This window comes from Pelobates fuscus, chromosome 1 (genome assembly GCF_036172605.1).
Source record: "Pelobates fuscus isolate aPelFus1 chromosome 1, aPelFus1.pri, whole genome shotgun sequence".
Lineage (NCBI taxonomy): Eukaryota > Metazoa > Chordata > Amphibia > Anura > Pelobatidae > Pelobates > Pelobates fuscus.
Genome location: NC_086317.1, coordinates 81,317,208 through 81,389,296, shown reverse-complemented (window position 1 = coordinate 81,389,296; position 72,089 = coordinate 81,317,208). Strand labels below are relative to the sequence as shown.

General features: G+C 41.7%; 1 protein-coding gene across 1 annotated transcript; it reads left to right on the top strand.

Annotated features, from left to right (window-relative positions):
• The first annotated feature begins 45,339 nt into the window (after positions 1–45,339).
• On the top strand, positions 45,340–63,739 carry TLCD2 (TLC domain containing 2). The gene is made up of 4 exons (XM_063444220.1): positions 45,340–45,572; positions 46,143–46,225; positions 48,785–48,867; positions 61,419–63,739. The coding sequence occupies exons 1-4, from the start codon at positions 45,388–45,390 to the stop codon at positions 61,794–61,796; spliced, it is 729 nt and encodes a 242-aa protein (XP_063300290.1). The 5' UTR covers positions 45,340–45,387; the 3' UTR covers positions 61,797–63,739.
• Positions 63,740–72,089: the final 8,350 nt, after the last annotated feature.

Sequence of the window (72,089 nt, the reverse complement as noted above, 5' to 3'; positions counted from 1 at the left end):
GAATAATACTTGATTTGAGGAAAGCTGTAGCAGGCTTGCTGGAGAACTTGATAGCAGACTTTAGTATGAAGAAATAAGATTATCTGTAGCAAGACAGGTACAGCTGAACTTGAATAATACTTGATTTGAGGAAAGCTGTAGCAGGCTTGCTGGAGAACTTGATAGCAGACTTTAGTATGAAGAAATAAGATTATCTGTAGCAAGACAGGTACAGCTGAACTTGAATAACACTTGAATTGAGGAAAGCTGTAGCAGGCTTGCTGGAGAACTTGATAGCAGACTTTAGTATGAAGAAATAAAGCTTTAGCATTGTTAGCTCTTAACTCAGAGACTGTAAGTTACTTAACTTCTAGAAGTAGAGGGATTGTGTCCCCAGCTCTCCTCCGAGGCGGTTGCTTCAGTGAATGGATGCCGTGAGTGCCGGTATCTGTCTGTGATGAGGAGAGATGTTGGGGGACTTGAATATTCCTCCAGTCCGGTCTAGTAGCGAGTGGTCGTCTCAGCGAGGTATGTGAGCCGGTGAGTTTGGCGCGGTACGCGTTTCAATAATCCAGCGTCTATCAGCTGGTGCGGTCGCATTAAATAGCAGACCGCGGCAATGGGGGTGTGGCTAAGCTCCGTCAAACCCGGAAGCATGAGGAGACATCGGGAGGCTTATGGCCTGACAGCCGGATTAATATCATAAACTCATATATTTTACCTCAGTGGTCCTATTTTTTTTCTATGGTACCTTTAAAAGCATCAAAGATCTGGTTAAATATGATTCAGTCCTCTTTCTCTAAGTTTATATGGAAAAACAAAATACAGTGAATTAGTACTAAAATATTGACAAGAAGATTGACGAATGGGGGTTTAAACTTCCCTAATATAATTAATACTAACTATGCAAATATTATAAGACACATTTATCTCCTACAAGATCCACAATTTATTGATGAACCTTGGTATATACTAGAATCTTTGGCTGCTACGCCTAACAAATTGCAATTTTTGATGTGGAAAGAACTTCAGGTCAAATCTAAATTTTACCCAGATTGAATCAACTGTACTTAGCCAATTATTAACAACTTGGCAAGAAATTAAAAAAATCCTGGGCTATGCAAACAAGATTCCAAAGACTTGCTCTTTGGCCGTAATTGAACAAAATGTAACTGATCTATCATTAAATAGTTGGACTAACCATGGCATGGATATTTTATCTGATATTATAATTGATAATAGATTAATGTCTTTTCAACAGATTGTAGATATCTACAAATTACCACCTAGAGAAATCTTTACATATTTACGAATTAAACATTATATACATTCTTCTATTATTGATGATCTATCTCCAATTTCTAAACATTTAGAGACAATGTTTTGTTATAGATCTATAAAAAAAAGTTACATCACAATCGAACTCTATGTTAAAAGAATTACTTAATATACCCATCAAAATAATAAAGTTCTGGGAAAAAGAACTAGATATAGAAATATCAGAAAGGGAATGGTGCTCTTCAATTTTACATTTGACAAAATGCGTGCATGGCCTAAACTTGGTTGAATGTCATTTTAAATTGGTATATAAATGGTATTATACCCCTTCTAGAATAGCTAAGATGTTTCCACATCGGCAGAATACATGTTGGAGATGTGGCTCTTATGTAGGGTCATCTATACATAGATGGTGGAAATGTCCGATTGTGAAAATATTGTGGTCTTGGACCTTTGATATTTTGTATAAATTGTCAGATAATAAATTAGATCCAAATCCAGCTTTGGCTCTACTACAATACAAATGGAATCGTCAATCACTAGAGTTTAGATGTATAGCATCACACAAAAAAAAAGTTGTTTGGGCAGGGCCGGTGCTTCTTATAGGCTAAGTAGGCGGCTTCCTAGGGTGCTTCATAAGGGGGGCACCGGCAGTGGCTTTACTGCTTGTCTGGCCACTCAAGTTGGATTGACTATACAGAGCGGGCCGCGGCTAGCACCGGCCACGTTAATGGACGCTAGGAAGCACTTACTTGTAGACTAGCACGCGGTAGAACATCGGTCCAGCATTCACCTCAGCCTGCAAAGTCAGGCCACCACCTAGACAAGCACCGCGGCAGCGCAAGTGCACATCCTTTGCTCTCTACCGCTCCTTGCCCTGTACGTGGGGGCAAGTGGGCAGGAGAATAACAGGAAATGGGGCTAAAAAAAAAGAGTGTCAGCCACCGGGCGCAGTAAAGATGACAAGAACAAAGAGCAAAGTGCAATGAAGGTAAGAGAGAACTCGCAGTGTGTGTTTCAGAGAATGTGTGTCAGTCTGTTTCAGTCAGAATGTGTTTCAGTCTGCATGGGTCTATGTGTGTGTGTGTGTGTATGTATGGCTCTGTGTGTGTGTGGGCCTGTGTGTATGGGTCAGCATGTGTCTGCTGGTTCAGTGTGTGTGTCTGCATGGGTCAGTGTGTGTGTGTGTGTGTATTTATGGGTCTGTATGTGTATTTATGTGTATGGGTCAGTGTGTTTGTCTGCATGGGTCAGTGTGTGTGTGGAGGGGAGGTCAGTGTGAGCATTTCTGTGTCTGCATGGGTCAGTTGTGTGTGTGTGTATGGGTCAGTTGTGTGTGTGGGTCAGTGTAGGTAAGTCTGCAATAGTGGCTGGAACGAATGGGGCAGCATTTTTTTTCCTAGGGCATCAAAAATCCTTGCACTTGCTCTGGGTCTGGGTGCCATGTCCTCCCATATTTTAATCCTGTAGCTGAAAACATTTGTAGAACAGCAATGTTTTCATTGCAGGGTTTAAATGTCTCTAGTGGCTGTCACTCAGGCAGTCACTAGAGGCCCTTCCATGGAAATAGCAGAGTAAAAAAATGTCACCAGGTGACTATAGTGTTAGGAACACATTTGTATTCCAAACAATATAGAGTTTCTATAAGATACATTCCATTTAGTTACTTGACAATTACTGCAACCTGCATTGAGTGATTTGGTTTAAGTTTGAATCATTAGAAAGGACGCTAACTAGGCTCATGTAGAAAAACTAAGTAGAAAAACAAAGTTGTATGAGAGATTTCCCCTCCATCAACCACAGTCTTACTGAGAACTGTTAATACTGAAAGTGCATATTCTACCACTACCTGATCAGATGTCAAGCCATGGTGAGAGTAATCTGAAAAGAACACCATCGGGTTTATCCACTAAGGTCCCAATGGCCTTGTATCAAATAGGACAAAATCATGCAGCTGCATACGGGGCCATTTGGACTGAAAAATCCAGGCACTGTTCACAGAATCCATCAATATTTGCATTCTGTAATTCTGTACCAAACGCTGCAGAAAGGCTGAAATCCAGATTGAATTAATTCAATCCGTTCCCGAGGCTTTAATTCTGAGTCCAGATTGAAAAAAAATGCAAACAGTTTACCTGCTTTTACATTATTTGTACCCCAGTAGTCTTCTTTCTTCTAATAATTCTGTAAGCCAATCAATCAGAGCTTTCTGACAGCCAAGTCCCATGAAAAGTGAAACTTCTCTCATTTCCTGATCTGTAAACTGGTTCAAATTCGAGTTTCAAAGACTTTCCGAATGCAATGGAATGATACAGAATCGGTCAGACTGAACAAATCTTGACAGCATTTGGCTTTACTAAATCTGCAAATGGTAAATTTTGGTAATTTTTTTTACCGTACAGTCAAAATCTGGTGCTTACTGAAAATCCCTGTATGTCTCTGCAGGCAGACATGCCCATCTCACTGCGTTTGGGCAAAGCATTTTAAGTATTTACTTCTAATAAAGTCACAAGCATTAAAATATGTATTAAAATGGTACATTATTGTAAGTTTAATTGGCAAGGCAGGATTGTTTTAGTTAGAATAGTTTTCATTTTTAAAAAAACATCCCCCATCAGCATCGCTTCCCAACCAATTATTTCTCTCCTTCGTTGGAATATTTCTGCATCAAACAAAAACATCTGTCATAAACTGTGCCTAAAATAAAATCATCAAATGTACATCCAGCCCCATAAAAGGCAAAAAAAAATCCTCATGAGAAAGTAACTCCGCCATGTGTGTCTTGTCACTCTCACATCTCTATAATCAGCCTGCTTCTTTAAAAGGGCTAAACTGGTTTCTATAGGACTCAGTGCATCTCTCCTGTAAATGTTTGTTCTCGTATTTTATTACTGTTAATCCCTTTAATCCTTTCTGATGAAAAATCTCCTGGAAATAAGTCTTTTAGTAGTATAGTCAAATGCACCTAATTTTATATTTCATGTCTGTTCACGCTGTAATTATTTTTAAGGCAAGCATCGGTGCCAGTATTATATCCACAATTTAAATTGATATTAGCTGCATTAAAATAAAAATGCACGGAAAGATATCTTGATAGGAGCAAAGCAATGGAAGTGTAAAATGGAATCCGCAATACTATGTCTCTTTAAAATAAAAGATCCGCAGTACATAGCTTTGAGGAGTTGGGGGGGGGGGGGGGGTTAATAAAGAATACCCCTGGACCTATTTGGAAGAGTTGCAATACTGTTGACCAGGGCTGCCCAACAGGTAGATCCCCAGATGTTGTAGAACTACAACTCTCATGATGCTTTGTCATTCTAAATGCATTCTAAAGGCATCATCAGAGGGCCATCATGTGGTCGCTGCACTTAGGGGAGCAGCGGTGGTTAAACAGTTGAAAATACAAAAATACAAATTAACAAGAAGAGAACAGATAAGAATAGCATAAAATTAAAACTGATCAACTCCTGAGGCATCAGGTGGTTTTGTGGATCGTAACTGGAGCCAGTTCGTTATGGTGGCAGAGGGGTGATCTGCGGGTGTCTCCTGTCTCACGCTGGATCTTGCGCGGGTGTGGGCCTTTGATTTCGGCGTGGGACAAACTCTGCTATCCCCGCTGGGTTCAGTTGGGAGAGTCTCGTGTTACCTTTGCCTGTGTGGGTGTCGAGGCCCATTTTGAGCAGGAGAGTGTCCAGTTCCAGATAGGTGTGTGCTTTATAGGCCGTCCCTTGGTGGGTGAATAAGATCGCCCTCGGTGTGCCCCAGCGGTAAGGTACTCCGTTGTTGCGCAGCTGTTGTAGAAGCGGTTGTAGGGTTTTCCTCCAGATGAGGGTTGCGCGTGTGAGGTCTGGGAACAGTGATAATGTAGATCCCTCAAAACTTAAGAGGGTCTTCCCTCTTGCTGCATTCTGAAGCATGGCTTTGTCCTGTAAGGACTGGAATCTAATAATAAGATCTGCAGTGGCTTCCGGGGGTGCCTTCTTTGATTTAGGAAGACGAAACATCCCGTCAAGTCGCAGCAACTTCGTTTGTTTAGGTGGTAAGAGGACTGCGATCAATCTCCACACATAGTGTGGCAGGTCAGTGAGGGTGACCGAGTCCGGGATTCCACGAATTTTAAGATTATATTTCCTGCGTTGATCTTCTATATGTCCAGCCTGTCGGCCGTTGCCAGTTGTTGCCTTTGCAGGTCCTCGATTTGTTTCTCGAACGAGGTGAGTCTGGTATCGGGGGAGCTCGTGGTGGCTTCCAGGAGGACAATTTTGGCTGTTTCGCCTTCAACTGCGTCTTTAAAGTAGGCCATGTCCGCGGCGATGTCCTTACGCAGGTCTGCCAACATAGTTTTGAGCAGATCCGCCGTTACTGGTGCCCCGGCTGGTGTTTGTGCGGGAGAGGGTACCGGTGGTAAGCCCAGTGCCGAGCTTCTGTAGAGTCCCTCTCCGAGATCCGAGGGGGTTCCATCCGAGGAATAGAAGGAGCCGTCTTCCTCCAGCGCCATCTTTTGCCACGCGGCCTGTTGCGCGGCCTGCTGTGTGTTGCGCAGAAGTTCCCCAATATCTCTGGCGTTTGGGCTTTTCCCGGGTTTGGGTTTTTTTTTGTAAATATTTCTTTTATTATGGCATATGCGATATGGGGTACAGAAAAGAAAGAGGAGGCATTGTGAGGGAACACGAGTTGACGATAACAAGATAGTGAACAATACACCTCTAAGAAAGACTGCCATATTTTTTGTTTTTAGAAACGTCATGTAAACAGATTAATAAAGCTTGGTTAATAAAATAAAAATAATATAATAATAAGGGTACTTGTTGCTTAACAGTGCTAGATCATAGGTTAAGTTAAAGAGAGTAATTGCTGCTTAACAGTGTTTATGAAGTATGCAGATTCATCCAAACATTAATAGCCTGTTTGAGAATGGCCACGTTTTTAACTCTTATTGTACTTTAAGATTAGACATGCTTTGTAGTTGCTAACAATCGGTAGAGACCACACTGCATCAACAACATATATAGACATGACATATATAGATACTACGTCGCTGAACTACAAAGTAGGTGCTAGAGTAACTAAGATCTGGCTAACGTTTTGGTCAATTGCTGAAATGCAGTGAGAGGGTTAATAAAAGGAGTATTCAACATTTGTAAGTATTGCTAAGCATACTCGTTGTGTTAATGTTAGTGAAAGGCTCTGAAAGCAGGCAAGAAGGTATACATGTCCACTAGTATATGAAAGTCATACGTTGAGGTAACGTTGGCGGCTCTAAGCGGCCACCCAAGTACAGCAGTGTTAGAGTATCCCAAGTCCTGTTCGGTGTCTAGGCTGGTGGCTGGGGTGTGGGCTGTTGAGACATTTCACCCGATGCCACTACGGTGCTTCCGGAGGCAGGCCACCCCGTGGCCCGGCGCGGTGCTCTCAGCAACGTGTCTGCCCGGATTCTCCTGATTCCCCGCTCTCTGCCTGCTTGTTCCGGATGTATGGAGTCTGGGGACCCAGTGTCTTCGGCCCGAGGCCGTAGTAGGGGTTCTTGCCACATGTCCATTGACCCCATCAACAAGGTCGTGGGCCCAAGGATTTGCCATTGCTTGGCTGTCTCCTCGGGTGTATGGGTGGCGTGGGAGGGTTATCTCCTGACGAACCCCCAGCTCGGAAGAAGAGCGTGTGGCCCCTTTGGTGGCTAGGTGCGCTTGGCGGTGTGTCTGGAGTGTGCTCAGGAGCTTGTGTGGGTCGGGTTCTACCTCCGCCCCGTGATTGCCGACATGGTTTGGCGAGGCCTCGCTTAGGCTCCACGTGGGACCCAGCCGTGGAGCTCCGTTAGGGTCTGCTGGTGCCGCCGGGTGACAGACAGGTCGGACAAACTGGCGGGGGTTATTCTTGGGTGTGGGGGTGTGAGTGCCGGAGTCCGGTGAACTCGGTGTGCTTTTGGGCCCAGATGATTTTTGGCTGTGTTTCCGTTGGGGGGCCGCCTTTGCTTTCCGTGAGGGGATCACCCATATACGGCGCCGGGTAGCCGGGCGGATCCAGGCCGCCATCTCTCTTAACTCCCGCTTGTACGGCTGTCTCCGGGTATCGTGCCCCCTCCACATGCGTGTGCATAGTTGGTGGAAGAACTCCAGGGCATCTCTGGGTGGCTTAATAAGTGCGGGGTTGGTCCTGGGTTGCGTCCGTGCCTCCAGTTCAGCGAGGCCCAGTCGGTCTCGCTTAGTAGTGGATGGCGTCGCTTGGTCTGACCGCTGTGTGGGGATATTCGCCCCCTGCGAGGACCGGGATGTCCCCCGCCGGTCCAAAGGGGGGGGGGGGTAGCAGGGCTGAGGTGAAGTCTGGTTCGTGAGCGCATTCCGCGCCAGGGGATCGGCCGCCTCCCCCGGGCCTCAGGCTCCGCACCTGTGTAGGCCGCATGGCCGTTGTAGGCTTTTCAGAGTCCCTCCGGTGTCGGACAGGTATCGTTTTGTTTGTGTGGTTGCGCTGTGTCTGTTTCCGGGCACCGTGGGCTGCTGCGGTCACCGTGTCGATCAAAGTCAGCGTGTTTATGCTCTGTACAGAGAGAGCTCTCGAAGTGTGCGACCGGCCATCTTGGCTGTCAGGCCCCGCCCCCCCGGGTTTGGGTTTTTTGTGTTTTCTGCCCATCTTGTTCCCCTGCTAGGAATGCGAGGAATTGGTCAGTGTTTTGTCCAATTTCCACCCGAAATTCGTTATTCTTATTCCGCTTGGTGCAGAGCTCTAAAGTGTGCGACCGTTCCGTTCCACGGCTAGCTCCGCCCCCTTGTGTTTCCTTTTTATGTCACAGCTTGAGGGAGTACCTGGCCAGCATGATATGTGGTATGGACTCTGGGGAGACAAACCTTGTAAAGACTCCTGTGGCTAACAGTGCTGGAGCTCAGAGATTTTAATTACATGCCTAGTTTACGGGACTCCTATGTCTAAGGACCTGTAGATCCCCAACGTGTTAGGTGTTTGGTGTAACCTACTCCCCTGTTAGTTACTTTTTGTTTTGTGTTGATTAAACCTCCTCCTGTGGATTTTGAGCGCTTGCAGTGGCGTTAATTCTATTTTGTTTTGACTTTATGGCAAGACAAATTTAAGTGGTTTGGGAAGCTAATGTGGGTTTGAAACTCAATAAAGTTGTGGACTATACCTTTAACCAATAAGTGTTGTGCCGATGTTTTAATTATTGGACATGGGTCAAGTGTAGCGGTTTCTGGTTGCACGACACTCCCACACATAGCATATTGTAAAGCACTACGGAATCTGTTGGTGCTATATAAATGATAATAATAATAATAATAATAGCATACAATCCCTCCCCCCTTCCTGGGAGATAATTGAGTCAGATACTGTATTAACCTAATTATCTCCAGGCAGAAAAAAACAAAAATTTCTATAAAGTCCCAAAAGTACCCCAAAACACATAACAACCCAACATCCCCTGATAGCCCTGATCGGGGTGACCAACATATCCAAAAATCACCCAGATCAGTCCAGGGGTTCAGGAATTCTATGGAAGTCATTCATTTGACCGACCGCAGGCATGGTCCCATGTCCAAAACCGTTCCAAAAAATCAGGGCTTGCGGTCTAGTTCGGTAGTTTGAAAATGAACAAACTACCGAACAGAGCCCATAGTCTTACCCTGGAGCTTGTTTCCCTCATCCAGACTAATTATCTCACCGAACAGTGCCCTTCTAAGTTGAATAGAATCAAACTCAGGTGATAATGGAAGTCCAGCGGTGTTCAGGAGTTTCTGTAATCCGATTTTAGTTCCATGAGATTCATGCCCAAACACCACTGCCTGCGTTCATGCGAACAAGATGGCCGCCACCTTGTGGTTGTCCTATAGGAATTGCGGCCACCCAGATGAACACTTAAAACATTGCAGTGAGAAATGTTCCAAGTTGTTAATAGGTGTTAACAAGCTCCAGGGTGGTCTCTGGTTTGTGTGGTTGTTCAGTAAGTCCAAAAAGACACACACTGTGTTTTTTTTTTTTTAAATTCTTTATTTTTCTTGTGCATACGATAACAAAACAGGCTTGTAGCGCCACGACAGCGTGTACAAGCTATACGTTGGTATACAATATCATGGCAGAAACATTAGCACATTTAATTTTTTTTTAAAGGTTACACGCTTAGGGTACATGAGTAGCATTTATATGGCTTAATTAAGTCATACATGCAACAACAGTTCTTTACAGGCTAGGTTCAACTGTAGCATAGAAGTACTAATATTAACAGAGTATTAACTGATTGCTTATACTGCACTTACATGAGCACAGATAGTGAGGAGTAGACATGCTAGCTGTGGACACAGGCTATTACTGTAAGGCCTCCCTAAGTGCTGGGTCTAGAAAAACATGCTGTACCGTAGTGCCTGAAGTCATCTGAATAATATTATGTGCGAACAGTTAAAAACATTAGGGCTCAATAAAGCTAGGTTAGAACAGGTAAAACCTTACATCAATTTTCAAGCGTAGTGACGCTTTACAGTGCTAAATTAAGTGTGTAAGGAGATTAGTTGCATCAGAATATGGTTTATAAGTTTAACTAAAAGTTGTGATAAGTAACGTTAACATTGAGCTTGTATCGGAAACAGGTTTAGGTAACGATGCAGCTATGGTGTTATAAGGTAAGTAACTTAACTGTAGCTAAGACATAGCTTCACATTTTAAAAGACTGTCTATTACTTATGGTAGCCAGTGCCTGTGAGCGTCTGGGCAGCGTTCAATATTGATCGTGGGGGGGAGCCGGCCTCTTGCTTGATAGTCACCCCATGCCTTCAGGTGGGAACTGTGTCTGCTGCGTTGGGGGCTCACGGTGGTAGGCATTCAGCCAGGAGTTAGCCGGTTGCGCCCTCCAGCTCCGGGCCTGTAGCGTGGCCGGCATCTTGTGTCCACGGATTCGGGTACCTCTGGGGGCCGGATCCTTCCCTGTCGGGGTAGGCCTGGAGGCCTGTTTGTTGGTGTAACGCCGCTTGTGGCGGGTCGGCCTCCGCCTGTGTGGTTGATGCTCCAGGGTTGGGCCCCTGGTGGCCTGCGGCCCAGATGGGTCAGCGTGGTGAGGTGTAGGCTGTTGTAGTAAGGCTTTGCCCAAGGGTAGCCCAGGCCCACTCCGGTCGACACCGCCACCTTGATCCCCTCCACTCCCGTTCTCCTGTTTCAGTTGCTGCTCTGCTGCGTGTCGGGCCTCAATTCGTGCCCAGAAGGCGTTAAACAGCGTGTTCAGGCGGGTAGTGAGTGAGTCGCTTGGTTTGGGGTTGTATTTCAGCGGCAGGTCTCCTCCGCATGGCTGTACATCCGCCATTTTAGTGTGGCGAGCTGCCTGCATGTCTTGTGCTTGGTTTGTGCTGTAGTCAGTGTGGAAGGGCCACAGAGGTGTGCTGGTCGAGAGTGTGTGGACCGGGATAACCCCCACCGGTCCTGGGGGGGGGGAAGCAACCGTGTGCTGCGGGCGTTGCTTGTAATTGCGAGCTGGGAGAGCGGCCGCCTCTCCCTTGCCCTGCTTGGCACATGCTCCAGACCCCGGCTCGGTCATTCTGGCGGGTAAGTTGGGCTTCGAAGGATGTCCCTCGGGTCGCCGGTTGCTGCGGAGCAAATTAGGGTGAGTAGGGGTTCAAGATTAGGCAGATTGCCCCCGATTTCAGCCGGCATTCAGACCTGGGCCCAGGAGCTCAAAGCATGTGCGACCGTTCGGCTCCACAGTCAGGCCACGCCCCCCCCACACACTGTGGTTTTAATTACCAGAATTTACTAATTTCATGATGTAAAGTCATGATTTTATAAAGGACATGGAGGCGAGTATTATGCTTATCTCTTTCTTTATTCCCCAGCAGCAAAAGAAAGGATATTAAAGATATTGTAGATATTCAACTAAAAAAATTCAATAATAACATAATTTACCCCAAAGGGTTAACCACATATAACATATTAACCAATGAGAGTGTTCCTAGTACAATAATGTCCCATGTGACCCTAAGCCAGTGGCGTACATACCAGGGTCGCGGCTGCGACCGGGCCCGGCTCACCAGGGGGCCCGGCCGCCCCTGCGACCCGGTATGTATGTCACTGGGCCAGCCTCTTCTCCTGGGGGGCCCAGGAGCCGGCCACCTCCGGGCCCCCCGAGGCTGGCCCTGCTGTCACCCGGCTGGCTGGTCCTGCGGGCGCGCGAGGGACGCGGCGCGCGAGGGAGCTGAAGAGGAAGCACTCAGGGGAGAGTGCTCCCTCGCGCGCCCGCAGGACCAGCCAGCCGGGTGACAGCAGGGTGACCGGCCCAGCAGCACCACTGGACCCCAGGGAATCCCCTCAGCACTCCAAAAGGTAAGGAGGCTGGGGGGATTAAATTAAAAAAAAAATGTGTTAGTGTGTGTGTGTGTGTTAGTGTGTGTGTTAGTGTTACTGTGTGTGTTAGTGTTACTGTGAGTGTTAGTGTGAGTGTTAGTGTGTGTGTTACTGTGAGTGTTAGTGTGTGTGTTAGTGTTACTGTGAGTGTTAGTGTGTATGTTACTGTGAGTGTTAGTGTTAGTGTGAGTGTTAGTGTGTGTGTTACTGTGAGTGTTAGTGTGTGTGTTAGTGTTACTGTGAGTGTTAGTGTGTGTGTTAGTGTTACTGTGAGTGTTAGTGTGTATGTTACTGTGTGTGTTAGTGTGTGTTAGTGTTACTGTGTGTGTTAGTGTGTGTGTTACTGTGAGTGTTAGTGTGTGTGTTTAGTGTTACTGTGAGTGTTAGTGTGTGTGTTACTGTGTGTTAGTGTTACTGTGAGTGTCAGTGAGTGTCTGTTGAGTGTGTGTCTGCTAGTGAGTGTCAGTGAGTGTGTTACTGTGTGTGTCTGTTACTGAGTGTGTTTGTGTTAGTGAGTCTGTTTGATGTCTGTTAGTGAGTGTGTGTTTGTCAGTGAGAGTGTATGTTTTGTAAGTGAGTGTGTATGTATGTCTGTTGCTGAGTGTGTCTCTGTCAGTAAATGTGTGTGTCTGTTAGCTAGTGTGTATGCGTCTGTTCGTGAGAATGTGTGTGTGTGTCTTCAGCACTTACCTTTCTCCAGCGCCGGACTCCCTTGGCGCTGGGGATCCCTCCGCCTCACAGCTCTGAATGCGCATGCACAGCAAGAGCCGTGCGCGCATTCAAACCGCCCATAGGAAAGCATTACTCAATGCTTTTCTATGGACGTTCAGTGTCTTAGAATCGCGGAAGCTCCTCTAGCGGCTGTCAGTGAGACAGCTACTAGAGGCTGGATTAACCCTCAGTGAAACATAGCAGTTTCTCTGAAACTGCTATGCTTTCAGCTGCAGGGTTAAAACTAGAGGGACCTGACACCCAGACCACTTCATTGAGCTGATGTGATCTGGGTGTCTGTAGTGGTCCTTTAAGTGTGTGTGCATCTGCATGCACTGGTGTACATACCGCGGTCGCAGGGGTCGCAGCCCTGCAACCCCTGCGACCAGGTGCCCGCCGCCATGTGTTGTGGCCCCGGCCCGCGCAGAGTAAGCGTGCGGGGGGGGGGGGCCCACGGATCAATTTTCGCACCGGGGCCCCATAGGTCATGTGTATGCCACTGCCCTAAGCCACTCCTCTTTCTTGATGTTGCCGATGAACACTCCCATAGACCGAAACGATGTATTCCAACAGATGTGTAGAAACTGTGCTTCCAGGAAGATTAAGATAACGGAACTCAGGAGAACTGTCAATCTTCTGCTTGCACTTGTATGGACAGACATGGACCAGTATGACAACCCAATTAGGAGGCTGTAAGACAGAGAAACTAAATGGTAAAATACGTTCTTGGATATTATGTCCACATCTATATTACAACATTACCAACAATATTTCAGTTCGGTATTAGTTAATCAGATGAAAACAAAACATCACATTACCATACGGCTCGTGCCGGAACGTAGATTCGCTGGACCAATCACCTGCACGGAGGAGATCTTCCAGTCTACAACCAAGAAAAAAGGCTTTTGATGCCATAGCACCCCTCACTGAGTGTGCTCCGTACGTGGAGGTATCAATGCCAGCGGACTCCATGATCCATTTAACCCAACAAGATATGGTAACTGTAGAAACTGGGTGATGCGGTTGTCGAATTGCCAGAAATAGATCTGGATACCGGGAATCACGAATCGAAGCCGTCCTTGCTTCATATTCCTTGAGGCAGACTACAGGACACAGCTTAACATTATGTGGAAAAGTTGGGTAGAAAACTGATGTAATGGATGTCTTCGTACATCTCGATATGTCGAAGGAGACACCTTCTGGTGTAAATGAGCGTGCCGCGAGGTCTAGTGCTCAGACATCTCAGACACGTTTACAGGAAATTAGACAAAACAGCATAGTGGTGAGCTGCTTGATCGAAAGGTCCTCATTCTTTGGACAATTTTCAAAAAGTCGGAGAACGAGGTTAACATCCCACAAGTCTGCATATCTAGGTCGTGGTGGGCATGCAAACTTGATGCCACGTAGAAGCCGACATACCATTGGGTATTTTCCTGCTTGAAGTCCACTGCAGCCTTGGTGTCCTGCCGAAATAGCTGATCTATATGAGTTGATTGTACGATATGCCAGGCCATGGTCGAAAAGTGAAGTATGGAAACTTGGAACCTGACTCACATTTGCAGATATGGGATCCACGTGCTGTTCCATGCACCAACTATTCCATGTGTTCCAGGCATGTATGACCTTCTTGTTCCTGGGGCCCAAGCCCCTGCCAGGAGGTCCAGAGTTGTTTGTGAAACATTTGGGATGTAGCAGGGTCCCCTGAGAGGAGCCATGCCAAGAGCTTGAGGTGTCCCTGAAGTAGGAGGGGGTGTGGGTTCCCGTTGGGGTCCAATACGAGGTCAGTGACCACCGGTAGTAGTCTCAGGAGATCTATGGACATTTCCATGAGTGTAGGGAACCAGGGTTGAGACGTCCAGAAGGGGGATATGAGGATCAAGGAGGTTCGATAATGCCTGAGATGTAGCAGAGTCCGTGTGATGAGGAAGAAAGGAGGGAAGGCGTAGTGGCGGGTACTTGGTCACGGTTGGAGGAAAGCTTCCATCACCAGAGCATCTGGATCCGGCCTCCAAATGAAAAATTACGGCAAATGTGTGTTCAAGCATGATGAGAAAAGGTCGATGTCCAAAGTGACTGTAAATGGTTGAAGATGGCAGGGTTCAGTCGCCAGTCACTGGCCTCTCGTAGGTGTCTGGAATTCCAATCCGCCACTACGTTGGACATTCCTGACATTCCTACGCTTGCACCGAAATGTTGCGATCCAGATAGAATTGACAGAAATCTTTTGCTAGTTCCGCTAGTATTGTTGACTTCGTGCCCCCGAGGTGATTGATATAGCGGACCGCTGATATATTGTCCATGTGTAATAGAATTGAACAGTTGGTTGATATACTCAAAAGACTCCGTAGGGCAAATGATCCTACTAGCCATTCGAGGCAGTTAATATGTAGTCCCTGTTCCTCTAGGGACCATTTTCCTCTGGTAGAGGTAGATCCGCAGCGCGCACTCCAGCCGAGCATGCTTGCATCGGATTCTACCGAAGATCGCTCGGCCGTTCCAAGCCTCCATGTGTTGTAGCCACCACCTGAGTTCTTCTTTGGTGGTGCAGTCGAGAGGAACAGAGTCTGAGTATGAATGCCCCAAATTAAGGTACTTGGCTTTCAGCCGTTGAAGTGTCCTGTAGTGCAGAGGACCGTGAAATATGGCTTGGATTGACGCTGAGAGAAGGCCGACAATCCTGGCCAGTTGTCTCAAAGTAAGAACAGGGTGTGTTAACGTCCGCCTGATTTCCTTTTTAATGGATTTGACTTTGGTTGTTGGGAGTAGGAGTGCTCCGTTCACAGCATATATGGTGAATCCTATGAATTCTATTGATTGAGAGGGTTTCATGACCGACTTCTCCCAATTGATTAGGAAACCCAGGTTTTCTATTAGAGTCTTCATCCAGGAAAAGTGTTCGTGGAGCAGATGAGGGTCTTGCGCCGTTATGAGGATATCGTCCAAATATAATATGAGTCGAACTCCTCTGCTGCGCAGGAGGGCGACCACTGGTTTCATGAGTTTTGTGAAGCACAAGGGTGCTGACGAGAGGCCGAACGGTAGGCACTTGAATCGCCACACGGTTTCCTCCCATTGGAATTGAAGGAATTTTTGGCATTCTTCGGCCATTGGAACCGTGAGGTACGTGTCCTTCAAGTCGAGTTTGATCATCCAGTCCCCTGTAAGTAGGAGGTCCCGGAGAGAGTGTATACCTTCCATCTTGAAGTGGTGGTATGTGACAAACATGTTTAGAGGACGTAGGTTGATGATTGGACGAACGCCTCCACCTTTTTTGGGGACCAGGAATAGGTTGCTTAGGAAACCTGGTGTGAGAGGGTGAATTGCGGAAATTGCACCCTTGGTGGCTAAGGCCTGGATTTCCTGCGATATCAGGTATTGATCGTGAGTGGAGAACACCATGCGGTTGGGGGTCTGCATTTGAACAGGGTATTGTGCAAAATCTATAGAGTAACCCTGGACAGTGTGAAGGACCCAGGCATCTGCAGTGAGCATGCGCCAAGCATTGACAAAGGTATACAGTCTGCCCCCCACCATAGTTAGGGAAGCCAGATGAAGTGACATTGAACCATAAGGTCAATATCTGCCAGCCCCGCCAAAAACTCTCTCTGGTGGAACACTCTTTCATGCTGGCTTGAGCTTTATCAAGTGCTGTAAAGGTGCCTACATACGTGCCTAGCTCTTTAACAAAATTATCTCCAAACAGGAGGGCTTTTGTCTGGGGTCCAGGCTCTGAAATAGCTAGGTTCACTTTTTTTATTAGGATTGCTTTGCGTCTTTCAGTGGCCATCGCAGTATTGGCATTGCCCATTAAACATACGGATCGCTGGATCCACCCCCCTGATGGCTTCTAAATCCACTGGTGTACCACCTGCTAGTGCAATTTCGACCTATGTTGAACATTTTCGCAATTGGCCCCAGGACATCCAGGACCTTATCCTAGCAATTCCGCCAGGCAAAATCCAGGCCCTTCTTGGCCTTCGAACCTGATTTCCCCAAGAATTGGGCAATCTTTGGGTCTACGTCAGGGGTGGCGCATGCCATATCAGGAATAGTGGGGCGTGGGCATTCTGCCCAGAGTTTGTTTCGTGCCACCTTGTCAAGTGGCTTTCTAATGCGCACAGCTACATGTTCTAGGGGATACCACTCCAAGGATCTCGGGTGTTGTAAAGTGTTGGGATCAAACAGTGGCTCGCCCTGAGGGTCTATTAGGGCGGCATCATCAACTCCATCCCTGGAAAATAACTGGTGGTATCATAAGAGTCCTCCTCATCGGACTCACTCTGTGCCTCCTCTTGCTCCGATTCAGATTCAGAGGATTCAATCTGGGCTTTTGCCCTCTTCCAGTTCCTCACCGATTTTGCCCGGTGGGGGGCTCTTAGTTGTGGTGCAACCACAGGTTCTGTGACAGGAGGTACCCTGTCCGTCTGTATAATTTTGGAAGCATCCTCGTCTAGGTGGCGAGACTTTTTTGCGGTTTTACGCCCACTAGGGGCCACCGGTGTACTCTCTGGGGATTTAGTAGTGAGAGTAGGAGGTAATTGAGTGGGCCTTAGTGCATTGGTAATTGATTGGGTGATATAATCTGACATGGCCCCCATAGCAGAATAAATGGCTTGAGTTACAGACTTTGCCATAGCAGCATCTAGGAGGGAATGCAACTCTTCAGAGTCCATTTGCTCTAATGACGCTTCAGCTAATGAAGGCTAGTAGGCACAGAAAAATCTGCTAATCAGCACAATAGTAAAAGTAAAGCAAGCTTACCGAGTGTTCCCTCAGGAATAAATTCCTGGGGAGCACCGGTAACTTGCCCAGCAACTGAGCTGTGAAAATCCCGCCCCTGAACGAGCAGTATTGGCCGCGCTAGAAAGAGCGCGGCAAAACTGGCAACCTTAATATGGCCACCGCGATGCGCACTCGCGAGCAGCGGTAGTTGCGGCCAAAGCCACGAACCTCCAGGACCGCGGAAAATGGTACTCGGTGCGAGGAGGGAGCCTCAGGTTGAGGTTCCCCTCTAGGCAGGAGGTAAACCTGGTTGGAAAATAATCAAACCGACAAGGGATGGGGGAGGGAGGGTGAGGAAAACAGTAATAACAACAAATAATTTACCACAGAAAAGGGCAAAAAACGCATAAATAAAGCAAACAAGGGAAATTAAAGGGCAAATGAACCCAAAATATGTATACATAAATGGAATATTCCCACATATGAGAGAGATAAAAAAAAATTGTACTTAGCTGAGGAGGCAGCAGCAAAAGAAAGAGGAGTGGCTTAACCCCTTAAGGACCAAACTTCTGGAATAAAAGGGAATCTTGACATGTCACACATGTCATGTGTCCTTAAGGGGTTAAGGTCACATGGGACATTATTGTACTAGGAACACTCTCATTGGTTAATATGTTATATGTGGTTAACCCTTTGGGGTAAACGATGTTATTTTTAATTTTTTTCGTTGAATCTCTACAATATCTTTAATATCCTTTCTTTTGCTGCTGAGGAATAAAGAAAGAGATAAGCATAATAGGAGCCTCCGTGTCCTTTAATCAAAAAAAGGGTTTAACACAGGGGCCATAGTCACAGAGTAGGAGGATGGCAAACAGGCGCCTCCAAAAACCAGTGTCGAGGTTACTTTCGCCACAAGTAGATTGCTAGAAAGTACTCACTGAGGGCTTAGTGGGTGATTTCTTTATTTTGTATTTTTTTTATGACAGTTGCAGGAGAGGAATCGGGGTGGGCAGGGGGAAGGCAGCTGTTAACAGTATAATTGATACGCTTTCCTGAAGAAGTTAGTTTTCAATGATTTTTTTGAAAGACTGGGTGAGCGTCTAATGGAGAAGGGAAGGGAATTACACAGGAACGGTGCGGCCCTAGATAAGTTTTGAAAGCGAGCATCAGCGGTCGGAGTACGTGCAGAGGATAAACATAGGTCCTCAGCAGAGCATAAGGGTTTAGACGGGACATTCTTGTGTATTAGGGAGGATAGGTAGGGTGGAGCAGCATTATATAGAGCCTTTTAAAGGGAATCTCCAGTGCCAGGAAAACAATCCGTTTTCCTGGCACTGGAGGGTCCCTCTCTCTCCCACCCCCCCAATACCCAGTTACTGAAGGGGTAAAAACCCCTTCAGTGACTTACCTGAGGCAGCGGCGATGTCCCTCGCCGCTGTCTCCGCCTCCGCGACGCTCCTCCTATCCATTGCGTCGGCCGGTGGGCGAGACTGATCTCGCCCACCGGCCGAGGGGACCTAATGCGCATGCGCGGCAATGCCGCGCATGCGCATTACGTCTCCCCATAGGAAAGCATTGGAAAATCATTTCAATGCTTTCCTATAGGGTTTTGAGCGACGCTGGAGGTCCTCACACAGCGTGAGGACGTCCAGCGACGCTCTAACACAAACCAGGAACTTCCCTCTAGTGGCTGTCTAATAGACAGCCACTAGAGGTGGAGTTAACCCTGCAAGGTAATTATTGCAGTTTATAAAAAACTGCAATAATTACACTTGCAGGTCAAGAGTAGTGGGAGTTGGCACCCAGACCACTCCAATGAGCAGAAGTGGTCTGGGTGCCTAGAGTGTCCCTTTAAGCAAGTACCAGAATCTTAAATTGAGCCTTGTATCTTACGGTAAGCCAATTTAGGGACTGACCGAAGAGTGAGGCGTGGGAGGTGCGAATGGACAGAAAGATGTTTACATAGAGGAAAGGTGAGTCTTTAATGTGTATCAATAAGTTCTGTGTGAATACCAACTGCCCTTACCTGTCATCTGAATCCCTTTTTCATGTAACTGAAGTTGTTATGGTGCCAGGAGGCCCTTGGAGGCACTCTTACCTCAATGGGTTAAACTGATTCTAAAACGGTTTAACCCCAAAGTTGCTCACTTTTCCCCAGGCAACATTTTTTTTTTTTAGAATTTTCTGATTCAGGAAGCGCGAAGTACCATCAAGCAGGAACGCCGCTCTTTGGCTGAGAGCTGTCAGCTGATACTTTCAGCCAATCAGTGACTCCCCATGCACTAAGCTGGTTTAGAAAGGTACATTTCTTTCCAAGCCACTTTAGTGATTGGGGAAGAGTAGAAATCACCTCTCGAGGCAACTTTGGGGTTAAATTGTTTGAGAACAGTTTAATCCCTTGAGGTAACAGTGCCTCCGCTGGCCTCCTAGCACCATAACAACTTAATTTAGATGAAGTCTGGGGCAGGAAAAAATAAAGAATACTGTTCTGGGAACCACAGCTTAGAAAGTTGCCATACCACATTCTGGTAAAATCATTAGTATTGTTTTCTCTCGTTAGAAATATGTTGAGTGACGTTTTTCTTTTTTGACTGTAAATAACATGGTGTGTCTGACAGTAATAATTTCAAGCAGAAAAAAAGACTGAATGTTGCATTTTTGGGCTGACTGAGGCATGTATCTCCATTTTGTTTGACAAACAGGAAGTGGTGAGCCTCGGCTTGTCTGAGATATTGGGATCTCTATGACAAACTGCCTTCAGTCAATTAGATTTTCAAGTAACTATAATTTGGCAAGAGGACTACGAATTCCAGGCCAAAAAGATGAACTCCACACATTGTCCAATTGTCCAACTGTTTTTTGAACTCCCCATTTTTGGACTAAAGTTTGCCATTTTCTACAATTCCAGGTTTTGTGAATAAAACCATTGGTCTTTAATACATGTATCTGAAACTCGGGCCTTCCAGATGTCACTTAACTACAACTCCCATGATTCTCTGGCCATCTATTGTATTTAAAGAATTAAGTGAGTGGCATACCTCACAGGTATCCCTGTTTAGAAGTGACAGTCGCTATTTGGGGCCCTATTCCACAAGTTCACCTTTTCTATCCTAAAATCCTTGTTTTTAGGAGTACATTGGATGGTATAACAGTGCTGCACAGCAATAATACCACTGTAATGTGTCTTTAAACTACAATGAATGTGTTTAAAAATCAGTTTGTGTAAATAAGTTACATTGTTCTTATTCTTTATATTAGTTAAATAAATTATTAGTAAGTAGCCTTAAAGTGAAGTCGGCAGGGAGTGCTTGTGGTGTTTGGAGTTGGCAAAGAGTGCTTGTGGTGTTTGGAGTGTTCCTTTAAACAGAAAGAACTGCAGTTAGCTTGTTTCATCTTCCATGTTAAAATTAGTGTCCACCGATTTTGGGGTACTTTGACACAGTACTTTGGGGTCTGAAACACGTTATGGCCATGTGTTAAGTGTTGCAGTTAGCATGTTTATCCTCCTTGTTGAATTTACAAGGTTATTCACTAAAGTGAGAATTCAAAGTGAATTCAAGGTGAAAAGAGCCAAACTGGGGGATTGACACTTATAGAAGGCGTAGGTGCGTCTAGTGTCTAAAAGTACAAGGCGGAGGAAATATATGGAGAAAGATGTTGCCGCGGGTTGCCATAGCAAACCGCGGCAACGCTCTCGCGGATCGCAAGAACAGAGGACCTGCTCTGCTGCTGCTAGAGGTGGATGAAAGGTGGACACTCATGGGCCCCTATGCTGTGCCACTGGACCACCAGGGAATGTAGTGTGTCCCCCCTCACTGGACACAGGTAACAGTCAGGGAGGGGGGGAACAGGTATGAGTCAGAGAGTGGGGCAGGTAAGAGACAGGGTGGGGGGGACAGGTTAGAGTCAGAGGGGGGGCAGGTAAGAGACAGGGAGGGGGGCAGGTAAGAGACAGGGAGGGGGGCAGGTAAGAGACAGAGAGGGGGACAGGTAAGAGACAGGGAGGGAGGAGGTAAGAGACAGGGAGGGAGGAGGTAAGAGACGGGGGGCAAGTAAGAGACAGGGAGGGGGGCAAGTAAGAGACAGGGAGGGGGGCAAGTAAGAGACAGGGAGGGGGGCAAGTAAGAGACAGGGAGGGGGCAGGTAAGAGATAGGGAGGGGGGCAGGTAAGGGACAGGGAGGGGGGGCAGGTAAGAGACAGGGGTTGCAGGCCAGAGTCATAGAGGAGGGGGGAACCCAAACAATACACACTGCTCACCTTCCCAGCACTTATTCCACACAACACACACACTGCATACACTATACACACACACTGCATCCACTATACAAACACTGCATCCAATATATAGACACACTGTATCTGTGTTTGTATCGGTGTGTCTGTGTTTGTATTGGTCTGTATGTGTTTGTTTCGGTCTGTATGTATTTGTATCGGTCTGTCTTTGCCTGTGTGTCTGTAGATGTGTGTCTGTATCTATATGTGTGTTTGTATCTGTGTGTCTATCTGTATGTGTGTCAGTGTTTGTCTGTATCTGTGGATGACTGTGACTCTATGTATCTGCATGTGTGTACAATTTGGAAAAACAGAGTTATTGTGTGTTCGGGCGCTTGAATTGGATTAAATGGAAAAAATAGTGCTGCTACCACCAATGTGCAATCCTCCCACGACTTGACACAAGTATAACATATATAGTATTGGACTGTGTGGTTAATAAATCAACCCCAGTCTATAGGTGGAGCGCTCAAAAGTGAAGTAACTCACCCCCCTCCTTTGGGCCGTGTAGATAACCTAGGGCAGGGGATGAGAGAAAATAATATCGTGTGATATGTTTAACTTAATGATAGAGTGGTAAAAAAAAGTATGGATCCACTCACATGGTTCTGAGCCTTATCTGGATAGGCTCAGATCACTTTTGCAGGCGTGTTTGGGATAACACGAAACCTTACACTGGACGAATGGTAACGCTGTTCCTTTAAGAGACAAAAAAGCCCAAAATTTGGTGCAGCATGTAAAGGTGTTACAGTGTAGGTGACAGGGTACAGTGAACTGCTCACCTGATACAGAGCCTGAACTCTGGCTCTGAGTATATGGACGTGTGTGTCTATGTGGGGACACAAACCCTATAGGTTGACGTAGAAATGGTCACGTTGTTCCTTTAAAAAATGAAAAACCACATTTGGTGCAGCATGTACAGATAATGCAGTGTAGGTGACAGGGTACAGTGAACTGCTCACCTGATTCAGAGCCTGGACCCTGGCTCTGAGTATATAAGCATATGTGTCTATAAGGGGACACAGAACCCTGTGGATGAATAGCTGGAGCACAAGTAGTTTCTTCACCAGGAGGAGGTTAGTAAAAAAGGTAATTTATTAAATAAAAAACTAGTATTAGTAAAATAATAAAAAACAATGAATATACTGAGTCCTCAGTCCTGTGGGTTGTCCGAGACGCGTTTCGCCGGTCGGCTTTTTCAATCGGTGTAATCCTGTGTGCTCGTGTGCTTCTTTTATATCGTTGCTAGAGATCTGTTTCCAGGTGTCCTCCATTTCGAAATCGGCCGCGGCTCTGTTCCGCCTATGTCACTTCCGCTTTCATCATCACTTGTTGCGGTCGCATTTCGTCCGCCCATATATGGGTGAATCTGCGGCCGCCATATTGTTTATGGGCAAAAACGTATCTTTGTACATAAAGAAAGTCTCTCATATAGTGTGGCAAAAATGGGAAAGTAAAAAACGGATAATGAAGAGGGGTATGATTAATATTCAATCGAATTATACTTTAACATAAGTTAGCCAAATTTGACATCCATATTTATACCATAACCTTCACCCAGAAAGCAGTGTGTATCCAAACATGTATTCAGATAAACAGATGTTTTGTGAACAAATGTTTTTTATTAAGCAATTCACTAGGTGGTGAATGAATATTTGCTTACTAATATTTTTAAAGTGATATCATACTAGAGGAAATATTGGTGTAATGTATAGATGTTAGAATGGATAAATATATCTCAAAATTTAAAGGAATATATCATCATTATGGGTTCAAGAGGGTTTGTCCATTTGCAGATCTATGATTTGACATAGAGTTTACTCCAGATGTATTTTAGATGCGTATGTGGCTTCACAGCCCTCAATTTACTTGACACTTTTTAATCAGTAAAATCTTAATATAACACTCTATTGAATTAATGATGTAAGTTTAGCTGGTATAAAGATTTAAATTATATGTCGTAGGCTGGCTAGGCTTGAGTACATTGTTTAGGACCTTTTGTGGTATCATCATAAGAAATGGCAGATTTCAAAATCGCTGTTTAGTCCATGAGGTAGCATGGTATTTAGATTGAAAATCCACCTCATTTCTATTCGACCTATGTGTTGTATGAAGTCCCCTCCTCTCCAGTTTGGGGTAATTTTTTGTATCCCCATAAATTTTGTGTTTCTAGGGTCCTTATTGTGTGATTTTAAAAAGTGTAGGGAAAGGCTGTGTTGTTCGAAACCATTTTTTATGTTTCTGACGTGTTCCTGTATACGTACATGTAGGGGGCGAATCGTACGGCCCACGTACACAAGACCACACGGACAAATGATGGTGTATATCACTCTTTTCGAATGACATGTAATTAATTCTTTAATTGTAAAGTTCTGGTTCGGATTATTTGGGTGTGGGAACGATGTAATATGCCTCTTTTTGCTGCAGGTGTTCTTACAGGCTGTGCAGTTCCCACATCCAAAGAAGCCTTTGTGGTTATTTAAAAAATTGGTTTTTTCTTTTATTTTGATATGATTATGCACTAGAGTTCTATTGAGACTTGGAACCCCTCTATAAACTATAGTTGGCTTGTCAGTTAGTATAGAGCTCAGAATGTCGTCGTTTTTAAGGATGGGCCAATATCTATTTAAAATCCTCTTTACTTGTTTGTTTTTACAATTGAAATCGCATATGAATACTGGGTCATTTTGATTCTTATTTATATTCTTTTCTTTATATGTTAATAGTGATGTCCTATCTTTTATATGAACTTCTTCATATGTTGTATTTAATAAAGTGTCCTCATACCCCTTCTCTCTAAAGTTTTGTATAATAACAGATGCCTGGTCTTCAAAATCTTGATTATTAGTGCAATTGCGTTTGATCCTGAGTAATTGGGCCTTTGGGGCATTCAAGAGCCATGGTGAAAAATGGCAGCTGCTCTCTTGTATATAACTGTTTACGTCTGTTTTCTTAAAGAACGTTTTTGATTTTAATGTTCCATCTTCGACATATATATTTAAGTCGAGAAAATTGACCTGAGATTTGCTGAAATGAGTTGTCAACTTTATTCCTGTCAGGGTCTTACCTGAGTTGGGAGTCTGTAGCGCAGATATGTCGCTCACCCTTGCAGATAGCCACAGGCCGAGGTGGTCAGGTAAGAATTCACCTGGCCTGTGGGTCTGTGCACGGGGGCTGTGCAGGATGCAGTACCAAATTCGCAGGACAGGCAAGGGCAGAACCAGCAGGATAGTCGAGGGATAGCCGAGGTCAAAGGATGCCAGAGGTTAGAATAAACGTAGTCACAAGCCGAGGTCAAATATACGAAGCAGAATAAACAGGAACACTGGTACGACACAGGAACAAAGATCAAAGACTTGACAATGAGTGCAGGGCGAGGCTGGGTTTAAATACCCTGCTGATGAAGATCAGAGTCAGGTGAGAAGCAGACAAGTCAAGGTGCAGCCCCCGGTGTAGTAGCCAAGCCAGGGTGAACAAGACCGGAATCAGAAGTCTCTGGTAAAGCTGCTGTGGCTCAGAGGCAGAGAGCAGGACTGGGATAGATAAGTACCCCGGTTCAAGTCCCCTGTTGGGAATTCCAAGAGCGACCACGTCTGGCCGTCTGTCTCACAGGTGAGTACCCTGACAGTACCTCCCCCTTCAAAAACGACCTCTGGGCGTAAGCAGGCTCCTCATTGAAGTAATCCGTCTCTCCAGAGTCACTCTCAGAATCCGTCGAGTCCCCATAGTGAAAGTCTTCAGTATGGGATCCCTGATTAGCTCGGGATTTCCCAGTACCAGCTTCTGGTACAGCTGACGATCGGTCTAGGTTCCGGGTAGGGGTGACAAAAACTTCCACAACTTCGGGAGGGACAGTGCTCGCAGCTAGCAGTGCTTTTTCGAACACTTCCAGATCTTTTTTACAGACCGTAGTGCCATTAGAAGCAATGACACAATCCTTAGGTAAATCCTTTTCAAGTGGGCAGGAAGTAGTGGTGGTAATACAGGAAGCAACTTTGGTAGTAAAGGCAGACGACTCTGGAGCAGGAGGTCTAGGAGGGCGAACAGGACAAAGCGTGATGAAGTGTCCACCTTCTCCACAGTAAAAACACAGACCATGGCTTCTCCTTCGGTCCCTCTCCCCCGGTGTGACTTTGCAGTGGACACGTCCAATTTGCATAGGTTCCTCAGGGTCAAGTTGAACACAGGATACCTCTGGAGTTCTCCTGGGAACTGGATCATAAGAGGGTATCACCGGGGTGTGGTGACGTAGACTCCGCGATTTTTTAGTAGGTGGAGCTGGCTTGGGCTTAGTGGTCCTGCACTGTGAGTCCAAAGCAATAATAAAGGACTCCCAGCTGACAAGGACAGGACTCTTCCTCTGCAACATTTGGTAAGCCCAAACTTTAATGCGTCCAGACAACAGGTTGATAGCCGCTCTGACCCTGATGAAATCCGTGGCGTAAGTTCGAGGCTTTAAAGAGAACAATACCTCGCAATCCATCCTGAATGACTGGAAGGACGTGTAGTTACCATCAAATCTGTCGGGCATGATGACAAAGGGTTCCGGAGCTGGATGTACTGCGCCTTTCAGAGAAAAAAGTTCCTGCTGCAACTCCGAAACAATCTGGGCCAGGCTGGACACTTGCTGGAGTGAGGGTGAGCACATTTCTGCGGACTCCATATTGGTCAAGTCTTTTGTCAGGGTCTTACCTGAGTTGGGAGTCTGTAGCGCAGATATGTCGCTCACCCTTGCAGATAGCCACAGGCCGAGGTGGTCAGGTAAGAATTCACCTGGCCTGTGGGTCTGTGCACGGGGGCTGTGCAGGATGCAGTACCAAATTCGCAGGACAGGCAAGGGCAGAACCAGCAGGATAGTCGAGGGATAGCCGAGGTCAAAGGATGCCAGAGGTTAGAATAAACGTAGTCACAAGCCGAGGTCAAATATACGAAGCAGAATAAACAGGAACACTGGTACGACACAGGAACAAAGATCAAAGACTTGACAATGAGTGCAGGGCGAGGCTGGGTTTAAATACCCTGCTGATGAAGATCAGAGTCAGGTGAGAAGCAGACAAGTCAAGGTGCAGCCCCCGGTGTAGTAGCCAAGCCAGGGTGAACAAGACCGGAATCAGAAGTCTCTGGTAAAGCTGCTGTGGCTCAGAGGCAGAGAGCAGGACTGGGATAGATAAGTACCCCGGTTCAAGTCCCCTGTTGGGAATTCCAAGAGCGACCACGTCTGGCCGTCTGTCTCACAGGTGAGTACCCTGACAATTCCCCAGTCATTGGATTCTAAGTGTGATAAAAAAGTTAGGAGTGATTGTTCATCACCTCTCCAGATGAAGAACAAATCATCGATGTATCTGCGATAGGTCACGAGGTTTGCCTCCCATCTGCCATCTCCATAGATGAAACGGTCTTCCCAATGCGACATGAAGAGATTGGCATAACTGGGGGCAAACCTCGTGCCCATCGCAGTACCGCACAATTGGAGATAGAAGTTGTCTCCGAACCAAAAATAATTGTTCCGGAGTATCCAATCTATCCCCTCAACTATGAAGTCCACCTGTTCTGGATGGAATTTTTGAGAACGTTCTAAAAATAGCCTAGTGGCTGAACATCCCTTTTCATGAGAGATTATGGTGTATAGTGAGGTCACGTCTGACGTGACAAGAAAAAAGTCTTCTTTCCATTCAATATTTGTAAGGACCTGTAGAATGCTAATGGTGTCTTTTAAATAACTAGGACATTGTTGTACGATGGATTGTAAATTTCTGTCTATATATTGGGACAATCGGCTTGATATTGATCCGATCCCGGATATTATGGGCCTCCCTGGCGGGTTTTTTTTGTCTTTATGGACCTTCGGGAGGTAATAAAACACAGGTATTTTTGACTGTGTGATGTTGAGGAAATTGTATTCCTTTTTATTTAATATATTTTTTGTTTTGCCTTTCTCTATTAATAAATGATAACTTGTTTTAATGTCGCTAGTTGGATCTTTATTGAGTATGGTGTATGTATGTGTATCTCCTAAAATTCTATTCGCTTCTTTAACATAATCTATGTACTCTAGCAGGACTATCCCCCCCCCCTTGTCCGCAGGTTTAATGACAAGTGTATTGTCGCTTTTAAATTGTTTAAGGGCAGTCCTCTCTTTTATGGTTAAATTGTATTCGTATTTATTAAGTCCCTTGATTTTGTTTATGTCATGCATCACCATTCTCTCAAAAGTGATCATCTCTTCTGAGATGCAACCCTTAGGGAAGAAAGTTGATGGTTCTCTTAAGTCTGTGTGAACGAATTCCGAAGGTTCTGTTAAATTTGACTGTTCAGGATATTTTGCAAAAAACTTCTTAAGGCATAATTTTCTTTTGAACCGGTTCATATCGATGAACATGTCAAACTTATCAATGCCTTTCGAGGGTGCAAATTTAAGGCCTTTTGCTAATAATGATTTTTGTGACGGAGTTAAATTTCTATGTGTTAAATTAAATACTCCATCATTGTTGGTCAGTGTCACTGTCTGTTTTGTCTTTCCCTTCTGTATGTGAGTTCCTCCTCTATTTCCCCGTCTTCTGAACTCCTTTGCCTTTTGTTTAATGATTTTAAAGGGGGTGGATTTTCTTTGTGTCTGTCCCTCATATATGAGATGTGAAAATCCTCCCCTCGGGATGGTCTCTCTGTGAAGTTAGACCTATTTGGTGGGGAGTGTGTAGGGGATTTGTTCCTAAGTGTTGATTTTGCGGTAGTGTGGATTATTTTGTTAGTGGAATTTCTCCTTTGTCTTGTTCTAGTTGTGTGTATTTTATCTTTATCAAATTTTTCAGGTGATTTATGGTGTCTTACCATTGATGCATAGGATGGTCGATGTTCCTTATAGGGTCTATATGTCCTAGGTGGAGATGGTCTATATGTCCTAGGCGGAGATGATCTATGGTCTAATGGTCTATGTTCCCTTGTTCTTTTGGGTGGAGTGTAGTGAGCGGATTTGGGGGCATCCATTTTTTGATGTCTATAGTGGGTCTTCTGATTTTCTTTGGTCTTATAGTTTTCTCTATATGTATATTGTCGGGGTACATACTTTTTATTATAAGACCTCACTTGCTTTTTTGAGTAATCACCAGTGTCTCTCTGATACTTTTTTTTCTTTATTTCAATTACTTTGTTTTCTAATCTTTCAAGGTTAGTTTGTATTTCCCTGGTTGTGGATTCATATACTTCAGATGATGTGTTTAGAATTAAAGTACTTTGTAATTTATTTATTTCTGAATCTAATTGAATTAAGGTATTTTTCCGTCTTTTTATAATGAATTCCATCAAACTAAAGGAAAAACCTTCTAATAACTCCATCCATTCATTGATGAAGTCATCTTCTTCTTGGTCAAAGGACGGGTTTTTAGAAAACCTAAGTCCTCTTGGGGTTATTCTCTCTTTGATGTACTTTTCTAATGTGGCTATCTCCCACTTGATTTTTATTTCCCTGCTTAGTGCCTTTTCTAAGGCAAATTTGCAGTCATTAATTTGGAATGTTGGACATTGTTTATCCTCACTCTGATTTGTTATATCCTCTGCGAATAACTCATCAATATTTTTACCACATTTATTTCTGTTTTCAAACAGTGTCATATTTTTAGATATTAGCTGCCCACACAAAGAATGAGAGAAATACAATTTGGAAAAACAGAGTTATTGTGTGTTCGGGCGCTTGAATTGGATTAAATGGAAAAAATAGTGCTGCTACCACCAATGTGCAATCCTCCCACGACTTGACACAAGTATAACATATATAGTATTGGACTGTGTGGTTAATAAATCAACCCCAGTCTATAGGTGGAGCGCTCAAAAGTGAAGTAACTCACCCCCCTCCTTTGGGCCGTGTAGATAACCTAGGGCAGGGGATGAGAGAAAATAATATCGTGTGATATGTTTAACTTAATGATAGAGTGGTAAAAAAAAGTATGGATCCACTCACATGGTTCTGAGCCTTATCTGGATAGGCTCAGATCACTTTTGCAGGCGTGTTTGGGATAACACGAAACCTTACACTGGACGAATGGTAACGCTGTTCCTTTAAGAGACAAAAAAGCCCAAAATTTGGTGCAGCATGTAAAGGTGTTACAGTGTAGGTGACAGGGTACAGTGAACTGCTCACCTGATACAGAGCCTGAACTCTGGCTCTGAGTATATGGACGTGTGTGTCTATGTGGGGACACAAACCCTATAGGTTGACGTAGAAATGGTCACGTTGTTCCTTTAAAAAATGAAAAACCACATTTGGTGCAGCATGTACAGATAATGCAGTGTAGGTGACAGGGTACAGTGAACTGCTCACCTGATTCAGAGCCTGGACCCTGGCTCTGAGTATATAAGCATATGTGTCTATAAGGGGACACAGAACCCTGTGGATGAATAGCTGGAGCACAAGTAGTTTCTTCACCAGGAGGAGGTTAGTAAAAAAGGTAATTTATTAAATAAAAAACTAGTATTAGTAAAATAATAAAAAACAATGAATATACTGAGTCCTCAGTCCTGTGGGTTGTCCGAGACGCGTTTCGCCGGTCGGCTTTTTCAATCGGTGTAATCCTGTGTGCTCGTGTGCTTCTTTTATATCGTTGCTAGAGATCTGTTTCCAGGTGTCCTCCATTTCGAAATCGGCCGCGGCTCTGTTCCGCCTATGTCACTTCCGCTTTCATCATCACTTGTTGCGGTCGCATTTCGTCCGCCCATATATGGGTGAATCTGCGGCCGCCATATTGTTTATGGGCAAAAACGTATCTTTGTACATAAAGAAAGTCTCTCATATAGTGTGGCAAAAATGGGAAAGTAAAAAACGGATAATGAAGAGGGGTATGATTAATATTCAATCGAATTATACTTTAACATAAGTTAGCCAAATTTGACATCCATATTTATACCATAACCTTCACCCAGAAAGCAGTGTGTATCCAAACATGTATTCAGATAAACAGATGTTTTGTGAACAAATGTTTTTTATTAAGCAATTCACTAGGTGGTGAATGAATATTTGCTTACTAATATTTTTAAAGTGATATCATACTAGAGGAAATATTGGTGTAATGTATAGATGTTAGAATGGATAAATATATCTCAAAATTTAAAGGAATATATCATCATTATGGGTTCAAGAGGGTTTGTCCATTTGCAGATCTATGATTTGACATAGAGTTTACTCCAGATGTATTTTAGATGCGTATGTGGCTTCACAGCCCTCAATTTACTTGACACTTTTTAATCAGTAAAATCTTAATATAACACTCTATTGAATTAATGATGTAAGTTTAGCTGGTATAAAGATTTAAATTATATGTCGTAGGCTGGCTAGGCTTGAGTACATTGTTTAGGACCTTTTGTGGTATCATCATAAGAAATGGCAGATTTCAAAATCGCTGTTTAGTCCATGAGGTAGCATGGTATTTAGATTGAAAATCCACCTCATTTCTATTCGACCTATGTGTTGTATGAAGTCCCCTCCTCTCCAGTTTGGGGTAATTTTTTGTATCCCCATAAATTTTGTGTTTCTAGGGTCCTTATTGTGTGATTTTAAAAAGTGTAGGGAAAGGCTGTGTTGTTCGAAACCATTTTTTATGTTTCTGACGTGTTCCTGTATACGTACATGTAGGGGGCGAATCGTACGGCCCACGTACACAAGACCACACGGACAAATGATGGTGTATATCACTCTTTTCGAATGACATGTAATTAATTCTTTAATTGTAAAGTTCTGGTTCGGATTATTTGGGTGTGGGAACGATGTAATATGCCTCTTTTTGCTGCAGGTGTTCTTACAGGCTGTGCAGTTCCCACATCCAAAGAAGCCTTTGTGGTTATTTAAAAAATTGGTTTTTTCTTTTATTTTGATATGATTATGCACTAGAGTTCTATTGAGACTTGGAACCCCTCTATAAACTATAGTTGGCTTGTCAGTTAGTATAGAGCTCAGAATGTCGTCGTTTTTAAGGATGGGCCAATATCTATTTAAAATCCTCTTTACTTGTTTGTTTTTACAATTGAAATCGCATATGAATACTGGGTCATTTTGATTCTTATTTATATTCTTTTCTTTATATGTTAATAGTGATGTCCTATCTTTTATATGAACTTCTTCATATGCTGTATTTAATAAAGTGTCCTCATACCCCTTCTCTCTAAAGTTTTGTATAATAACAGATGCCTGGTCTTCAAAATCTTGATTATTAGTGCAATTGCGTTTGATCCTGAGTAATTGGGCCTTTGGGGCATTCAAGAGCCATGGTGAAAAATGGCAGCTGCTCTCTTGTATATAACTGTTTACGTCTGTTTTCTTAAAGAACGTTTTTGATTTTAATGTTCCATCTTCGACATATATATTTAAGTCGAGAAAATTGACCTGAGATTTGCTGAAATGAGTTGTCAACTTTATTCCCCAGTCATTGGATTCTAAGTGTGATAAAAAAGTTAGGAGTGATTGTTCATCACCTCTCCAGATGAAGAACAAATCATCGATGTATCTGCGATAGGTCACGAGGTTTGCCTCCCATCTGCCATCTCCATAGATGAAACGGTCTTCCCAATGCGACATGAAGAGATTGGCATAACTGGGGGCAAACCTCGTGCCCATCGCAGTACCGCACAATTGGAGATAGAAGTTGTCTCCGAACCAAAAATAATTGTTCCGGAGTATCCAATCTATCCCCTCAACTATGAAGTCCACCTGTTCTGGATGGAATTTTTGAGAACGTTCTAAAAATAGCCTAGTGGCTGAACATCCCTTTTCATGAGAGATTATGGTGTATAGTGAGGTCACGTCTGACGTGACAAGAAAAAAGTCTTCTTTCCATTCAATATTTGTAAGGACCTGTAGAATGCTAATGGTGTCTTTTAAATAACTAGGACATTGTTGTACGATGGATTGTAAATTTCTGTCTATATATTGGGACAATCGGCTTGATATTGATCCGATCCCGGATATTATGGGCCTCCCTGGCGGGTTTTTTTTGTCTTTATGGACCTTCGGGAGGTAATAAAACACAGGTATTTTTGACTGTGTGATGTTGAGGAAATTGTATTCCTTTTTATTTAATATATTTTTTGTTTTGCCTTTCTCTATTAATAAATGATAACTTGTTTTAATGTCGCTAGTTGGATCTTTATTGAGTATGGTGTATGTATGTGTATCTCCTAAAATTCTATTCGCTTCTTTAACATAATCTATGTACTCTAGCAGGACTATCCCCCCCCCCTTGTCCGCAGGTTTAATGACAAGTGTATTGTCGCTTTTAAATTGTTTAAGGGCAGTCCTCTCTTTTATGGTTAAATTGTATTCGTATTTATTAAGTCCCTTGATTTTGTTTATGTCATGCATCACCATTCTCTCAAAAGTGATCATCTCTTCTGAGATGCAACCCTTAGGGAAGAAAGTTGATGGTTCTCTTAAGTCTGTGTGAACGAATTCCGAAGGTTCTGTTAAATTTGACTGTTCAGGATATTTTGCAAAAAACTTCTTAAGGCATAATTTTCTTTTGAACCGGTTCATATCGATGAACATGTCAAACTTATCAATGCCTTTCGAGGGTGCAAATTTAAGGCCTTTTGCTAATAATGATTTTTGTGACGGAGTTAAATTTCTATGTGTTAAATTAAATACTCCATCATTGTTGGTCAGTGTCACTGTCTGTTTTGTCTTTCCCTTCTGTATGTGAGTTCCTCCTCTATTTCCCCGTCTTCTGAACTCCTTTGCCTTTTGTTTAATGATTTTAAAGGGGGTGGATTTTCTTTGTGTCTGTCCCTCATATATGAGATGTGAAAATCCTCCCCTCGGGATGGTCTCTCTGTGAAGTTAGACCTATTTGGTGGGGAGTGTGTAGGGGATTTGTTCCTAAGTGTTGATTTTGCGGTAGTGTGGATTATTTTGTTAGTGGAATTTCTCCTTTGTCTTGTTCTAGTTGTGTGTATTTTATCTTTATCAAATTTTTCAGGTGATTTATGGTGTCTTACCATTGATGCATAGGATGGTCGATGTTCCTTATAGGGTCTATATGTCCTAGGTGGAGATGGTCTATATGTCCTAGGCGGAGATGATCTATGGTCTAATGGTCTATGTTCCCTTGTTCTTTTGGGTGGAGTGTAGTGAGCGGATTTGGGGGCATCCATTTTTTGATGTCTATAGTGGGTCTTCTGATTTTCTTTGGTCTTATAGTTTTCTCTATATGTATATTGTCGGGGTACATACTTTTTATTATAAGACCTCACTTGCTTTTTTGAGTAATCACCAGTGTCTCTCTGATACTTTTTTTTCTTTATTTCAATTACTTTGTTTTCTAATCTTTCAAGGTTAGTTTGTATTTCCCTGGTTGTGGATTCATATACTTCAGATGATGTGTTTAGAATTAAAGTACTTTGTAATTTATTTATTTCTGAATCTAATTGAATTAAGGTATTTTTCCGTCTTTTTATAATGAATTCCATCAAACTAAAGGAAAAACCTTCTAATAACTCCATCCATTCATTGATGAAGTCATCTTCTTCTTGGTCAAAGGACGGGTTTTTAGAAAACCTAAGTCCTCTTGGGGTTATTCTCTCTTTGATGTACTTTTCTAATGTGGCTATCTCCCACTTGATTTTTATTTCCCTGCTTAGTGCCTTTTCTAAGGCAAATTTGCAGTCATTAATTTGGAATGTTGGACATTGTTTATCCTCACTCTGATTTGTTATATCCTCTGCGAATAACTCATCAATATTTTTACCACATTTATTTCTGTTTTCAAACAGTGTCATATTTTTAGATATTAGCTGCCCACACAAAGAATGAGAGAAATACAATTTGGAAAAACAGAGTTATTGTGTGTTCGGGCGCTTGAATTGGATTAAATGGAAAAAATAGTGCTGCTACCACCAATGTGCAATCCTCCCACGACTTGACACAAGTATAACATATATAGTATTGGACTGTGTGGTTAATAAATCAACCCCAGTCTATAGGTGGAGCGCTCAAAAGTGAAGTAACTCACCCCCCTCCTTTGGGCCGTGTAGATAACCTAGGGCAGGGGATGAGAGAAAATAATATCGTGTGATATGTTTAACTTAATGATAGAGTGGTAAAAAAAAGTATGGATCCACTCACATGGTTCTGAGCCTTATCTGGATAGGCTCAGATCACTTTTGCAGGCGTGTTTGGGATAACACGAAACCTTACACTGGACGAATGGTAACGCTGTTCCTTTAAGAGACAAAAAAGCCCAAAATTTGGTGCAGCATGTAAAGGTGTTACAGTGTAGGTGACAGGGTACAGTGAACTGCTCACCTGATACAGAGCCTGAACTCTGGCTCTGAGTATATGGACGTGTGTGTCTATGTGGGGACACAAACCCTATAGGTTGACGTAGAAATGGTCACGTTGTTCCTTTAAAAAATGAAAAACCACATTTGGTGCAGCATGTACAGATAATGCAGTGTAGGTGACAGGGTACAGTGAACTGCTCACCTGATTCAGAGCCTGGACCCTGGCTCTGAGTATATAAGCATATGTGTCTATAAGGGGACACAGAACCCTGTGGATGAATAGCTGGAGCACAAGTAGTTTCTTCACCAGGAGGAGGTTAGTAAAAAAGGTAATTTATTAAATAAGAAACTAGTATTAGTAAAATAATAAAAAACAATGAATATACTGAGTCCTCAGTCCTGTGGGTTGTCCGAGACGCGTTTCGCCGGTCGGCTTTTTCAATCGGTGTAATCCTGTGTGCTCGTGTGCTTCTTTTATATCGTTGCTAGAGATCTGTTTCCAGGTGTCCTCCATTTCGAAATCGGCCGCGGCTCTGTTCCGCCTATGTCACTTCCGCTTTCATCATCACTTGTTGCGGTCGCATTTCGTCCGCCCATATATGGGTGAATCTGCGGCCGCCATATTGTTTATGGGCAAAAACGTATCTTTGTACATAAAGAAAGTCTCTCATATAGTGTGGCAAAAATGGGAAAGTAAAAAACGGATAATGAAGAGGGGTATGATTAATATTCAATCGAATTATACTTTAACATAAGTTAGCCAAATTTGACATCCATATTTATACCATAACCTTCACCCAGAAAGCAGTGTGTATCCAAACATGTATTCAGATAAACAGATGTTTTGTGAACACGTCAGAAACATAAAAAATGGTTTCGAACAACACAGCCTTTCCCTACACTTTTTAAAATCACACAATAAGGACCCTAGAAACACAAAATTTATGGGGATACAAAAAATTACCCCAAACTGGAGAGGAGGGGACTTCATACAACACATAGGTCGAATAGAAATGAGGTGGATTTTCAATCTAAATACCATGCTACCTCATGGACTAAACAGCGATTTTGAAATCTGCCATTTCTTATGATGATACCACAAAAGGTCCTAAACAATGTACTCAAGCCTAGCCAGCCTACGACATATAATTTAAATCTTTATACCAGCTAAACTTACATCATTAATTCAATAGAGTGTTATATTAAGATTTTACTGATTAAAAAGTGTCAAGTAAATTGAGGGCTGTGAAGCCACATACGCATCTAAAATACATCTGGAGTAAACTCTATGTCAAATCATAGATCTGCAAATGGACAAACCCTCTTGAACCCATAATGATGATATATTCCTTTAAATTTTGAGATATATTTATCCATTCTAACATCTATACATTACACCAATATTTCCTCTAGTATGATATCACTTTAAAAATATTAGTAAGCAAATATTCATTCACCACCTAGTGAATTGCTTAATAAAAAACATTTGTTCACAAAACATCTGTTTATCTGAATACATGTTTGGATACACACTGCTTTCTGGGTGAAGGTTATGGTATAAATATGGATGTCAAATTTGGCTAACTTATGTTAAAGTATAATTCGATTGAATATTAATCATACCCCTCTTCATTATCCGTTTTTTACTTTCCCATTTTTGCCACACTATATGAGAGACTTTCTTTATGTACAAAGATACGTTTTTGCCCATAAACAATATGGCGGCCGCAGATTCACCCATATATGGGCGGACGAAATGCGACCGCAACAAGTGATGATGAAAGCGGAAGTGACATAGGCGGAACAGAGCCGCGGCCGATTTCGAAATGGAGGACACCTGGAAACAGATCTCTAGCAACGATATAAAAGAAGCACACGAGCACACAGGATTACACCGATTGAAAAAGCCGACCGGCGAAACGCGTCTCGGACAACCCACAGGACTGAGGACTCAGTATATTCATTGTTTTTTATTATTTTACTAATACTAGTTTTTTATTTAATAAATTACCTTTTTTACTAACCTCCTCCTGGTGAAGAAACTACTTGTGCTCCAGCTATTCATCCACAGGGTTCTGTGTCCCCTTATAGACACATATGCTTATATACTCAGAGCCAGGGTCCAGGCTCTGAATCAGGTGAGCAGTTCACTGTACCCTGTCACCTACACTGCATTATCTGTACATGCTGCACCAAATGTGGTTTTTCATTTTTTAAAGGAACAACGTGACCATTTCTACGTCAACCTATAGGGTTTGTGTCCCCACATAGACACACACGTCCATATACTCAGAGCCAGAGTTCAGGCTCTGTATCAGGTGAGCAGTTCACTGTACCCTGTCACCTACACTGTAACACCTTTACATGCTGCACCAAATTTGGGGCTTTTTTGTCTCTTAAAGGAACAGCGTTACCATTCGTCCAGTGTAAGGTTTCGTGTTATCCCAAACACGCCTGCAAAAGTGATCTGAGCCTATCCAGATAAGGCTCAGAACCATGTGAGTGGATCCATACTTTTTTTTACCACTCTATCATTAAGTTAAACATATCACACGATATTATTTTCTCTCATCCCCTGCCCTAGGTTATCTACACGGCCCAAAGGAGGGGGGTGAGTTACTTCACTTTTGAGCGCTCCACCTATAGACTGGGGTTGATTTATTAACCACACAGTCCAATACTATATATGTTATACTTGTGTCAAGTCGTGGGAGGATTGCACATTGGTGGTAGCAGCACTATTTTTTCCATTTAATCCAATTCAAGCGCCCGAACACACAATAACTCTGTTTTTCCAAATTGTATTTCTCTCATTCTTTGTGTGGGCAGCTAATATCTAAAAATATGACACTGTTTGAAAACAGAAATAAATGTGGTAAAAATATTGATGAGTTATTCGCAGAGGATATAACAAATCAGAGTGAGGATAAACAATGTCCAACATTCCAAATTAATGACTGCAAATTTGCCTTAGAAAAGGCACTAAGCAGGGAAATAAAAATCAAGTGGGAGATAGCCACATTAGAAAAGTACATCAAAGAGAGAATAACCCCAAGAGGACTTAGGTTTTCTAAAAACCCGTCCTTTGACCAAGAAGAAGATGACTTCATCAATGAATGGATGGAGTTATTAGAAGGTTTTTCCTTTAGTTTGATGGAATTCATTATAAAAAGACGGAAAAATACCTTAATTCAATTAGATTCAGAAATAAATAAATTACAAAGTACTTTAATTCTAAACACATCATCTGAAGTATATGAATCCACAACCAGGGAAATACAAACTAACCTTGAAAGATTAGAAAACAAAGTAATTGAAATAAAGAAAAAAAAGTATCAGAGAGACACTGGTGATTACTCAAAAAAGCAAGTGAGGTCTTATAATAAAAAGTATGTACCCCGACAATATACATATAGAGAAAACTATAAGACCAAAGAAAATCAGAAGACCCACTATAGACATCAAAAAATGGATGCCCCCAAATCCGCTCACTACACTCCACCCAAAAGAACAAGGGAACATAGACCATTAGACCATAGATCATCTCCGCCTAGGACATATAGACCATCTCCACCTAGGACATATAGACCCTATAAGGAACATCGACCATCCTATGCATCAATGGTAAGACACCATAAATCACCTGAAAAATTTGATAAAGATAAAATACACACAACTAGAACAAGACAAAGGAGAAATTCCACTAACAAAATAATCCACACTACCGCAAAATCAACACTTAGGAACAAATCCCCTACACACTCCCCACCAAATAGGTCTAACTTCACAGAGAGACCATCCCGAGGGGAGGATTTTCACATCTCATATATGAGGGACAGACACAAAGAAAATCCACCCCCTTTAAAATCATTAAACAAAAGGCAAAGGAGTTCAGAAGACGGGGAAATAGAGGAGGAACTCACATACAGAAGGGAAAGACAAAACAGACAGTGACACTGACCAACAATGATGGAGTATTTAATTTAACACATAGAAATTTAACTCCGTCACAAAAATCATTATTAGCAAAAGGCCTTAAATTTGCACCCTCGAAAGGCATTGATAAGTTTGACATGTTCATCGATATGAACCGGTTCAAAAGAAAATTATGCCTTAAGAAGTTTTTTGCAAAATATCCTGAACAGTCAAATTTAACAGAACCTTCGGAATTCGTTCACACAGACTTAAGAGAACCATCAACTTTCTTCCCTAAGGGTTGCATCTCAGAAGAGATGATCACTTTTGAGAGAATGGTGATGCATGACATAAACAAAATCAAGGGACTTAATAAATACGAATACAATTTAACCATAAAAGAGAGGACTGCCCTTAAACAATTTAAAAGCGACAATACACTTGTCATTAAACCTGCGGACAAGGGGGGGGGGATAGTCCTGCTAGAGTACATAGATTATGTTAAAGAAGCGAATAGAATTTTAGGAGATACACATACATACACCATACTCAATAAAGATCCAACTAGCGACATTAAAACAAGTTATCATTTATTAATAGAGAAAGGCAAAACAAAAAATATATTAAATAAAAAGGAATACAATTTCCTCAACATCACACAGTCAAAAATACCTGTGTTTTATTACCTCCCGAAGGTCCATAAAGACAAAAAAAACCCGCCAGGGAGGCCCATAATATCCGGGATCGGATCAATATCAAGCCGATTGTCCCAATATATAGACAGAAATTTACAATCCATCGTACAACAATGTCCTAGTTATTTAAAAGACACCATTAGCATTCTACAGGTCCTTACAAATATTGAATGGAAAGAAGACTTTTTTCTTGTCACGTCAGACGTGACCTCACTATACACCATAATCTCTCATGAAAAGGGATGTTCAGCCACTAGGCTATTTTTAGAACGTTCTCAAAAATTCCATCCAGAACAGGTGGACTTCATAGTTGAGGGGATAGATTGGATACTCCGGAACAATTATTTTTGGTTCGGAGACAACTTCTATCTCCAATTGTGCGGTACTGCGATGGGCACGAGGTTTGCCCCCAGTTATGCCAATCTCTTCATGTCGCATTGGGAAGACCGTTTCATCTATGGAGATGGCAGATGGGAGGCAAACCTCGTGACCTATCGCAGATACATCGATGATTTGTTCTTCATCTGGAGAGGTGATGAACAATCACTCCTAACTTTTTTATCACACTTAGAATCCAATGACTGGGGAATAAAGTTGACAACTCATTTCAGCAAATCTCAGGTCAATTTTCTCGACTTAAATATATATGTCGAAGATGGAACATTAAAATCAAAAACGTTCTTTAAGAAAACAGACGTAAACAGTTATATACAAGAGAGCAGCTGCCATTTTTCACCATGGCTCTTGAATGCCCCAAAGGCCCAATTACTCAGGATCAAACGCAATTGCACTAATAATCAAGATTTTGAAGACCAGGCATCTGTTATTATACAAAACTTTAGAGAGAAGGGGTATGAGGACACTTTATTAAATACAGCATATGAAGAAGTTCATATAAAAGATAGGACATCACTATTAACATATAAAGAAAAGAATATAAATAAGAATCAAAATGACCCAGTATTCATATGCGATTTCAATTGTAAAAACAAACAAGTAAAGAGGATTTTAAATAGATATTGGCCCATCCTTAAAAACGACGACATTCTGAGCTCTATACTAACTGACAAGCCAACTATAGTTTATAGAGGGGTTCCAAGTCTCAATAGAACTCTAGTGCATAATCATATCAAAATAAAAGAAAAAACCAATTTTTTAAATAACCACAAAGGCTTCTTTGGATGTGGGAACTGCACAGCCTGTAAGAACACCTGCAGCAAAAAGAGGCATATTACATCGTTCCCACACCCAAATAATCCGAACCAGAACTTTACAATTAAAGAATTAATTACATGTCATTCGAAAAGAGTGATATACACCATCATTTGTCCGTGTGGTCTTGTGTACGTGGGCCGTACGATTCGCCCCCTACATGTACGTATACAGGAACACGTCAGAAACATAAAAAATGGTTTCGAACAACACAGCCTTTCCCTACACTTTTTAAAATCACACAATAAGGACCCTAGAAACACAAAATTTATGGGGATACAAAAAATTACCCCAAACTGGAGAGGAGGGGACTTCATACAACACATAGGTCGAATAGAAATGAGGTGGATTTTCAATCTAAATACCATGCTACCTCATGGACTAAACAGCGATTTTGAAATCTGCCATTTCTTATGATGATACCACAAAAGGTCCTAAACAATGTACTCAAGCCTAGCCAGCCTACGACATATAATTTAAATCTTTATACCAGCTAAACTTACATCATTAATTCAATAGAGTGTTATATTAAGATTTTACTGATTAAAAAGTGTCAAGTAAATTGAGGGCTGTGAAGCCACATACGCATCTAAAATACATCTGGAGTAAACTCTATGTCAAATCATAGATCTGCAAATGGACAAACCCTCTTGAACCCATAATGATGATATATTCCTTTAAATTTTGAGATATATTTATCCATTCTAACATCTATACATTACACCAATATTTCCTCTAGTATGATATCACTTTAAAAATATTAGTAAGCAAATATTCATTCACCACCTAGTGAATTGCTTAATAAAAAACATTTGTTCACAAAACATCTGTTTATCTGAATACATGTTTGGATACACACTGCTTTCTGGGTGAAGGTTATGGTATAAATATGGATGTCAAATTTGGCTAACTTATGTTAAAGTATAATTCGATTGAATATTAATCATACCCCTCTTCATTATCCGTTTTTTACTTTCCCATTTTTGCCACACTATATGAGAGACTTTCTTTATGTACAAAGATACGTTTTTGCCCATAAACAATATGGCGGCCGCAGATTCACCCATATATGGGCGGACGAAATGCGACCGCAACAAGTGATGATGAAAGCGGAAGTGACATAGGCGGAACAGAGCCGCGGCCGATTTCGAAATGGAGGACACCTGGAAACAGATCTCTAGCAACGATATAAAAGAAGCACACGAGCACACAGGATTACACCGATTGAAAAAGCCGACCGGCGAAACGCGTCTCGGACAACCCACAGGACTGAGGACTCAGTATATTCATTGTTTTTTATTATTTTACTAATACTAGTTTTTTATTTAATAAATTACCTTTTTTACTAACCTCCTCCTGGTGAAGAAACTACTTGTGCTCCAGCTATTCATCCACAGGGTTCTGTGTCCCCTTATAGACACATATGCTTATATACTCAGAGCCAGGGTCCAGGCTCTGAATCAGGTGAGCAGTTCACTGTACCCTGTCACCTACACTGCATTATCTGTACATGCTGCACCAAATGTGGTTTTTCATTTTTTAAAGGAACAACGTGACCATTTCTACGTCAACCTATAGGGTTTGTGTCCCCACATAGACACACACGTCCATATACTCAGAGCCAGAGTTCAGGCTCTGTATCAGGTGAGCAGTTCACTGTACCCTGTCACCTACACTGTAACACCTTTACATGCTGCACCAAATTTTGGGCTTTTTTGTCTCTTAAAGGAACAGCGTTACCATTCGTCCAGTGTAAGGTTTCGTGTTATCCCAAACACGCCTGCAAAAGTGATCTGAGCCTATCCAGATAAGGCTCAGAACCATGTGAGTGGATCCATACTTTTTTTTACCACTCTATCATTAAGTTAAACATATCACACGATATTATTTTCTCTCATCCCCTGCCCTAGGTTATCTACACGGCCCAAAGGAGGGGGGTGAGTTACTTCACTTTTGAGCGCTCCACCTATAGACTGGGGTTGATTTATTAACCACACAGTCCAATACTATATCTGCATGTGTGTACCTATGTATCTGTGTGTGCATTTATGTATCTGCATGTGTGCCAGTGTGTATATGTGAGTATATGTGTATATGTGCATACATCAAGGGCCGGCGCGTCCATAAGGCGACACAGGCGGCCGCCTTAGGGCGCACCGGCTCCGGGGATGCAAGTTTTCAGTGACCGGCAGGAGGGAAGCTCTCCCCTCCTGCTAGGCTACCATCTCGACCCCCGGCACGGCGTGCGGCAGTGCTGTGATCAGACGCGGCGAGGGAGCTCTAACCTCACCGCTCTGCTCCCTCGCACGCCGTCTGCTGATGCCGCAGGAGCCGGAAGATGATGTCATATTCCAGCTCCCGCGGCATCAGCAGACAGCGCGCAAGGGAGCAGAGCGGTGAGATTAGAGCTCCCTCGCCGCGTCTGATCACAGAACTGCCGCACGCCGCCCAGCAGCCCCACTGGACCCCAGGGAATGATTCATCATCCACACCAGCTCTCCAGGTAGGGAGGCTGGGTGGAAATTTTGTATTTATAAAAATAATTAGTGAATGTATGTGATGTGTCTGTGTGTGAGTGTCTGTGAGTGAGTGAGTGTATGTGCGTCTGTGAGTGAGTGTATGTGTGTCTGTGTGTGAGTGTATGTGTGTCTGTGAGTGACTGTATGTGTGTCTGTGAGTGTGTGCGTGAGTGAGTGTATGTGTGTGAGTGTGTCTGTGAGTGATTGTATGAGTGTGTGTGTGTATCTTTGAGTGATTGTATGAGTGTTGCATGTGAGTGTATGAGTGTGTCAGTGTATGTGTGTGTCTGTCAGTGTGTGTTTGTGAGTGTCTGTCAAATCAGTGAGAGTATCTTTGTCATTGACTCTGCGTGTGACTATCAGTGTGTCTGTCAATGAGTGTAAATCAGTGTGTGTGTGTGTCAAAGAATGAGTGTGTGTCAGATCAGTGAGTCTGTGTGTTTGTCATTGAGTGTGTGTGACTGTCAGTGTGTATACACCACTGAGTGTAGCGTGGCGGAGCGCAGTACAGGAGCTTCTGTTTCCTGTACCCGGCCAGACTGACCGGAGGTGCTCACTGAGAGAGCACTCCGTCAGTCCGGCCAGGTACAAAACATTGAAGCTCCTGTAGGGGATATCCTCCACTCGGCAACGCTACAAGAGAGGTAGGAGGCACACCAGTAGGGGAGTGCGACAACTAAGGGGGTGGGGGGTGCGCCAAAGGACAGGGAGGGGAGGGGAGAGAAACACCAAGGAACAGGGAAAAGAGGGGAGAGGTTAGAAGAACACTAAGGGACAGGGAAGGGACCGGACCAATAATGGACGGGGAGAGCGGCTGGTTAAGAGGCACATTGGTGAAGATGTTATTTTTTTTTGGGGGGGGGGGGGAAATACATCTTCGCCTATGTACCCAAAAATCCTTGCACCGGCCCTGCATACATCTCAGCATTTCGCCTACACTACACACAAATACAACCCTGCATCCAAATGACAGCACTACATAAAAACACCATATTCAAAAACCACACTACAGAAAAATGTACTTCTGCATTTAAATGCCAACAATACATGCAAACACACCCATCCATTCACTCACACATACTTCATACAAAAAAAACATGCTTACATTCAGACATACAAACAGTGCTAAATACATTTAAAAAAATAAGTGGGTGTTTTTTTTTTTACATTTTAAAGTTGAGAAGGGGGGGGGGGGGGGTTGGATATAGGAGATCCGCCCCGGGTGCCAAATGCTCCAGGTAACCCCCTGCTTCCAGGTGTCTAAGAATTTTTGGTCACCAAACTGACGTTGGAAATCAAGCATTAGTTAAATGCCCATAGGAGAGCATTAAAGCAATGCTTTCCCATGGGCAGCGCCTAATGTGCTTGCAGCGCTATCCACGCATGATGTAGAAAGATGCGCTGACCCAGTGCCTCCTGAATTCAGGTTTTTACAGTGGATGCGCAAGGGAGGAGGGGTCCTTGGGAACTATAGTGTAAGTAGTAAGGAATACGTCTGATTTCTTACCTTATCGAATCCCTTTAACCCCTTAAGGTCCAAACTTCTGGAATAAAACGGAATCATGACATGTCATGTGTCATTAAGGGGTTAAGCTCAATATACACAAACTGGGAAATAAATTCTAAGTGAGCCATGCTCTCAGTTCAGCTACTATGTCCCTAAATTTGAAACTCACCCTGTCAGTGTGCACATAGCCTTGTAAAATGTAAAAGTGTATTTCTCTGTTCGTTGTTTCCGTAATCTAAATGATAGAAATAATCTTGAACAATCTGAAGGATCTGGATCTAAAAATCTTGATATAATTCACATGTAAAACCTTCATTTTTATGCTAAAACAGCCAAGCTAAGTAGACGATATTTTCCCCCAAGTTCAGCCATGTTAGGCCACATTTTGCCATTCTGAGATTCCTACATTTCGGAGTTTAGTGAATAAAGCCCTGACACTTAGAGGATCGCACACCACCTCCAATTTACTGAGCCTGGCGTTATGCAACAGCAGATTGTGATTGGTTTGTGCAGAGCATGTGATCTAATTGTATAACGATGACGGATAGTGTAAAATACACGATTTTTGAGGTAATATACCAGCTTTATGCTGTTATGGAGAGATATAACTGGATGGGGAAGCAGGCTGGCTGTTTTGTCCAGTTTTCGAACACCACTCCCATCACTCCCATGGATCTACTATTAGGGCGAGGGGGGTTGCCATGGAGATGGGATTGGGCGGGGAGGTATGCAGGAGGAGAGACCCTTCGTGCTGGCCAATCAGAGAGCGCGGACCGGGTTGTTAGTTGGAGGCTCCATCAAGAAAGTTACACAAGGTTCGAAATAGAGAACGTGGGGAGAGGAGGCTGTCACCGGTGTTCTATCCAGCCCCGCATATACCCCTCTCCCAGGACAGACCGGATCCCCTGGCAGTTTCTCGTGATTTGGATCCTCTATATTCATTGATCGGACTTCCTCCATTCTGTCTGGATCGGACTGTCACCGCAGGTTCCCATGGAGCTCCTGGACCCCGGGCTGCTGCTAACAGGACTTTCTTTCACTTGTTTTCGGCTTTTAAACCGGGAGCTCCCACGACTCATCCCCGCCCCGAGCTCCGCGCTCCGGAACCCCTGGAAATGGAGAAACATCTGGACATCGTTCGTGCACAGCTTGCTGACCGGGAGCTGGGCGCTGCTTGGGTGATTATTTATTGGTTTATTGTGGGGTGTTCAGCTGGCTGATGGGGAGTATGGGCTGAGCTGCTGCTTTATGGAGGGTAGAGAATGGGCACCGGATTGCCGTTCTACTAAATCTCCCTTCCCCGTGAAATGTCCTTTTTTGATGGAACACCGGCGCTGTACTGAGCTGCCTGGTGGGATGATGGGGTTAGGAGTAGCTCAGGATTGTTTTCTATGTTAGGTTTTTTGTGGATTTGGTTAGGGTTCTTTATATTTTTGTATTAGACATGCCTGTCATTCAAATGGGGAGTGGTTCAGGGAAGGGGTATTTTTATGGTAATGGTTGGGGTATGTGTGTGTGTGTGTGTGTGTGTGTGTGTATATATATATATATATTCACTTGTACTACACAATGTAGATTGCCTGGTAAAGGACCATTGTGTGTTTTATTCGTAGAGGCTGCTTGTTGCCTAGAATCCACACTGAGGTGGTGTATACAATACTCCCCATCCTCGCCCTGCGTGTTCTTGTCACATTGAGCTGTACACTTGTCATACCTTTTTAAAATGTCATTCTTCCATTTTCATTTAGATTTTACCTGCACCCAGAGATGGCTGAGGACCTGATTTCCACTCACTCACCGTTTTCACATTGTCTCATCGCTGTCTCTATAGGTGAGTTTGTGCCAGGGTAGCATCCAGGGATTGTATAACATTACTTATCCCTCTGAGACAGGACTGCAAAATTTACTGAATTAAAACTGTAATTTGGATACCAGGGTCCATAAGAAATTACAGTGCCATGCTTTGATGTACATCTCTCCTTCAAATAACACACCATCACAGTAATGTAAGCTGGCTGTGGACATTATGATTGAATAAAACTCCCAGGTTCCGCAGTGCTGTGCAATGTAAATGTTGTTTTTCAGATTGCATTATTAAGCTATTAAAAACGATATATTTTCTTATTAAATACTCTCCGCTATCAAATTATGAAGTTCATTCACTAAACAGTCTGAAAACCAGATTGCAAAATGTTGGTTAAAATAACTGATTTTGAAAAAAAAAATAATCACCGCTTTTTATGTCAGTGATTGTGGTATTTGTTTCCTGTATTAAAAAAAATTGTTTTTAGATTCACTGTTTAGTGAATTATCATCTTTGTCTGTAGGAGCAGATGCTTTTATGTTGTCCTAGTATTTGCACCTGCAATAATTTTTTTTTCCATTGCACCTTTCTTTTTTACATTTTTATTTATTTTTTTTAAACTTCTTCCCCCCCCCTTTCTTCTTCATTTACCTCCTTGCTTTATTGTATCCCACAATACTCCGCCTGTTAGGCAGCCTCGTGACATCCCCCCTTCCCACCCCAGCTCTACACTGTATCACAGGACTTCTGTTTGGAAAACCAGCTGCTCTGACCTTCTTCTGTAATATAATGTCTGCATCTAATAACCGTTCTGTTCAACATGTATTTAATTCAGTATTTCTTTTTTTATTTATTTTTTACCGAGTTACATGAAATGTTATAAACTCCCAAGTATGAGTGCAGGGGTGGGGGGAGAAATCTAGTTTTCTTGTATACAAAGACAAAGTATCTGATTTAGATCTGTACTTGGGGTAAAAGTGCTATTATAAAAGATCCCTTGGTGCCTGCCTCTGCCTTTCACGTTACAGGATTGATATACCCGTCACTGTGTTAAGGATAAACCTCAGTACAGTGGCAGGGGGGGTCTTAGGAGTTTACAGACAGTGCCCCTTTTTCTTCCTCCACCTGTTAAAACCAGATATTTTTGAAGGATTTGAGTAACACAGGGTTGCTTTTTGCCTGTTTCCAAAAAAAGTAATTTTTTTTTTTTTTTTTCAACCAGCATACCTGGAGCCTCTTTAATATGCCATGAACACTTTAATTCCATAGCTGTAATATATTGAATCTAGTAATTTAAAGGAACACTACAAGCACCATAACAACTACAGCCTCCTGTAATGCTACAGGAACAGTAGTGTCTGGGGGCTCTCTTACTTTACCGTTTTCTAGTGGTTTAACACTAACGTTTCACATCAGGCACGCATCAGCGATGCCTTGGTTCTCCAGCCGCTGCAGTGTTTAGTAAGGATTCACTGTGAGAGCGAGTGATAGCCTTTCACCGGCCGCCAAGGCATACATTTCTGCTCACTGCACTGGCCGTTGGAGGAGACAGGGCTGATGGTTTTTGAGTGCACTAGGGGAGAACTTAAACCATTGTAAAATGATTTAACCCTGTAAGGTAATATGGCACCCAGTGACTCCCACCCCCTGTAACCACTTTGTTGTAATAAACTAGTTATGGTGGTTGGTGTCAACCCTGAATGTTCCTTTAAGCAAGCTGATGTGGATTAGTGGGTTGGAGTGTTCCTTTAAAATGTAAAAAAGAAAGGCTGAGAACAGACAAAAGCTTAGAGACACTCGATAGCCTGCCCTTCTGTACATCCCCGCTCAGGTCTCAAAATAATTTTTGCTCACTTGTGCCACTACAGAGAGAAGATATCTGAATCCTATCAGACTGGTCCCACCTGTACGGGCAGTCCAGATCCGAAATGCCAGCAAGTTCCCTCTGCACGAGAGACACAGTAACCCCAGGCGATCTTTTTGGCCTCGTCCGTGAGGTGTAGCTGATACCCCTCTAGGCACTGTGCCTCGTGGGGTATCGGTTATACCTCACTGACGAGGCCCAAAAGAAGGCTGAAACGATCGCCTGGGGTTGCTGTGTCTCTCGTGCAGAGGGAGCTTGCTGGCATTTCGAATCCGGACTGCTCGTACAGGTGGGACCAGTCTGATAGGATTCAGATATCTTCTCTCTGTAGTGGCACAAGTGAGCAAAAATTATTTTCAGACCTGAGCGGAGATTTACCGAAGAGCAAGGTATCGAGTGTCTCTAAGCTTTTGTCCGTTCTCAGAGTTCTCATCCTTTCTTTTTGCGTTAAACCTTTAAAATGTGTCTACCAGATGGGAATCCCAATCTTTACACTATTCATTTAAAAAAAAAAAAAAAAACAAGTGTGTCATTTTAGAAGCTGCTGATGATGTTAAAATTTAAGTGGGCCTTGGGAATGTTTATTTTTTAAGTCTGCCTTGGTCTATTTAAAAAAAAAAAAAAAAAAAAGCTGGACCTATTGAAATATACTAATACGCTGTGGAGCTGTCATCATTGGTAATGTTTAAAAATAATTTAAATACCTCCTTTTTTTCCCCTAGGATATTTTATCCATGATTTTGTGGACATGCTGCAAAACCAGAAGCTTCATCAGTCCTGGGAACTGCTTTTCCATCACACTGTGGTATGGACTCCTCCATTATTTTACCATGTGACCTTCTGTTAAAATGCAGAAGAATATGATCTTTTTTCCGTTTACGGTTAAGGTGCTCCCTAGAGTAGGATCTGACTGCTCCACGAAATGCAGAGTAGCAATTAGTCCATTCATGCAATATTAAAAAGCACAATATGTACAGGGATATTTTTCTTCCTTATTTTTTTTTATGGTTTCTAAACATGGCTGTAAACTTAAGTCAAGTGACAAGAAGGGAATTCACATGTGATGTGATCTGGACTTTTTGCTGTGAGGGACAACCTAATGTAAGTCTAACTATTACCGTTGCACTCTAGGTGAAGATATCATATTGGGCAGTTTATGTAAAATATGCAAACACTCCTGAAAGTGATAGATCTGCCCTATTGTCCAGAATAAAAGTGAACACTATAATATTTGGAACTTTACGTTGTAGTTTTACTACTTTGCCCCTCTTTGCGATTGGCAACCATTTTATGACCCCACCCCCACCCCATAAAGTTTTCAATGGTTAATTTCAAGCTGTGATTTATTATTAAAAGTAATATTCTCTGAATGTCCCCGGAATGCCAGTTACATGGAATGCCTCCATTGCAGAGAGCAGTAGCGATTTGATTTGGCTCAAACAAGCTGTGCATCCAGATCTAATAAATGGGAGATGTACTGGACTGCGTAGGAATGTATTGTGCTTGGCTTGTATATGCACATGTGCCTTTTCTTTAAATCGTGACTCTCCCAGGTTGTACTGCCTGTGTGAATACCTTAGTATATGATCCAGTTCTGCTACTCGCAAGTTATTAACACTATTGTTGTTTTTACTGGGGTGCACAGATAAGTTAAAATGTACTTACCTTTGGCCTTTCCATGTTCTGCGTTCCTTTACTACAGGATTATACCTTAGGCACAATTATACGCAGGGATATGACTAGTGATTTGTGACACTCATTCTCTGTACGGTCCAGTGTGACTGCTAATGGAACCTTGAGTTAAGGGCATGCTACCTTTTAACCTGTAGAAGCAGGTTTGGGGTATTGCACACTCGTGGTAACTATAAATCTACACACACTCTTTAATTTGCAACCTGGGCATATATGAAGAAGTGTGCACACATACTGACAGAAATGCTAATTGCTCAAATCAGGTCACAAGAGGATCACACTTGCTGAGTTTGCACCTATTTGTGTTTACCTCCAGCTCCAGATGAGAAGGTCACTGATCTCTTGTATAACAAACCTCTAAGTTTATTGCTGGAGGCGTGATTGCTTGTGTAACCAGGTTACATTCTTGATTTTCAGCAGCGCTCAATGATAGGCTTTAGGGATTTTCACTATCACCCAGATATTAGTATTATGTCAGATCTACTTATAAAGTGCTTTCATATAGTACAGTGGACTTTCATAATGCATCGTTGGTGTCATCACAAGTTTAGATAGATATATAAAATTAGCCGTATTAGTCCAGTAGACAAGATGCCAAAATAGCAGAGTATTGCAGAATGCAATGACCGTTTATTGGACTAACATAATATGTTAAAGAGTTTTCTTCTCTCCCTCAGGTCTGAAGCAATACTGTTAGTGCTAAAAAAAAATATGTATCATTGCACACTGCAATACTCTGGTATTTTGGCATCTTGCCTACTGGACTAATAGAGCTAATCCAATCGACATATATATTTAATTCCAAACCAAATAAAATGAAAACATTGTTCTTTTTCCAACACCAGCTTTGAAGATCAGTTGTGGTTTATCGCGGTTTAACACACCAAGGAAAACTCCTCCTCTGGGAGTGGCTGCTAGAGGTTGTTTTTTTGTTTGTTTTTTTCCAATGGTTTTCAATCCCCGTTGTTCAGCATCATAAGTTCTCAGATGTGCTTAAATACAACTCCCATAAATATTTGAATTCAATAGATATCCAGAGCATCATGGGAGTTGTAGTTCAGCAACGTCTGAAGGGCCCGACTTTGGACAACCTTGTGCCCGGGCATAGACCATAAATTTATTGGCAGTAATCTGCTCCCTTATACACGCAGAATGCTTCACTTAGTATGTTGTTTTCATGCCTAGTTTTATGTGAACATTTTTTTTGTCAATCTTTCTTTTTATTTCAGTTTTGAGAATTTAAATTGATATTGTTAACAATCTCAACAGGAAAGCATTGTATCCAAGTTTGTCACAATACACACAACATTTGTCACGGAAGCAAGATATGCGATTTAACAGTAAAACATGTAAACGAGTCCTATCTATTTATGTATAAGTTGGTAGACCTTAAATGAGCACGTGAACCTAGTTCGTCTCTGTGGCCTCCCTCCTTTGTCGTACTACGATTGCACCTTACCGCTGTAGACAAGTGTTGGCATACCTCCTTTTTTAGCTTATTTCTTCTTGTCCTTGCGTCTTACCTAACTTTACTCCAGTAAGTGGGTTGAGGTAGGAAGTTCCCTTCAAGTATGCATGACTTTATTGGGATGACAGCCAGTGGTTACACTAAGATTGGGATCCTTGTGAGTTGTCCCTAATCCATGTTTGTGTGTGTCCTACCAGTTTAGGGGATCCGTCACATTATGGCCTTTTCTCACTTAGTCTGGACCGTTGTAGGGTGTTAGGTGTCAGTCATATTCAGGGCCGTTGCGTCAGTGAGCAGTTTGCTGGGTCACAGTGTCCTGTGATCTATTATGCCTCCTTGTCGTAGCTCTGCTGCCCCTTTCTTCTGACTAGGTGTTAATCTCTGTCCTGCCCAATCTCTGTTTCTTTGTCTTTGACCCTTCAGGATCTGCATCTCGGGTGGTTATGTGAACATTTTACTTGTTGGCTTGCTGTTCATTACATTGTGGTAGAATTTTTTCATTTTTTTTTTTTTTTTGACAACCTTCATAATCTTCATGTGATTTATACAGAAATTGTTTGTTTTTACATGAATGCACACATATAAGACACCGTACAAAGAAGAGTTGTGTCAGTGTTATGGTACTTTTTGAAAGTAAACCAAAATGTTCAAATGTCTATCTGTTCCTGTCCAAATCAATAGAATTAAATTGCGTATATACGCTGAAGTAATTAAGTCTGACACACGAGGTTCAGGTTAAAATAACTTCGAGAAAGTTTATTGGCAAGTGAAGTAAAAGCGGGCGCGCAGGCCCTTTTAAGAGGCATTTTGCGTCATCATTGATTATTAGAATATCAGCAAATAAACATCATCAATTGGATTAATTGTTAAGTGACGGGGTTAGTGTCTTACCTATTGGTTCGTAAAATTAAGAGGTTAGTCCCGTGCCCACCCATCAGAGGTGGGATTATTCTGGACACGGGTGGGGGACAAGGGGGTCCTAAGCGTCATTTTACACGGTCAATGATATCAGGCTTTATGTCCAGGTGCAAGGTCTCTTATGAATAGAACATTTCATTACTACTGTGTTCTGTGGCCTTCAAACTATACTATCTTACAAGCTCTAAGGAGTAGCCAGCAAGTCTTAAGGAGTAGCCAGCACCTCCTGGTACTTGTCCTTGAAGGAAACACAGTCTTTGTCTACTGTATTAATTGGGTTGAGAAGTTCAGTCACGTAATGTAGTTTTAAAATGAACAAGTTAAGTCATGAGGACAAAATGGAGGATTTGAAGAAGTCAGGTTAGGAGGACAAAATGGAGGACGAAGTCACAGTATAAAGTTAAAACGGAGTTAGTACAATAATTCAATACAAGTACAATAATAATTTTTAATAATTCCACATCATCAGTAGGGGAGCAGTGAGAGGAGTTGGATAGGCAAAACTACAGGACTACTAAACTGAAAAATACAGGATATAAATACTTTTGTCATGCACCAAAATCTCTCAAAACAAAATCAATGTAAAAGATTAAAATACAAGATGTACTATTTACACTGGCGAAATATAGGTGATGTATTCTGATTTATGCCGTTCTACCAGTGTCGAGACTGTGTCTTTAATATAAAAAAAAAACAAAAAAAACATTTTGCACTGCAAATGAGCAAATAAATGGGTCTCCATATTGCCCCCTGCTGTACTTTTTTTTTTTTTTTTTTTATTCTTTATTTTTGTTGTGCAATATGGGTTACAAACATGCCTGTTATGCCACGACAGCAGTCACAGGTTCATCAACGCAAACATTGTCACGACAAGATTGAGCTGCACATTTTTATAGGTAGATGGGTCTAATAGGTGAGTACGTGTGATCATTGTTAAAAGTATGCAAGTTGTTTATAAGTTAACATGCGATGTTGCTCTATGCTTGGTACACTTTAAGAAACATGCGATTTAAGGGAAACAAGCTTAGTATAGTTATAGGGTTCAAATGTCAGAAATACAGTTTAGTTCAAGCTTAAATTGTTAACATAGTGAGTTTTAGATATTATAGCGTGGTCGAACTAGTGTGGTTTAGCTCAAAGACATCGGGCAAACTTCATTGCAGAGCATAGTAACCGGTGGCACTAAGGTACAGCCTTCACATTGTGTGTTATGGTATGTTTAGGTTGTAGGCTGGCTAGTGTATGTCTAGGGTGAGTGGGTCTCGAGAGTAAGTGTTCAGGCAGAGGTGGATAGCCAGTGTCCCAGGTAACCTTAGGGTGGGCCTCTCTCCCATAGTGCCGGTTAGCCGATGCCACATGTGGGCAAAGTATAGTCCTGTGCCAGTTGCTGGAGCTGCTTGCTCCACGTTCTGGGTGTGTAGAGGAGAGGAGCGGCAGAGAGGGTTGTAGGTTCTCCTGGTGGGTATCTTGGGGTCCTGGCAGTGCCTTGTGCTGATTGGCGTTGTCGCTGACCTTTGCCGGTTCGCTGTGGCAGTGTAGTGGTATCTGCTAGTTTAGGCTCGGCAATCCACTGTCTACCCGGACTGTCTGAATGGGCCTTACCCCTCCTGAGTCTGCTTTGGGTTGTTGCTTTCCGACGGGGCTGCCCATGATGTTGTGCCGTGGGAGTCCCCTCATTTTTATGAACTTTGTGCAGGCCTTCTGCAGTCGCGGCGTTGCTCCGTGTGGGCACTGTAGGGTTGGGCCGTGTCTTAAAAGTGGCCATATGGGGAGGGGGGTTTATCCCATCCTTCTTTTTGCCTTTATGCTGAGATCCCTGCAGCATACTGCCGGTTGAAGATTCTGCTTGTGGGGGCCACAGTAGAGCCTTTAGCTTCTTCCAGGTGGCCCTGAATATGCGGTCGTACCTGAGCTCCATATCTCTCTCTCTCGATCGTGTGCACGGCATTGTAGGATGGGTCGACCGCCATCTTGTGGGCTCCGCCCGTGGCCCCTGGGCTGTGTGGTCCTGTCGCTTGGGCCTTGCGTGGCCGATTAGTCACTTGAGCTAGGACCGGGACGTCCCCCGCCGGTCCAGAGGGGGGGGGGCGGGGGCTCAGTCTGTGTTCTCCTTGCCCTCGGCGGCAGAAGAGCGGCTGTCTCTCCCGCGGCCGCCATGCCAGTAGGCCTCAACGGCGTGTGGGGGTTAGGTCGGGTCGATCGTTGCTTGGAAGGTATCGTTTTGTGTGTCCCGATTTTCCCCCATCGCTTGGTAGCCCCAATCTGGCTGTTAGGTGCTGTTTTCGTAGGGTTATTTTGCTTTTTTGGGCTCTGGATGCAGGAGCTGGCAAGGTTTGCTGCTGCTCAGCTCTGCGGTTCAGACCCGCCCCCTGCTGTACTTTTTATTCTATTTTTTATTATTTGTTTTTCTTTGACACTAAAACCTGTTTTAGTCTTTGCTCAGATAGCATTTTACCCAACAATTGAATTCTCTTTTGCTCTCCTGAATACCACGGCTAGGGCTATGTAATAATTCTGGGGGGAAAAACAGAACATCTTTTGGTCACCAACTAATTCGACTGTAACTACACTTATTATGGAGAGCTGGTCTGAAACTCTTACACCACTGATTGTCATTTGGTGACGCATTCAAGCAGGAAGATTGTTTTACTGTGTAACGTAAAATTATTGGCAGCAAGTTGTGCAAGCAGGACGTTTGTTGCAGAGCCTGTCAGGGGGAGTTCCTGTTACCTATAAACACAAGTTATTTTTAGTGCTGGTTTACGTTGACATATTTGCGTGCTATATGGGTGTGCAGCATATTGTAAAGCCAAGGGATCTTGTGTATATCAACAACGCCCCACTGCATACCTCAACTTAAACAACGGTCCTACATTACGCAGAAATGCAGTAATCTGTTTTGGAAGGAGGGTGTATCTAAAAAGGGGTGCTAAAGAGGAGTGCGTTGGTTTTTCATTGTTTAACCAATGATTCCTTGGCATCCCTTGGGGGGGAGGGGAGGTGTGTGTGTGTGTGTGTGTGTGATGGAGCTGTGAAAAGCTTCTCAGGATGTGTGTTTTATTTTTTTATTTTTTTTACTCCTGGATCACTTATGAAAGGCCCAGCCCTGTTGTGTAAGTATCCCTTATCGTCTGCTGAATTCCTGGAGTACTAACCTTCAGGGATAGGCACCACCCTTTCCTGTTATCTCCTGAGAGTGAGCGATTGTTAGGAAAGTTGCTATTTTATGAACATGTGGCATTCTAGTTTTCATGGAACTGTTCAAAATGTAATTTTAGTATTGTCTTCAATGTTTCTATTGAGATTTTATTTATTTATTTATTAGATTTATTTATTTATTTATTACATGATTGCAGAGTTTTAAAATGATGGAGTTTAGTGTGTGTGTGTGTCTAAATTTTTTAAATTTATTTTTAAAAAGAAAAATTTTTTACATTTGCAAAATGAATTTTATTTAGTGTTAGATTTACCCCAAAGTAACTGGTGAATGCTCGGAAATCTTCCTCGCTTGCCGGGAATTGTGTTGTTTGCCGTTTTGCCATAGCATTCTTTATACAATATAAAATTGTTAAGACGACTGACATCAGTATGATCTTACCCAAATAAACGTGTTGACATACAAGAGCAGACAGAACTCAGTGCACTTAACAAGGGCGTGTTTGGCATGATGGCTGTCAAGTCTTTAATTCGACTCCCTTCTCTGCTGTATGGAGAGCAATTATTTCATGCATGAACAGTCATTCTGCCAGAGCATTGGGGCTCCCGCACGATAATAATGGCATATACTGCTGGTTGGCAAGTATGGACAACTTTTGGCACATATTGACAGGCAATGCAAGCCTGCCTTATTTACTGTATGTGTTATTTATATTAGATGAACTGTCACCTCCCAGCTTTCCTTAATAGTATGCATTTTTTTTATTTTTGTTACCCATTTATCATTCATTTTATTGTAAGGTGTGAAAAATAAAATGTGAATATAGAAATCCTCCCCTTCTTATCCTTGCCAGGCTGTTCATTACAAATACACAAGAACAGGTTATAATATAACCTTTAAAAGTAATTTGTAAAATCAAATATTAATACCCACAGCTCAAATAGTGATTAGCTAAACAAAAAATAAAAATAATGTTATAAATCTAGTGAGTAATTATCAATAATAGGTTAGTTTTTGTTTAGCTAATCACTATTTGAGCTGTGAGTATTAATATTTGATTTTACAATTACTATTAAAGGTTATATTTTAATCTCGTTAGGGCACTCTTCTTCTTTTTTCTCTACATTACTACTTCTCTAGTCTTTTGGGTTAAAGGAACACTATAGTCACCTAAATTACTTTAGCTAAATAAAGCAGTTTTAGTGTATAGATCATTGCCCTGCAATTTCACTGCTCAATTCACTGTCATTTAGGAGTTAAATCACTTTGTTTCTGTTTATGCAGCCCTAGCCACACCTCCCCTGGCTATGATTGACAGAGCCTGCATGAAAAAAAAACTGGTTTCACTTTCAAACAGATGTAATTTACCTTAAATAATTGTATCTCAATCTCTAAATTGAACTTTACTCACATACAGGAGGCTCTTGCAGGGTCTAGCAAGCTATGAACATAGCAGGGGATACGAAAATCTTAATTAAACAGAACTTGCAATAAAGAAAGCCTAAATAGGGCTCTCTTTACAGGAAGTGTTTATGGAAAGCTGTGCAAGTCACATGCAGGGAGGTGTGACTAGGGTTCCTAAACAAAGGGATTTAACTCCTAAATGGCAGAGGATTGAGCAGTGAGAATGCAGGGGCATGTTCTATACACCATGTTCTAAAGTTGTTCAGGTGACTGTGTATTCCCTAAGCTTCCATTCCTCTGTTCTGTTCTGTTCTCTCAAGAACAGGTTATTTTAACATTGTGCATTCCTATTTATCACTGTATAGTCCCCTCCCCAATGGGTGGAGTATAATCATTAGGATACAAGGGATATTATAAAAATGGTCCATTTGAAGAAGAAAAAAAAGATATCGGGAAAAGAATACTGGAAAAAAACATGACCGTGCCACTTTAATATAATTTGTATGAATTGTCAGCATCTATACTGTTCCTATGCTGATTTGAATGGAGTATTTGTGGCTACATTTTTGCCACAGTGACTCCAGCAGCTGGAGGGTATCTTACAATTTGCCATCCATCAGATACTTTGTGCCAATTGTAAGTGACTTAGCCTTTGGCTATAGCTTCAACCTTGGCAAGGCTCACATATTGCAACACTTCTCTGTTAATTTGTTGCAAGGCGTTGTGACATACCTGGTGCTGTGCAAGGAGCTTGATCTTATGCTTTTACAGAAAACCCATAATTAGAGGCATGTTAAACATGTTCTATTAACACCTTGCTACAGATCATTTTTAACTGATGCTCTTTTTTTATTTTATATATATATTATTATTATTGGCAGTCATTTATAATGTAGGTTAAAAATGATCGTTCTGATGTTGAGTCATGGTTTTTGTTTAGTGAGGTTTATTTCGGGAACCAAAACATAAAAAAATAACCTGTATAAAAGTACAGCACGCCAACTGATATTATGGGATAGAAGTAAATGTGCTTTTAGTTTTAGAATATAGCTCCCTTCACTTCCAAAGCAAAAACAACCACCATAATCCAATTTAGTGTTATGTAAATGAATGTATTCTTTATTTATTTGTAACGAAAATAATTATTCATGATTCGTGTGTGTGTGTATGTATGTGTATATATAATGCACCATAGCCTCTGTATCTTATATTGGTTATGGTGCAAGGAGTGTTTGGGTCCCATTAAACTGGGGCATTTGGCACCTAAATCCTGGTCTCCCGCTTGCAACTTGAATAGTCGAATAATGTACTGTGGATGGCAGTGATGGGCTGCAAGCACTTTGCCTATACATATGTATTTAAAGTAGAAAACGAATTACTAGGTGATTGGAAGAATTTACAACTTAGAACACATGTTTTAGTGTATGTATAAAATATTACTTCCTATGTAAGGTACCCAGTAAAAATGTCACCAATCACTATTTATTCTATTGAATGATAGCATTCTATCTTCTTTAATGGTGGAGTCATCTGTGTGTAAAACTACTTCTCTCAGCAAATTCCTATTAATAACATTTGAAGGTGATTGTATGAACACGATGCTTGCTGTACTGGAATGTGTATTTATCAATTAGATGCTCAGCACTTGTTTCATGTCACTTTCTGCTCCTGCTCCCCCTGGTGGTGATTTTCTCATCCTGGTGGGGACACAACAAAAAGGTTTTAGGATATATGAATCTGTACATTTTCAACAGGAGCACACACGTGGGCTGGAATGAGGTTATTTAGGTCACAAAAAGAACCAACAAAACTAGATGCAGTTGTGGAACAGCCATACTATCTGTGACAGAAATGGTTTGGATCTTCCCTCCCTGCATCGTAATTGGTGTCTCCAGAATTCCTCCATCTATTCAACTTCAGCTCCTAGGCAGTGATCGGCAACCTTCGGCAAGCCAGATGTTGTGGACTAAATCTCCCATAATGCTGACAAACATGTGGGAAAATGTAGACTACAACATCTGGAAAGGTTACATGCCATGACCTAGGGAAGGGTTTGACAAATCCCATGCGCCATGGCGACTAAGAATTTTGCCCTAGCGCCCTTGGTTTGGTCGGCTAATTCCCTCCCTCCTCCCGCAGGGGAATTGCAAGCTGGAAGGGCAGCATATAAAGATTGCCAGCTTGCCGTCTGCCCTTGTGTGTGTATCTGTTGTGTGTATGTCTGTCTGTCTGTCTGTATGTGTATTTGTCTTTGTGTCTGTCTGTCTGTGTCCATTTGAGTGTATCAAATAATACTCTGTCACTGTGTGAGATAGTATGTCTGTCAGGGTGTGTCTGCCTATGAGTTTGTGCGTTTAGGTCACCAGCCCCCTTTGATTGCATGCCGGTCTCGCTGCAGCCTCCATAGCTTAGATTATCAATTACCAATCTGCATCTGTATGGGGAACTTTTAGCATGGGGAACGTGCAGAGCATGGAGACGCTGAATGTAGGTGCTGCACATTGTGCAGCACTAAGATAGGAGACACTTTAGTGTCCGTTTGAGTGACGGTCATTAGAGGAGTTACTAGGCAGCAATGTAAACATTGCCTTTTCTCTGAAAAGGCAGAGTTTACTATGAAAAGGCTGCAGGGACAATCTATAGACACCCAGACCACAACATTAAGCTGTAGTAGTTCTGGCTATTAAGTGTCATTTTAAGAATTGTATTTTTGTTGTTGGAAACAAAACTGGCTCCTAACTGTTTATTTTTTTTAAGCGGTCTCCTAGATTGAAAGGAAATTTGTCAAGCCCTGACCTAGAGTTTGCCAACTCCTGATGGACTGCATACAGTATCACTGTACGTGTGTGTGTTATTGTGCACTATAAGCTTGCAGTTGTATATTTATCGTCATAGAAACGTCAGTTTCCTAGCTGTGGGTATACTTACTACAACCACGAAGCAGTCGTATTAATCTGCAGAGGGAGGGGATGGTGTGTGCTAGTGGACCCCAGGTAACTTGTCAAAACATTCTCAAACAGTTTGCGTGCATACCCTGAGAGAGTGCCAAGGCACTTCTAACACCATTACCACTACAGTAGGCTGTAGTGGTTATGGTGCTGAATGTGTTCTTTTGAGGTAGTTTATGAATGTTTAGGTATATTTCCAATATAGGGACAGCCAGAATCCATAATTAAATAGTAATTTTATGTTATTTTTTTTTTTTTTATAAATCTGTTTCTTATATAATTTTACTGTATTAAAGACTTATTTCTCCAAATTTGTGGGAGACAATATGTATACATATTTTGTATAGGTTTACAGGTGCAGAATTTAGGCAAGCCATAGGAATATTTCACATACAGTAATCTAACCTTCCTACAATAAACAGTCAGCGTTATGGTTTATGAACGTTGTGATCATTCATATTTTGTAACTTTTATAGCTATCATTAATAGACTTGCATAAGCAAAACCTGACCCTGTTGTCTGCTAAGGTTGCTTACTAGGTTTAAATTCATGATAGGTCTTGGCTGCTATACACCCTTTATAAAAGGTCCCTTGTAAAGATTCCATAAGCAAATATCCGTTTTGAAGATTTAAAAGCTGGTGACATCGCAGATACATAGTTAGTACCGGTAACTGTAGTGATCTTAATACAAAGAGTTTCACTTTCTTCTTTGCAGTGTCCGTTTCGTCTCGCATATACACGTGATCTGCAAATGACTATTTATCTCCTCCATAGCTCTTTCTGTAAACTCGGCAGTGCATAAACTGTAGCCAGATTTCCCTGTCCACTTTTTCAATGCTTTATCTTTATAAATTATTGAAGAAAATTGATTTTGTCTATAGCTATGCTGAAAACATAGTATTTTGAAGACCATTTTCCAAAGGTAGGGAGGATGGCTAGATTTCATTATTTTTTTTGTGTGTGTGTGTGTGTGTGTGTATGTCTGAGTGTTTGTATGTCAGTGTTGGGAGAGGAGGGGGTTTCCGTATCAGTGTGTGCCTGTCAGCAAGTGTCTGTTTAGGTTACCGTCCCCCTCCGATCACACGGATATGTGTTTTTTACTCCCCTTTTCTCCAACAACCTACTAACATAGCAGAGATCCTCAATCTTTATCTCTGCTAGGCCAATGCTTTCCCATAGGAAAACATTGGGAGCGTATTGCGCATGCGCGGCAAAATGCTGCACTGCGCCAGTCATCTCATCATGGAGATGCATTGAATCAATGCATCTCTGATAAACGTTCAGTGCCTCCATGCAGAGTGCTGCCTAGTAACACCTCTAGTGACCGTCAATGTAAACTCTGCCTTTTCTCTGCAAAAGCAGTGTTTACATTAAAAAGCCTGCAGGGACATGCTATAGAAACCAGAACTACTACGTTAAGCTGAGGTGGTTCTGGTAACTGCAGTGTCCTTTTTAAGAATTGTATTTTTGTCGATGAAAATGAAACTGTTAGTTTAAAAAAAAAAAAAAAATGGAAATATACTGGCTCCTAGATTCCAAGCAAATATGTCAAGCCCCGCTTTAGTTAATAACCTTATTAAAGTTGTTCTTAATCATTTATATAATTTTGTTGTCGGGTATTATAAGTTTCTTTAATGTTTTGGATACTTCCTGTACCATATGTTTAAAAAAATTAAAAAAGCTGTATTCATAGTACGGTACATTGTATGTTATGAACACCCGCAATCCTTTGTCATGCTTTTTAATTTGTTTGCTTTTCTTTCTGTAGGTTATCACATGCTTTTCGATTTCCATGCTCCTCCACCGCTATATTGGATTTGCAGTGGTGGCCTTGTTGGTTGAAATAAATTCAATCTTCCTGCACCTACGCCAGATTCTGCTTATGGCTAATCTACTGAAAACCACGGTGTACCGACTAAACAGCCTGCTAAACCTTGGTACCTATGTCATCTTCAGGATCAGTACACTGGCCTGGATGACCAGGTGGTTAGTGTTGAACCGAGACAACATTCCTCTTCTTATTTATACCATTGGAAGTGTTGGCATGGCAATCATGACTGCGATGAATATTGTGCTGTTTTATCGCCTTTTGCGTAGCGATTTCCTCAAGTCTGCCCGAGATCCACCAAAAGAGAGAGACAAGTAAAGGAATCCACTCACTTTCTCCCTACCAACAAAACAAGAAGAACTTTGTACAGAAGGCTTTGGGAAGTCTTTTGTGCCAAACTATCTTGAAAGTTCACTGGTATCCTGTTGGCTGTAATTACCTGGGATGCTAACAGAAGGACCCGAATGTTGATGCACTCCCTTATCAGAGTTTGTAATTGTAACATTATAATTTCACTCATTTGCACTGCTGCTCAACCTGCACTTGAGAAGACCAATCTTTTTAATTAATTGGAATTATTCACGGATCAAATGTTGCAACCTTAATGCAAAAGAGACTCTACTTCCAGGAAAACGACAGTTTGATGTGGACTGGACTACCCTTGCCTTCATAGATCATCATCATTAACTCTTTATAATTGTCATCCAAAATATTCATCTAGAGTTAATGGGAGTACTTAACCTTCAATATTCATTGCATCTAAACACATTTATTTATAGAAAAATCAATAACGGAGTCCCCAGTCGGCTAGAACCGCTTCATCTGACATTCAGTGTTCTGGGATCTTAAACAATTAATATTCTAAAAAATGATTACCAACTTAAGCTACCTGATGGCCCATTGCTTGTACATGCTTCAGAAGAGACTGGTGCAACTGTAATCAATAATTTTTCATTGAAATCCCTTTTTCCTCAAAAAGGTTGTCCAGGTGGTCTGCACAATTACTTGTGGCTACCAAAGCATGTTGGTAACACCAACTCAGATTTGTTAGGTTTTTTTTTCTTCTTTTTCTCTTAAGTTATGTTCATATCCTTTAATAGTAGTGTAAGACCTACAAAATGTTGCTAAATGTTACTAGGTGTGCCTTTGGATATTCTATTACGATTTCCAACATGTTCAGCTATTATCTGCCGGGAATTGTGAAGGAAGAGCCAAAGAACCCCATACAAACAAGTATCTTTAAGTCATTCTTGGGCATTTATCCCGTTAAGATCCTATACCTACATTGATATGAAATGTCCTATTTCTCATCAGAAGAGCTGCTTATGGTTAGTATATATTTTTGCATCAATTCTTTACAGCTTGATACAGCTATTGCTGTAGGTTTTCTATAAACCTTTTGGAGTGTGTGTTTTAATCAAACAACAATTCACAGACCAGTTGTGAAAAATGGTTATTTAAAACAATGAACAAAGTCATAGAACTAAATTCTAGTCAAAAAAACCTAAACAATGCAAGATTTGTGGTCAAAACAAGAGTTTTACCTCTCTAAAACTCAGTGCTGCGAAAAACCTCAGATCAAGTAAGCCCAGACATTGTTGGCACAGCCTTAACCCGAGGGCATCACAGTAGTATGGTGTATAACCATATTTGACCATTTATTATTGTGTGCATTGCTTGAGTCTTGTATTAACATACAACTTTATTCATTTGTAATCTAAACACTTTTCACAATGTGATTTTGAATAATCCTGAATTGTAATATATATATTTATATGTTGTGCGGCAGATCATTACAAGATGGAGCCTTTAGTAGTGGATTGTGATAATATAATTGGTCCTTCAGTGGTTAAGTGCAAAATTACAGGTACACTCCCTTAGGTTTATATGAAGCAAGGTTAATTGATTTCCTCTCATTTGCATTTGGCAGATCAGTGGCCCTTGAAGAAAGTAAGTTTTCTAAAATGAATGGTCTGCATGACTTAAAGGGACATTATAGTCACCAAAACAACTTTAGTTTAAGGAAGCAATTTTGGTGTATAGATCATGCCCTTGCAGTCTCACTGCTCAATTCTCTGCCATTTAGGAGTTAAATCAATTTGTTTATACAGCCCTAGTCACACCACCCAATGTGTGACTTAAACAGCCTTCGTAGACACTTCCTGTAAAGAGTCATATAATGTTTTCACTTCCTTTATTGCAAATTCTGTTTCATTTATAATGTCTTATCTCCTGCTCTGTTAATAACTTGCTAGACCCTGCAGGAGCCTCCTGTATGTGATTTAAAGTTCAATTTACACAGCAGGAGATAAAAACTTTTAAAGTAAGTTACATCTTATTTGAAAAGGAAACCATTTTGTTTTCATGCAGGTTGTGTCAGTCACAGTCATGGAAGGTGTGGCTAGGGCTGTAGAAACAAAAGTGATTTAACTCCTTAATGGCAGAGAATTGAGCAGTGAAACATTAGAGCCATGATATGTACACTAAAACTGCTTCATTAAAGGACCACTCTAGTGCCAGAAAAACATACTCTTTTTCCTGGCACTAGAGTGCCCTGAGGGTGCCCCCACCCTCAGGATCCCCCTCCCGCCCGGCTCTGGAAAGGGGAAAAGGGGTAAAACTTACCTTTTTCCAGCGCTGGGCGGGGAGATCTCTACCTCCGATCCTCCTCCGTTCCGCCCCGTCGGCTGAATGCGCACGCGCGGCAAGAGCTGCGCGCATTCAGCCGGTCGCATAGGAAAGCATTTACAATGCTTTCCTATGGACGCTTGCGTGCTCTCACTGTGATTTTTCACAGTGAGAATCACGCAATCGCCTCTAGCGGCTGTCAATGAGACAGCCACTAGAGGATTTGGGGGAAGGCTTAACCCATTAATAAACATAGCAGTTTCTCTGAAACTGCTATGTTTATAAAAAAAAAATGGGTTAACCCTGGCTGGACCTGGCACCCAGACCACTTCATTTAAGCTGAAGTGGTCTGGATGCCTAGAGTGGTCCTTTAAGCTAAACTTGTTTTGGTGACTATAGTGTTCCTTTAAGTCTATTCCAGAACTCTGTTTACATTGTTAATACATATTTGTATAGTACAAAACTAATTTATTACACACTCAATACTATAGTACTGAAAGGATATTAATGCTCAGAATTAAGATATTCTGCATGAGGCACAGATTGCATGGCTTTTAAAGCTACAGGGTTGTCTTCTCTGTGGAATGTTTATTTTGTGATTTCTAATTTTGAAAAACAATTTGCTAAAATAGAGCTAGAAGGTAAATCATTTAAAAGAAACTTACAAAAAGCAATCGACACACACTATTGGTATAGTTACTTTATGGTTTTGAAACAAGGACAAAGTTTATGTTGAGACTTTTTTCTTTTTTTTTCTGGAAGTGTAGTTTTACAGCCCAGAAGCTCTGCATTAAAAGGCAATTAATTGGGAATCACTGTGCAAGACACACTGCTACATCTAGAGTAGTAATTATCAAAGCAGCCCTCAAAGCTCCGTCATACCCCAGGTTCTATGCACGTTTCGCGTTTACAATTGGGCAAAGCCAAAATCTTTGAGCTCCCTTAGTCTCCAAGACAGACTTGACAACCAGTGATCGAGAAAAGGCTCCCTGGTTTTCTAATCCAGAATTTCCATTTGGAATTTATCTATTCTACCTCTTTTACTATGGTGCTATGGATTGTGCAAACCAGAGGGATGCTTTGCGCACTACAGATCTGCTTTTAAACCTGTTTTGCTGTGTTTACCATGTGTTTTTGATTTAAGACTCCTTGGGTAAATGTTTATTTTTTTTTCCACCGACTTGGCTACCTCAAGTATTAAAACCAACAGCCACAGTTTTCCTGGCATCCATTTCTCTTCGTGCTAAGGATACATACATTACTTCTTTAGCAGAATGACAAAACGGTAACCACATCCAAGTTTGAAACTTTTTTTATTCTATGCAACTGAACTGGAATAATTTCTCTGGAACTTTGTAATCAACTTCTCACTGACGAGGTCTGCAAAATAACCTGAAACAGGTGAACTCGTAGCATGAAGTGTACTTTCATATATCTGAATTGTTACAACATTCCCAGGTTCCGTAGGGATGTCCTGCAACAGCCTATCTATGCTTGGACCACTTTAGCCTGTGATATTATTATTATTATTATTGCAATTTATATAGCGCCAACAGATTCCGTAGCGCTTTACAATATTATGAGAGCTTACATTCTATAGGTGATATGTTTGTTTTGTTCTAATTCTACAATACACAGTAGAACAAGAGTCTTAAAGTACTGGCATCCAAAATATTTTCATGAAGCCTTCACTCACTTCAGTCCTGTAAAAGAGGTCTGTGCATATCCTTTATGCCCCATATTGCTGCTGGTCTGGTATGAATAAGGCCCTTCTTCAGTTTGCCTTCATTGTGTACTTCAGCAATCCTCATTACGATCATTCTGGTATTCTGCAGTATCCGTATATTTAATAGTATGAGTTATATTATTAAATATATTGTACTATAATATGGTAATGTATCGCAGGTTGCCATGTTCAATTTCCAACTTGGTTCATTCAGTCTTTTATCCTTTCAAGGTCAATAAAATCAGTTATCTAGATCAAGTGATGCACTTGAAAACTACTGAAAATCTAAATGTATCTTTCTTGTTTAAATACTTGGATACCATATCAATCTATTAGAAAGGGCAGATCCGTTGAAAGCACTTATGTATGCATTTAATTCCCCTAGTAGTAAGTGAATTCTATAGGGCAGGGTTTTTTTTTTTTCCTGCATTCTCGACTATATTCGTGTTATGTCCAGAAAGAACCTGAATAAACCCTATGTGGCCTTAAACGATAATATTAAGTGGAAAATATGCCTGTATACAAGCACTATTGGCTGTTAGGCAATTGGAGCGGAGTCCCAACCCTTTCATTTCATCCACTAATAAATCTTTTAAAAGATGGACTTTCTGATTTTTGTCTCCCCTGATTTCACTATATTTACTACTCAACACTGTTTTTTTTTTCTTTCTAAAGCTTCGATTTCATATTGGTTTTTGGACAAGCTTTTAAAATATCATTTGAAAAGCTTATCCAGAAATATTAAATCAAGACTTGGGTGTCTTTTGTTGAGATGGAGAGGTCTAAAAGCTTTGTGTGTTGATCACATCTAGTATTGTATTGTGTGTGTGTGTATAGAAGTGGGTTTTAACATTTTAGTGTCGTTTACGAGGCAACTTTTTTTTTTTTGGAACCGAGAAGCTTAAAAAGACAATAGTCACCCGGATCACTACAGCTTAATGTAGTGGTTCTGGTATCTATAGCCTGTCCCTATTTTTCAGAGAAAAAGCAGTTTACATTTCTGCCGAGGAATACCTCGAGTGTGCAGCACTGGCATTCAGTGCCCACACTCCGCGTGGAGGTGCTGAACATTCCCCATAGAGATGCATTGATTCAAGCACGTGGTATAGCCTCCCAATGCTTTCATATAGATTTGATGACCGCTATGGTATGGGGGGACAAATGCGGCGAAACTGGTGGAGCAAAAAAAAAAGTAAATTAATCTTTCCCATGCGATCGGAGAGGGGCCAGTCACCTAAATAATTTTGTACATTTTGAATTCCTGACACTGTTCCTTGAGTAAGATCTTGTTTGTAGCACACGAGAGGGCATATCCGATGCATAGTGTGCCATAGTTATTCTAGTCTTGATTAATCCCCTGCTCTCCTTTCCAATATTCTGTGATTTCTGCTGAGCTAGCATTCACGGTTAAGATGTTTTGTAAAGTAGCTTTAGAGTTCAAGTGGAGGCTATCTGAGGATCAGTGGTCATTGGCAAACGGTTTAAATTGTGGGATAGGAAAACAATTTCGATATTCCTGCAATTTATATTCAGTATATATATAAAAAAAAAAAAAACTATCATGATGCAAAAAAAGGATTTTATTAATACACCATGTACCAGAAAGGAGCACAAATAAAGTTTGTAATATGAATGTAGGAATATCACTACATATGATGACAAAAGCTAGACCTATAAATGCAAAACAAAACTATAAATGTTACCTTAAGTACACTGACCAGAGAGTGTAGACCACAGCCCCAACGTTTCGACCTGATGCTTTTCTCAAGGGGATCTCCATTTCAAATAAGTCAATCCTATTTATACCCACTAAACAGGTGCTACCAATTAATTAAATTAAAAAAAGAGGGACCTCTGGATAATACATCCTAGATCGGCTCTTTCTACATAACCTCTAAATAGCTGGACTTGAGTTTTTCCACTTTTGGGTGACTGTAGTTGGGAAGAGTCCATTACAAGCGCAAATGTGGAGAGATTCCTGTGGCAATCAGCGTGGAGCTCTGTGAAACTTAATAGTAAAGCCAAGTGTTAAGGATTTAACATTATTTCAGAACCAAGTAAAGCACTCAAACTTAAAGGGACACTCCAGGCACCCAGACCACTTCTGCCCATTGGAGTGGTCTGGGTGCCAACTCCCACTACTCTTAACCCTGCAACTGTAATTATTGCAGTTTTTTTTTTTTTTTATAAACTGCAATAATTACCTTGCAGAGTTAACTCCACCTCTAGTGGCTATCTACTAGACAGCCACTAGAGGGCACTTCCTGGATCATAGCACAGGAAACCTGTGCTAGAGCGTCGCTGGACGTCCTCGCGCTACGTGAGGACCTCCAGCGTCGCTTATTTCCCCATAGGAAAGCATTGAAATGCATTTTCAATGCTTTCCTATGGGAAGCGCTAATGCACATGCGTGGCCGGTGGGCGGGATCAGTCTCGCCCACCGGCCGACGCAATCACTAGGAGGAGCGGCGGAGGAAGAAGCAGCCACGTGGGACATGTTGCTGCCTCTGGTAAGGTACTGAAGGGGTTTTCACCCTTCAGCAACCGGGGATTGGGGGGTGGGAGGGAGAGGAGACTTGCAGTGCCAGGAAAACGGATTGTTTTCCTGGCACTGGAGTTTCCCTTTAACCCCTTAAGGACGCAAGACGGTTCAGGACCGTCATCGGCATTTTTGCGTTGCCGACCGACGACGGTCCTGAACCGTCCTAAATTTAAAATGTACTTACCCGATCGCCGTCGTTCCCCCGGCGGCGATCGGCGTTGCTCCCGTTGTGGGGAGACTGCCTGCAGCCCAGACAGTCTCCCCATGGCGGATTAGGACCCCTGGGGCCATGTGATCGCCCAACAGGGCGACCACATGGTCACAATAGGTGTCCTAGACTCTGCCTGCAGGGGGACTGTCTGTGCTGACAGGCAGTCTCCCTGCAACTGTAAAATCATAAAAAAATTTAAAGTGAAAGGTAATAAAAAAAAAATATTATTATATATGTGTATATATATATGATATATAGACATATATTATACCTATATAATATATGTCTATATATCATATATATAATGCCATGCTAAGTGTATTTTTATATTAATATGTACATATATTAATATAAAAATACACTTATAATTAATTTACACACGTATATATATAATATATATAATAACTATATATATATTGTATATATATATTATTATAAAATACGAATAATAAATAATTTAAATTAAATTAAAAAAATTAAAAATAATAATAAAAATTAAAAAAAAATTATATATCTATACGAAATGTTATTCTAACTGTATTTTGATATTAATATATATATATTTATATCAAAATACACTTAGAATGAAATTGTATATATATCTATGTATATATAAATAAATAAAAAGAATACGAACTATTCATATGTCCATATACAAAATGACATAAATAATTATATAAATATACACGTAGACTTCAAATATATACATATGCATATATATTTAAATTCTACGTGCGTATTTATGTAATATTTTTACATAATTAAGTTATTTTATTGATTGCAATTTAAGGGACCTGCCTGCCAACCCAGGCCAAAAGTCTAGAGAATTTAATTTGCTAGCACTGTATTTTACCCTGTAACGTTCTACGACACCCTAAAACCTGTACATGGGGGGTACTGTTTTACTCGGGAGACTTTGCTGAACACAAATATTAGTGATTCAAAACAGTAAAACATATCACAGCGATGATATTGTCAGTGAAAGTGACTTTTTTTGCATTTTTCACACATAAACAGCACGTTTACTGATGATATAATTGTTGTGATACATTTTCCAGTTTTGAAACACTAATATTTGTGTCCAGCAAAGTCTCCTGAGTATAACAGTACCCCCCATGTACAGGTTTTATAGCGTTTTTGAAAGTTACAGGGTCAAATATATGGGTCAAATATTTTTACATTGAAAATGACCAGGTTGGTTACGTTGCCTTTGAGAGCGTATGGTAGCCCAGGAATGAGAATTACCCCCATGATGGCATACCATTTGCGAAAGAAGACAACCCAAGGTATTGCAAATGGGGTATGACCAGTCTTTTTTAGTAACCACTTGGTCACAAACACTGGCCAAAATTAGCGTTCAATTTAGTTTTTTACTTTTTTCACACACAAACAAATATGAACGCTAACTTTGGCCAGTGTTTGCGACGAAGTGGCTACTAAAAAAGTCTGGACATACCCCATATTGAATACCCTGGGTTGTCTACTTTAAAAAAAATATGTACATGTGGGGTGTTATTCAGCGATTTATGACAGATAATAGTGTTACAATGTCACTATTGATAAATTTTAAAAATATATGTTTTGAAACCGCAATATCCTACTTGTACTTATAGCCCTATAACATGCAAAAAAATAGCAAAAAGCATGTAAACACTGGGTATTTTTAAACTCAGGACAAAATTTTGAATCTATTTAGCAGTTTTTTTCATTCGCTTTTGTAGATGAATAAAAGATTTTTCACATAAAAGTCAAAAAACATGTATTTTTTTCAATTTTTCATCATATTTTTTCATTTTTTAAAAATTAAATTACATGAGATTATATAAATAATGGTATGTAAAGAAAGCCCCTTTTGTCCTGAAAAAAACAATATATAATTTGTATATGAACAGTAAATGAGAGAGCGGAAAATTACAGCTAAACACAAACACCACAAAAGTGTAAAAAGATGCCTGGTCGCAAATGTACAACATCGCAAAAAAAGTCCAGTCCTTAAGGGGTTAATGAAGTAACACTTTAGAGGTACACTCCAAGCACTGTAATCATTGGCTCCATCCCAGTGTAAGTAAAATAGTTTGACAATTTGCCTTGGGGGTCAAATGTACATAGAGCGAAGGCCTCTACAAGGCTTTTAAAACATTAACTGAGGGCTCTCAGCCAATGAGCTAACCCCTGCATTGTCTAGCTAGGTAAGTAAGCTTGTGAGCTGCAGAGGAAGAGATAACCGGTGTAATAATTAACTAAATTGTGGGGAGGGGGGGTGATTGTACCTGATTTCTGCACTGAATTAATTTAGTAAACAAATATGTAACATGTTTAGCATCCATGACCAATCAGCAGCTGTTTCTCTTGCTGTTGTTGAGTTACATGTATCATGACTTTCAGACCGTATTTGGTAGGGTAGAAGGTGGTTGAGGCTGGGTAGAAGGCTACCTGTTTACTTCCATGGCATATCACATTTTAGTAGAGTTTATGCAAGATGTGGTTTCCCAGAGCATGGAATTGAGGGCTCTCTGAAGCTCCAAACTTACACATGCCATTAGACCTGATTAAGTTTTAAGTGTTTAGCATTTCCATGTACTGTTCTTCTACAAGCTAACAACCTGTAGTACAGGTCATAACCTGCAGAAACAAAATCAATACATTTATTTAAGGAGGGATGGCAAAGATACTTTAATTCAATGTTTTGGTTTTTTTTTCTTCTTTTTATGACATACTACAGAATAGAACTTTTCATGTACTGCTCATCAGATCAGGGATGTTCATTGTGACTGGCAGCTTTCTCTTGGGTATGCAACAAATCAGTGTCTCTGTCTGGCTCTGCACATCTTAGTACAATGTGATGGTCACGTACTCTGACTAGGTGAATGACTAAGTATATGCACTAAACAAAGACTTGTACTGCAAAGAAAACCAAATTGTGAAATCTAGGCTAAAATAGCCATGCTGTGACTGTAGTAGTGTTGGTAAATTTGTCCAAATCATTACTTTTTGCCTAAATTTTGCAACTCTGCCTTCAATTTACAGTGGCTGTCTGACCGCCACTATTGGGTGTGAATTAGGCAAAATGCTCATTTTCTTTCATTTGCAAGGCTGCAAGAGCAGCATCCATGGCCCCAAATTACTTCATTAAGATGAAGTGATTTTGGTGCCACAGTTTCCTTTTAACTCTGTTAATTTTAATTTATTTGCAGGCAGCTACCTTAACCATTTCTTGCAATTAATTGCTCACATCTCTGACACTCCATTGTATTTGCTGAAATCTCATAAATGTAAATGAAACGCAGTGTTCCGATTGTAGATTTTGAGTGAATATTAATTTTATTATAATTGTTTAATCACTGTGGCAATTTTTTATTTTTTTTTCAAATAATGTTAAAAGTGCTTGTTTTATTTTTAATATATTTGTATAATTGCAATGTTTCTAAGTTTTTAATATATTAAATTTCTGAACAGGATAAGTTGCCTGAAGTATGCCTCTTGTATTTTTATTTATTTTTTGTA

Bases quoted from the DNA above. Each gene is read 5' to 3' on its own strand.
- TLCD2 (XM_063444220.1), top strand. From the start codon at position 45,388: ATGGAGCTCCTGGACCCCGGGCTGCTGCTAACAGGACTTTCTTTCACT. The intron at 46,226-48,784 runs GTGAGTTTGTGC...TTTTTCCCCTAG, and splicing joins TCTCATCGCTGTCTCTATAG to GATATTTTATCCATGATTTT. The intron at 48,868-61,418 runs GTATGGACTCCT...TTCTTTCTGTAG, and splicing joins TGCTTTTCCATCACACTGTG to GTTATCACATGCTTTTCGAT.